Source organism: Dipodomys merriami, unplaced genomic scaffold (genome assembly GCF_024711535.1).
Source record: "Dipodomys merriami isolate MVZ:Mamm:240054 unplaced genomic scaffold, mDipMer1.0.p SCAF_1072, whole genome shotgun sequence".
Classification (NCBI taxonomy): domain Eukaryota; kingdom Metazoa; phylum Chordata; class Mammalia; order Rodentia; family Heteromyidae; genus Dipodomys; species Dipodomys merriami.
Window position 1 is genome coordinate 18365 of NW_027202352.1, and position 72089 is coordinate 90453.

Sequence of the window (72089 nt, forward strand, 5' to 3'; positions counted from 1 at the left end):
GTTTGTCTGAGGTTGTGTATGGGCCAGTACTGGTTCTTAAAAATCATTGAATTGGCACTGTCCTTTACGTTTCCCATTCAAGTCTGGTGGTATTCTAGCTCTACCACTTGAAACACACAATTCTGGCTTTCTGCTGTTTAACTGGAGATAAATGTCTAATGGGTATGTCAACCTGCATTGGTTTTAAAGTATGATCTTCAGATCTCACTCTCTTGAGTAGGTAATTCTTTAAGAGTGAGCCACTATGCTCAGCCCAGTATTCCCAGTAAGTTACTTAATATTTCTGATCCTCAGCTTCTTTCTGTGTGGAAAGTGAATTATTTTGTGGACCTTAGAATCTGGTGGGAATTATGATGGGCACAGGAAGTATGTGTGGACAGAGCCTGATACTCTCATAAAATTACTAATGTTTATACTGAGATGAATTCCAAGAAATGGAAACAAGAGAGATTTTTCTTTTCTTGTTTGTTCATTTATGGGGAGTGGGGGAGCCACAGAAATTCAAGGAGAACAGAAAAATGATGTAGATACTATGTTGACCATGAACTATACCATTTGTGGACAGGGACAGGAGGGAAAAACAGAGAGATAGCAAGCAAAGGAAGTGGTGAGAATATCCAACAAGAAATGTACTCATTACCTGACATAAAATGATGACCTGTATGTACATTACCTTAACAATAACAATTAAAAAATCCAGGTTGATGATCCTCTCCCCCAGTTTTCTTTAGAGGCCCAGAAGACTAAGGCCCACCTATGGAGTGTTTAAAGGTCAATTTATATGATGATATAGAGACAGAATCTCTAAGAAATGTTATAAAAAAAAGTATTCTATTCTTAGTACCTGTTTTTGTTTAAGAGTGGAGATTCTATATGTTTTTGGCAAAGGTATTTTTTTTACTTTCTTTTTTCAGCACTTGTCAGGTGTTGAAATCCTTCTTAAAGCTTTGGGACAGAGGTCTGCTATATCTTGGTACTTTGCCCCTAGATAAAATGGTAATCAACCTTTGAAATTAATGTACTTGATTATGAGTGTTATTTTTGTGCATACCTATCAAGGAAATATATTGAGCAAATATATTATGAATTATCTGATATTTTAATGCATAAAACTGTTATCACTGTACCCAGGAATAATCTGGCACTGCATGCCAAAAAAGGGGGGGGGAGGGCATTTTAAACTAAAACTACAAAATGATTTTAAGATTTTGGTGCTAGCAAATGTGTCCAGGTATTATTACATTGAAAAGAGATTTCAAAATGGTTTTTCTTCATGGATACTTAGTATTTGCTAAAACCATGGAGTTTGATATCAAAAGAGTTTTCAAAATGTCCCCATTACAACAATGAGATGTACAAGTTGTTATGTCAAAAGCGAACTTTGCAACTTTGTGGGGAGGGTGGCAAGGGGAGCGGGAGGGTTGGGGGGGGCAAGGAAGGAGGATGGGAAGGGGAAACAAAGGAGGAGGCTACAATGCTTGATAAGAAATGTACTCATTGTCTTGCCCATGTAATTGTAACCCCTCTGTACAGTATTTTCACAATAAAAATAAAGAAAAACTAAAAAAAAAGAGTTTTCAAAATGTAAATTAAAGAAAAAATCACTAAGGAGGTAAAATTTATATTAAATGTTAATTTTTAAAGAGCAAAAGGAAGATCCTAGATGGCAGACTAGAGACAAAGCAGTATCAGAGAAATAAAAAGGTTTAATTGAAAAATTGAGCTAGAAAGTGGACATCAGGCAAAGGCAAGTAGTCAGAGCCTACCACCAACAAAGAAACATCCCAATATATTATCTCAGAAACAGGAAACAAGTTGCAGACCAGCGCTCATCATCAGTATCCCTGATTTCAATAATGCATGTACATCCTCTACACACACACACACACACACACACACGCACACACACACACACATGAATGTATGCAACATCTCAACCTCAACCTACTTACAAGCATCCACTCAAAATGAATCAAAGATCTTCCTGTAATATTTGAAACTTTAAAAGTTTCAAGTTTTGTAAATAATTGATAACAAATGCATAAGCAATTATTTTCTGAATGGCAGAAATGTGAGTTCATGACGATTATAACTATTTAACACATCCCTCCATATCCAAAGAAAGAATTAAACAACAGACAATCCGAATTTTGGGAATATATTTCTACTAGCTATTCCCCAAAGGCTTAATAAGAAAATACATAAGAGATCCAAAATTTAAATACTAAAATAATACAATTAATATATGAGTAAGTGAAGTGAAGGACACTGACCAGAGATCTACTCTGCCTCCTGCTCTCAGCCAGCTGCACATTCCACCACTTTTGAGGCAGCTCAAGCCTGCAGTTTTTTTAGAGTAGCCATGCTGGGATTGGGGCTGGGAGCTAAGGGAAGAAGAGGGTTGGCCACAGGAGGAAGGAGGCAGCAGGCCAGCTGGTTCCTTCAATGGCAGCCCTAATGGCAACCGGTTCTGGGGAGTGTAGGTAAGGTGCAGTGATTGGGACAGATCCCGCGGGGCCTAGCCTGAGGAAAAGGAGTAGCAAGTTCCTCCAAGGTGGACAAGGAGAAATATGACAACCAGTGGCTGAAGCATTTCAAGAACAAAGGCCACAACTTGGAGGTAAACTCAGGCCGTGTGGAAGGCCAGGGCAGAGGGCCTGGGGGCTGGGCGACGCCGGTGGCCTAGAGGCAACAGTGATGCTTCCTTCTATGGACGCACCAGGAAGTGTGTGAGGGAAGGCTCCTCCAAGGCCCTGGCCTAGCCCTGAACTGCCAGGAATGGCTGGCATTTTTGTTTTGTTTTGTTTTTGGGTCTGGTCGTGGGGCCTGAACTCTGGGCCTGGGCTCTGTCCCTCAGCTCTTCAGCTCAAGGCTAGCGCTCTACTACAGTGCCACTTCCAGCTTTTTTCTATTTGCTTATGTGGTGCTGAGGAGTTGAACCCAGCCTCAGGCATGCAAAGCAAGCACTGTACCACTGAGCCACCTTCCCAGCCCATGGCTGGCATGTTTGAAACAAAGTTTCTAATTTTTTTGAACCAAAGTTTCTAATTCCTCCCATGCTGACAATTCTTCTGCTACTCTCATTTCTCCTTGTTTCTTAATTCAACTCCTGTGACCTTTCGGTTCATGAGAAACAGCTGAAGAAATGTGAAGATGGCTTGAAGTCAGAGCTAACTTCCACTCCAGCTCAGAGGATCTAGTGAAGGACCTCCACCTGGGCCTCAGAATCAGGTATTAATTGACCTGTTTGGAATAGACAAACTTACTTTCTCAGGGAGAATCTGTCATTCCTTGACTTTCTCTAAAGAGATCTGATACTAGGGCACATTTCAGAGAATGTGCTTTCCCACCATCATCCATAGCCTTGTCATAAGGAACAGATTCAAAACTGAAAGTGGGCTCATTTCCCACAGGGCCAGTCAGAAGCCAGGAGATCACACTTTCTTTCTCATCATGATGTTCTGGTAGTAATAGAGTAGACAAAGTCTAAGATGTAGCTAAACTGAGCCTGAGCCTGAGGGGGATACAAAGAATTTCCCTCTTTTTGACTACAAGTGAGTTGTAGTCATGGCACCTTCCTTCATATTAGAAAATGCCCTAGGTGAATTATCTCACTGCCACTTTGCAGGAGGTTCAGTTTCCCCTAAGGAGAAGGGTTAAAGGGTGTGACCACCAGTTTGCTTTCTAGGCTGTTGTTTCTCCCACTCCTTCCCATACTGGGAATTCATTGCTTCTTTCAGGCACTCAACTACTTGTTCTGACTCCTAGTCAGGAATACTATTCTTTTGCTAGTCTCTTGCAATTGATTTAGAATAGGCCCAGGCTCTGCTCATGCCAAGAGGTAGATGCAAGAAGGTGACAAGAAGCTCAGATTTGTACCAAAGATCAATCATATAGCAATAAAATTTAACTGAAATTAGTAGTTGAATAATTTAGGGTTTGTAGCCACTAATTTTAGGTATTTATTTGTAACACAGATCTAGAATCATGGATTAGGAAGAGAATTGTGAAATAGATTCAATATAAGATGCAAAAGGCACCCCATAGACATAACAGAAGCTGAGAGTGTGAAGGAACTATTGGTACAGGTCCATCTAATATCTTAGAGTGTCCTTGGATAGCAGGCTGTTAGAATATCTAAAGGAGAAGGACTTCCCAGGCACGAGTGGTTCACACCTGTAATCCTAGCTACTCAGGAGGGTGAGATCTGAGCATTGTGATTCAAAGTCAGCCCAGGCAGAAAAAACTGCTGGAATCTTACCTCCAATAAACAATTCAGAAAAAGCCAGAAGTAGTGCTGTGCAAAAAGAGGCTCAGGGATAGTGCCCAGGCCCTGAGTTCAGGCTCCAGGAGCTGCAAAACAACAACAATGATCATAAAATAAAAGAAGGATTTAAAGATTTGTTATGGAATGAGGCTTATGTGTAATTGCTTAGGGAACCTAGGAGGAGACAATTTGGAACACAGTGATAAATACTCATTACCAATAAAGGATCCAAGGCAAATGCCAAATTCCTCTACTCAAAAACGTCCAAACTTATCTTTTCTTGTAATTGAGGAGAGGCTTCTTTTACAGGATTTCTTCTTATATAGGTAAAAGTCAGTTAATGAACCTCATCAGACTTTCCTGTCAAGATGTAATGCAGCTAACTCTATGGAACCTAATCAGGGCTAGGAAAGTACTGACATTTATACATTTGTCATAATTTTCCTTATAAATATATAACACTGTCAGGTCTAATGACAGACTTCCTATTTTAGAGTTGGAACATGCAACCTATTGAAGGAAATACACATGGATCTCTCAGAGCAATTTCTCTACCACAGAACCATTTCAGATTTCATCCTCATTACCCAAAGAGCAACACATGAAAGCGATGCCCATGGAGGTGGTTGTCTGGATTTTGAAGACTGTGATCTGCACATATATATTTATGAAAATATTATGTTTTTATACTAATGAATGTGTAAAATAGTATAGTAACAGATAAAGAATTGAACACCAAAGTGCACACACACACACTCAAATATAAGAATTTCTCTATATCCTTCCTATTTACCTATACAGACAGTACATGACTTTTTCTTGAATTGTCCTGCAAGTTCTTTATCTGACTCTGGTAGCTTCACATTCTCTGATCTCAAATTAGCCAGATGATATGTGTTCAACAACATTGCCTGGTACAGGCAAAAGTATCCACCTGACAGCCAGAGGAACTTGGATTTCAGAAATGCCATGAATAAATGTGAGGCATACCAGTAGTTTTGAAATTGAATAGATTACATATTTATTAGAAAGGCTGGAAGAAAACACTTCAGTGTAGGATGAAAGACTTGAAGAAAACTACAATTTAAATTATATATATAGCCAGCACCAGTGGCTCATGTCTGAAATCATGACTACTCAGGATGCTGAATCTAAGAGTCACAGTTCAAAGCCAGCCCAGGCAGAAATGTCCCCATGAGATTTTTATCTCCAAATAAACACTCAATAACTGAAAAGGGTACTGTGGCTCAAAGTTGTAGAGATCTAGGGGTGGGATGTAGCTCTGTTGCAAAACACTTGCTAGCAAGTGCAATGTCCTGGGTTTGATCTCCAGTACCAAAAAGAAAAGAAAAAATACAGTTAAAGCTGGGTGCTGGTGGCTCACACCTGTAATCCTAGCTAATAAGGAGTCTGAGATCTGAGGATAGTGGTTCAAAGCCAGCCTGGGCAGCAAATCAGTGAGACTCTTACCTCCAATAAACCAGCAGAGAACTGGAAGTGGCACTGTGGCTCAAGTGGTATAGTGCTAGCCTTGAGCTCAAGAGCTGAGGGATAGTGTCCAGGCCCAGAGTTCAAGCCCTATGACCAACAAAGAAAATACAGTTAAAAAAAGTTGTAGAGAGCTAGCCTTGAGCAAAGAGCTCAGGCATAGTGCCCAAGCCCCAAGTTCAAGCTCCACAACCAACAATAAATAAAAATAATTAATAAATAAATTACATATAGTTTATTACAAACTCTGTACAGGGAAAATAGGATAGGACAAGTGGCAACAAATGACTACAAGTTACAAAGTGCCATGCCATTTTCTCACTCTGAGAAGATGAATGATTTATACCAAATTTCAAAACATACTGTAAGTTATACACAGGAAATGAAATAACCATGCATTTTACAGACAGTATTTTCAAATCAGTATCTTTTCATTTACACTAAAACACACTGCTTTCAAAATTGATTTGTTTTTGTTATTCCAACTCACTTACCAAGGAAGGAAAGGAAATGGAAATGGAAACATTCAAAACCAAAGAACCTCTGAATATACCAAGGCTCATGCCTGCTTGCTATTATTTCTTTGCTAGGAAATATAACAGGATGATATAGTCTACAGGTAAAGTAGAAGAACAAACTCTCCACTGAGGCTGCAGAATGACTGATGAGGATGGGTCATACAACCTTATCTAGGAAGTTTCACAAAGAGTTTGCTGTGGTAGGTTGAGTCTAGTAGATAAGTGTAGCCAATCTTAGAGAGGAAATTCATTGTAAAAGGCCATATAGAGATGAGGAGGATAACTTGAAGGTGAATATGTGATTAGAGGGCCTTGCTTTCTTGAAGATAGACGTTTTTCGAGTAGGTTTTATACTGTTGAAAATGAGACAGTTAAGGAAGGGATGCTTATTTTTTTTTAGGTCCAGGAATTAGAAATATTATAACATTATCTTTGAAAATTGATAGTAAAGTAAGTGTATTTACAATTTCTATTGCAACATATAGTTTTACCCAATAAATGGTTGTTTATTCTGAATGGGTTTAGAAATGAAACACCATAATATATTTGAACTCACAAAAATAATGACACACAACTTGCCATGCATGGAATTAAAAAATATGTAACAAGACTTATGTCTGAATTCCCAGCTGCTCGGGAGGCTGAGGTCTGAGGATAGCTGTTTGAAGCCAGCCCAGACAGAAAAAAAATGTGAGTCTCATACTACCAATTAGCCTCCAAAAAAAAAATAGTAGGAGATTGATGTGTGGATCAAGTGGTAGAGTACAAGACCTGAGCAATACGGCTCGGGGACAGCAACTGGGTCCTAGTTCAACCCTCAGTACTCATACAAAACAATAAATTATGTGACTAAGGCATGTGGTGCATATTAGAGTTCTCATTCCTTATGCCCTTCATAGTTTATATAACACAAAATTCAGTTTTGTACATGTATTAATTATAGTTACTATAGTAGTATCAATTATTATAAATATATTATATATATTACTTATACATTATATAACATTGATGATATTATAATATATTCCTACATTATTCATAGTAATTATAGTAATATCAGTAAAATCGTATATGTTTTAGAAAAGGGAATAAATTTTCTTTGGTATAACGAGGAAGTAACAGTCACAAAAATTATTCCTCTTGGATTTTATATATATATATATATATATGTATATATATATAATTATTTCTTTTGCATTCAAGATACTGAATGATAAAAGCAAGTTTTCATATGCACTGGTGTGTCATTGGCATGGGATTGTTCTCCTAAAGTCTTTACTCCAGGCAGAATAAACAGTGGAAGCTTGAATGATTGCCATTCAGGAATTTCTTTAGAAAATGAACCAATCTTGTTTTGATTATTAACAAATTTGTACCCAATACCCTTTTCATTTATAAAATATTTTCATTCTATAGCAATTTTATTGCCATTATAACTATAATTAGAAAGATAATGTGGATGCATCTGCTCCATATCTCTTAAAAGGTAATGTGACATTCACAGAATATCCAGATAAGCATGATGGAAAACTGGACTTGAATTCTAGGTCTGCAACTGGTCAGTCTTAGGTAATTGGGAAATTTGGTTGGCATTGCCTGCCTAATTCTTTAGATAGATAGATAGATAGATAGATAGATAGATAGATAGATAGATATAGATATAATGTAGTATTGAATAAAAAGCACAGAATCTTTTCTCAAGTATGTATATTTACATTTTGAAAAGGTAATTTAAAAAGTGTAGCCATTATTGTGTATTTCTTTGAAAAAACGAGTGCATTTCAGGAGTATTTTCACTTCAGCTTCTATAAGAAGATGGGAAATTGTATCTTTTGTATGTTTGCCATGTGGTATTACATGTGTTTTCAAAAATACATACACATTTTAAATAATGGTATTTATTTCATAGGTCACAAACTGAATAATTGGAGTGGATGACCCTAATGTCTTATTTCAGTTGCCTGAATCAGACCGAAAAGAGTCTAAATTTCCTAGTTATGAACATTTCTTCATGCAAACTTAACAACATAGAATGGATTATGAAGGTATAGCCTTCACATACCTCTAAAGCTTTTATATATCTTAGAGTAATATGCACCTACACTAGTCAGCACTCATGAAACACTGATATATTATAATTGTGTTCATATCAGAAATATACTTTAGCTTAAAGTAAAATGAGATGGGTTGTATACTCAACCAAAGAGCAATGATCACCCACTGCAATTTTTCTCAGTGGGTAAACTCTCCCATGTATTTTACTGACTTAACTTCTATTTTGTGCTTTACCATTATTGGAGAGGTCCCATTGTGTCTACATAACAATGCTGTAACAGCCTGAGCTGCCTTTCAGTTGTACCTCCATTGTTGTGATCATGGTCAACTCTGCAGCTGTGAGCACATATTTAGTGGACACTTGATCTTGTCAAGCCCTGATTTAAAATCCAGCTTTCGCTTCTCATTGTCACAGTGTTAAAGATACCACTCCTCTAGATTTATTTTTTATCTTCTTGTATTTCAGACACTGCCTTAGATGTTAGATTTTGAAGTAGAATTTTTGTACATTTTTATTGTAAAAATACTGTCCAGAGGGGTTACAATTAAATGAACAAGGTAATGAGTACATTTCCTATCGAGCATTGTTGCCTCCTCCTTTGTTTTTCCCCTACCATCTCTTCCCTCTCACCTCCACAACTACTCCCTCCTCCCTGCCAGTTTTAAAGTTCATTTTCAATGTAGTGTCTACATCTCATTGTTACAATGGGTCTACCTGTATCCCTATTTAAGCATTTATTTAACATCATCTTATATGGTCATATGTACATAGCTTTTGACCTTTTTGCTTGTCCTAGAAAGAATTAGAAATTTTACTTTGCATTTGATCTGTTGAGGTGTTAGTGATGCCTGATGAACTGCATATATAATAATGTTAATAATGCGATGTTCTGGCATATATTTGTTTAATTTTTACAATTGAGGATGTAAATACACATCACTTACAAAACTGTTTTCATGCACTTTGGTAATACTTTATTGTGAACTTTCTAAATGCCAGGCATGGCAGCACATATTCAAAATCCCATCACTTCTGTAGCTGAGACAAGGCTGGAAAGTTCCAAGCCACCAGGACTATATAACAAAAAGAGCAAAAGAACCTTCCAAAGGTTTTATTACATACTTTTTACACTTAGCCATTATGACCACCATAATGGAACTCCACTTCTTCACTAATGATTCACAGGATTACTGCTGATGATTGGTATCTTGCCAGGTGCTCATATATGTTTGTGTATCTTCTTTGATAAAGTGTGTTTCCACAGTTTGTATTGAGGAGTTCAGAATATCAGGTCGGTCCATAACCACAACTCTGGAACATCACAGATGATGGGATACCTTGCCAAAGAACTGAGAAATCACAGAGAGGAATAGGAAAGTGGGACACCAGGGGACCCAAAGGCTCACCACCAGTTTTTGGTGGTCCTGCTTAACAAACTTTTTATCCAGTTTAATATAGGGGTGTGGCTAAAGGTATTTGCACAAACTAGGTCATCAATCTATCTTGTGGTTACAACCACTAACAAGAGGTATACTTTGTATACATAGTGACAATTAACTATCTTACTGTTAGGGAGCAGAAGGGAGGAATACATACTTTAGCCATAAAATATCTCATCTCATCTCCAAGATCTTACTATTTTAGTATCCTAACAGCTGTATTTTAAACACACTTAAGGTAGTAACTTATAGCTCTATCTTGCCTTGACGATTTGACCTTTCCAGGGTACATGTCTCAGCCTTTTGAGTCTTGTTTAAGATGGCTTTCTAATCTTTTATCTCTTTCCAGATCTCACAGCTCAGCTCTAGAATCCCTCACAAGTACTCTTACAGTTGTATATTTTTGGAAAGGATTTTTTTCTAGGATAGGCTTCACTTTTTAAACTCTTAAGATTCCTTTTCTCTCCCTGTTCCTGTATCTCCCCCTTTGTGTGTTTGTGTGTAGGTTGTGAGTGTGTGTGTGGGGTGTAGTAATGAGATTTGACTTTGAGCCCTTGAACCCTTGGTGTTTACACTCATGCCTGATGCTTTACCATGTGAGCCAATGTTCCACTAGGCCTTTGACTGATCAATGGAACATCAATGTCTCATGGATTTGGCTACCCCAGCAAGCTGTGAGCCATGATCCTCCAATCTCAACCTCCTGGCCTTTTAGGAATAGGGATGAGCCACTGGCATCCAGATCTATTGCCAAGTGATTTTTGGTTTTGTATTGCTGTTGTTGTGTTCATCCAAAATCTGTAAGGAAAATAAATCATTTATCATCAGGACTATTCACATAAAATGTGCAGTGTTGAAAGATTAATTATGTTTGACATCCTGTATGATTTTTATCAGTTTACAGATACAGTATGTAATATGAATTTTTGAATTCTATTGTTGGAAACAGTTGAGTCACATATATAATTTGATTGTTCTTGATTTGGTTTTATAATGTGTTATTTCAGAACAGAGTGTATTAAGGCTTAATTTTGCACTACTGAAACAAGACTTTTATGATTATTCAATGTCTTGTAAATTATAAGTTAATCATTTCTTGGCATCATGTGAGTGCCCGGTAGTTTCCTGTAGTCTTTCCAAGTGTTTTAGGACACAATGCCAGACACTTTTCTGAAAACATTTGAATTTACTGTTCTGACAAATATGTAAGATTGTACTTTATAATTCTCCTGGGATTTTCACTGTACTTCTCTGTACTCTCCAGTGATAAATTCATGTGACAGTTATGTTGATATTCTCCCGTGTTACATTCATCATTGCAACTTGGGAACTACTAGTATGCACTCCTGTACTTCAGTCCATTCACGCCTTGGCCTGCACCACTCTCACAGCAGAGAGCCATAGATTGGGAATATTTTCTTCGCTGTTTATCTTGGACATCTGTCTTTACTTTCTAGCAATGTATTAATTTAATTCACTCTCTAAAGTCTAAGAATGCCTTGAAAATGATTACTGTATTTCCATGGGTTTTTTCTTGTTATTTGGCTTCAGGGAAGAACTTAGGTCAAGCAGATTGCAAACAAGCCTCAATAAATGTTATTCATTAGATAATGTTAACTTCATGGTCTGACTGCCTCCTTCCTTTTCATTGTTTATTTTTCAATGTAGCCGTTTCTTGTAGAAAATATTTCTGTGCCTACTTAATATTAATTCCTACTGTAAGCAGTAATTAATTTTATTCCAACATCAATTCACAGTACCCTGTGAGTTTCTTCAGGATATTGTTTTAGGGTACTTCACATTCTTGGCTATCTTTTAACCATCAATGCATCCAATGATAAAGGCATATTGCTTAAATCATCATTTTGATCACTGAAAAGGAAACCATACTGCAATCTCAGTATATGGCAAACAATTTTCTGGTTTAAAGTTATTTTAGATTAAAATTGATGCTGCAAGAATGAACATTCTGTGTATAATTTAATATATTTTCCTATTTATTTTGTTTTAGTATAGGTTCCAATATAGAAGTATAAAGTTAAAGCATTGCTATTGCTTAGTTTAGATTAATATTTCCAAAAAGTTCAAGAAAATTTTCTATTTATTCACAATTTTCAGTCAACAGAGTGTCCATTATGACCAACGGAGAGAGTTTAAAATTGTTGTGTTCCTTAAAGTAGTTGCTGGGTAATCAAATCCAGTGCTTCATGTGTCAGTCTACTGTGTGCCTATGAGCCTGACGTGGCCTGTTGTTTTATTCTCACTCAATTAGAATAAAGAAAAATTTCAGTAGGAAGAAATCATTATTTGGTTAGTTTATCCAATATCTCTCTCACATATACAGAAATATAATTAATTCTACACTGGCTGAAAATGGTATTCTTGCATTATTTTTATTAGTAGTTGCTGTTTTTTTTATAGCCTCTCCCTTCCCACTCGAAGTCCTGCCTCTATCCTATCCCCTCTCACAAGTTCAACTTGACCCACTTCCAGTCAGCCCCTCTTTCGAAACCCTGTCCTGCTGCACCTGAAATCCCACCCCCAATTAACCTACACCCTAGTAGCCCTGCTATAAACTTTCAAAGCCCTGTTTGCAACCAGCCTCTTTCCTCAAGTCCCTGCTCTGCTACTTGGAAATCCCTCTTCCACTCCATCTACTCTCTTCTCTGCCCCAAAGAAACATATCGCCTCCCTCAATACCCAACTTGTTCCACCCAGACCCTCACCTCCATCCAGCTCCTCCCTTGAATCCCCACCCTTATCTCTGGATGCCCTGCCCCTAACTAACCTAGTCCCTCCAACCCCACCCTTCCCTTTCACCCTACTCTCAACCAGCCTTCTCCCTCAAGCTCCTTAGAGGCTCCAGGGAACATTTCTCCCCTTTGCCCTTCCCCCACCCCATAACTAGTCTACTCCTACAGCCCAGACAACCCATTCAAAGCCCTTCCCTGAACTACACTCCTCCCATGAAGCCCTGTCCTGCTACATGAAAATCCATCCGCCACCCTATATTTGCCCTTGAAGCCCTGCCTTGTTTCACTGGAAGCTACTGGCACAGCCCACCTCATCCTTGGAAAGCACTTCACCAGGTACTTCCCTACCTCCCCATCTTAAGTCCTGCCCTTCTCCCCCAATAATCCAACCCTCAGCTGAGCTCCTCATCCAACCCCTAGTTGGGGTTCTCTGTGGAATCCACACTCCACTCCACAGGATACCCTGCATATAATTATCCTAAACCCTTGTAGCCCTACCACCTTCTGAAAGCCCCACCTCCAACTAGCCTCATAGCTCCAAGCCCTGCCCTTCTCCACCAGAAAATCCCACCATCCTTGCTCGTTCTGGAAGGCCACATTGTTCCACTGGAAACCATTCCACCAGTTGGCCTCCTTCTGGAATGCTTACCAGGCTTGACTGGAAGCACCTGTCCATCCCTATTCTCTTCTTTGAAGGTTTGCCTTGCCCTACTGGAAACCCTGCCCACAGTAGGCTTGCTCCTTAGATATCCTGCCTCCTAACACTGAAGTCCCCAATCAATCTTACTCCATCTCTCCAAGTCTTGGCTGGCTTCACCGAAAACCCCACCCTAACTAGTCCTTTGGATCCTCAAAGCCCTGTCCTGACAAGGCTCATTCGTCCATTGCTGCCCCCTCCTGCTCTGCCAGAAATCCTTCCATCTTACCACATGCCAAAAAGTATGGGGTTTTCCACCCCAGAAATGCTGTCCTTTACTAGCCCAGTCCTTCATAACACTGACTTCCCTCTCAAAGCCACACCCCTCAATAAACCTCTCCCCATCAGCCCAGCCTTCCTCCACCAGAAAGCCTGCCTTCCACCAGCCTCTTCCCTCAAATTTCCCACCCTGCTCCACGGGAAATCCCATTCTACCTAACCCATGGAGGCCCACAGCGCTCCACCAGTAACCCCTCCTCTAAGTAAACTCTGTGAGAGCTTGAGGGGCCGGGAAGTCCTGCCCCATGCTGATTCCATCTTCATGCATGCCAGGCCACTTGGGGAAGAGGGGTCAAAGGGTGGCTTGGGGGACAGGCCACCAGATATAGCAAGAGGGGTTTCTGGGGAGGGGATGGAAAGAAGGAGATGCCGCAAGAGACACATGACAAGAGACATGGCTCCTGGAGCAGAGCAGTGCCCGGCTCTCCTCAGGCTTGATGGCCTGAGGAAGCTGGATCAAGGAGAGGTCTGGGAAATCCCAGGCTGTCAGAGAAGGCTGGAGAAGTCTGGGCAGGCAGGGAGACCTGGGGAAGCCCTAGCCAGCTGAGAGGACTGCACAGAGCTGAGAGGACTGTGAGGAGCAGGGAGGCCTGCAGAGAGCTGAGAGTCCTGTGAAATGCGGAGAGGACTACAGAGAGCACAGAGGCTTGTGAAGAGGTGGAGAGGCAGAGAGGCTTGCAAAGAGGCCAATGGAGAGTGGAGAGGCAAGGCTTGCAAGGAGGAGGAAAAAGGAAAACAACTTGCCCCCTGGAGGTTGCAGTTGCTCCTAATTCTAGTAACCTAGGACAGGGTTGCAGACACATTAGTAAAACACCTTTGACATCTTTAACTGTGCTTATGTGTATTTTCTCGCTCACAGGTCATTACATCTCCTCGCTTGCAGCCCCATTCTTCTCTTAGGACTGCAAACAACATCTTCCCCGGTAACCCTGCCATTTTCTACTGAACATGGGGCTATCTCTGAGCCTCCTTCCTAAAGCCTTGTCCTGTTCCACTGGAAACCCCACCCCTACAAATCCAATACTTCCTACCCCCTCCCAAATGTCTCAAAGCCCTACCCAGACTGGCCTCCATTCTCAAAACCCTGCCCTGCTCCACCACAGAGGCTGTGGCAAAGCAAGCTCCTTCCTGGAAAACTCGAGAGGTTGACTGGAAACCCCAAACCACCTCAAACACGAAGGTCTTATCTAGTAACTGTTTTATTCCAAATGTGATTTTAAGTTGGTATACAATTCATATTACTCAACACGATAAAACAGTTTTACAAAAAGGGAACATCCAAGTGTGATAGCTATTAGATGCCTTAGTCTAGTTTGGGGTTATGGTACCAGACAGATCCATATTGTGTGAAGGAATTACCTTTTATTGTAAAGCTTTCTTTGCAAGTATTATTAATGTTTCATAAGTGATAATTTTATTTCTAGAAAATTTATGCACATTTGTGCCCATTAACTTTAAGAATATTAGTTATTTTGGTTGAGGAAAGAGTATTAGTGTACAAAATCTGACTTTCAACTCATCTGTCTAATGAATAATTTCAGAGTTCCTTTCCATACTATGTACTGGAGTTTTAATAACAGAACTTCTCTAAATTCCAGAATGAACTTTCAGATTCTTCCTTCCACTAAGGTTCCCTTTGGGAAAAAAATGAATTGGGATTATACAGGTAAAATGTTAGAAATAAAAATGTATAATTATATAATTATATAGTTATATAATAACAGGTGAAGAACCACCCAATGTGCCTTTTATTTTCTAACAAAAGGAACTTAAGGATATTTAACTATAGACTTTCTGAAGGCTAGAAGACAAAAATATACGATATGACCTGTGTATTTCTGAAAACAAAACCAAAATAAGGAAAGACAATAATGAAGCAGAAGGGAATCAGGAACTTTGTATGTGTGATATATAACTGGAGATTGTAAGAAATACAATGAATCAGGTAAAAATACCTTTGGTCAAAATGTCTGTTTCATTGTAAATCTTACTTTTGTTAACCTCTGACTGAATATTTGTTTCAGCAGTGATATGCCCAGGAGCTGTGTGGTTAGGCAGTTTCATCATTGCAAGATCATCAGAATGACTGTCTCCCACACACTTTACCATACCTCCTAGATATGCAATCCTGTTGGTCCAACACTTTAAGCCCGACCTGTGTTTTATCAAAGTTCTGTATATGTATGTTATTGGTTTATTTAGGCTTTATTTTTATTTATTTAGATGTCTTCTGGTCCAGGAGGAGGCATCAATAACAGTTCGTTGGTGGTGAACACATGTATGTATCCTTGGCTGAAATCTGCTCTTGTTTTATCTAGTCTGCTCCTAGAAATAAATGATGACAATTATATCTAACATGGTATAGTGTCACTATTAACATCTATCACATGCTGACTATATGTTTTTTATATTTCTTTTTACCACTCTCTTTCTCTTTCTCCCTTCTTCCTTCCTTTCTTCCCTCCTTCCTTCTTTCCTTTGTTCCTATCCTCCTTCCCTCCTTCCTTATCTCCATTCCTTCCTTCCTTCCTTCCTTCTTCCTTTCTTTCTTTTCCTTCCTTCCTTCTTTCCTTTCTTTCTTTCTTTCTTTCTTTCTTTCTTTCTTTCTTTCTTTCTTTCTTTCTTTCTTTCTTTCTTTCTTTCTTTCTCTCTTTCTCTCTTTCTCTCTTTCTCTCTTTCTTTTTTTCTTTCTTTCTTTCTTTCTTTCTCTTTTAATTTTAATTTAGATATTTTGTTTGTTAGACAGGCATTCTACAAATAAGGACATATCAACAATCTTTTTCATTTACTAACTTTGCTCATACATTATCAGTTTTGTTGATGGCAAAACAGAGACTAGGCTAAGCTCATTCTTACCTTGGTCAGCCAAGTAGCTGGGATCACAAATGCATTCCAACCTGCCTGGCTTTAGGGAGATATGGAAATCTTATTACCTCCCTTCCCAGACTGATTCTGAATTGTGATCCTCTCAAATTCTACTTCTTCAGTTAATGATGTGACCTTCAATAGCCTGCCCTCTCTATAGGTGATCCAAATGAATGATTAAAGCAATAATAGTCTCTTTTTGCCAGTCTTGGGGCTTGAACTCTGGGTCTAGTCAATGTCTCTAGGCTGTTTTGGCTTGACACTTGATCCACAGTGACACTTCAGGTATTTTTCTGTGATTAATTTTGGAGATAAGAGTCACACAGACTTTCCTGCCCATGCTGGCTTTGAACCATGATCCTGGCATCTCTGCACCCCAAGTAACTCGGATTACAGGTGCAAACCACAGTTGCATGCCTGCAATTTGAGTTTAATCACTGGCATAAATAATAAAATAGTTTTTATGTTAAAATATAGGGTAAGATTGAAAATATAATTACACTAGTCAGATATTTTAGAAAGTATTTTTGTTTCACATTAGTAACTCATCTTTACCCCAATTAAGGGATTATTTTTCTGTTTGTCATCTTGTATGTCATTTGGAAAATTAAACTTCATGTCTTCCAAGTGGGATAAAGGATTATGAATGGCCTTATGTACCAGCTCACATCTATGATCACTATCAGAAATCAGAGATCAAGAGTATCACACTTTGGACATAATCTGGACAAAAGTTTACAAGTCCCAATCTGCACAAATCAGTGAAGCATGGTGACTCATGCCATTAATCTCAGCAACACAAGAGGCATAGGTAGGACTATCATGGTCCATGCATTGTCCACACAACAAAGAGATTTTAAGATAACCTAAAAGCACAAAAGGCAAGAGGTACCAAAAGATTAGAGTTATAAACAATAAATACATGTAAAATTAAATGCATATTTAAAATCATTAAGTTTAATTGGAAATTTGATTTCATACCTATTTCTTCACATTTTTGTTATTTATGGGGCTGAATTCTGGGCCTAGGTGCTATCCCCCAGCTCTTCAGCTCAAGGCACCTGCTCTACCTCTTGAGCCACAGCACCACTTTCTTTTTTTTCTGCTTATGTGGTGCTAAGGAATCGAACCCAGGGCTTCATGCATGCAAGGCAAGTACTCCACCACTGAACCACCTTCCCAGCCCCTATTTCTACACCTTTTATGTTTTCATTAGTTTGCCTTTCTGCTCTTGATTTCACTTCCACATATGATTACTCGATTCCTGGTGTTTATTTTATTGGACTATAAGTTTTTCTAATAAATTATATCATTTAATTTCTAATATGAATCTATCATATTTCACTTCTTAAAATTATGTACACCAAGTTTACCCAATTGTCTATTGTCTATTTATAGATTAATGCTGTCTTCCTCAGGTGAAAGAAAACATACATTCTTAGTTTCTCTTGGCTTAATCTAGTTTTCACCAGGTCCTACCATTTCCTTAAAATGATGCAATATCATCATTTCTAATAGATAAGTAAAATTCCATTGTGTATATATTCCACCTTATCCTGGTTTATTTTTCAATTGAGTGAAAATGTCTAAATGTCATTTCTTGTATTTGGTGTGATCCATCTCTCAATGTAGCATTTAAATTTGCATAACTTTTGTCTTTTTGTGTTTCCATGTGTTTTATGTTTTGCTTTTGATTTTTATTCTTTATGCCATTTCTGGCATTTGCATTAAGGGACTTGCACTCTCCTTTGACATTTTGCACTCAAAGCTGGCATTCTACTACTTGAGCCACAGTTCCGTTTCTGGATTATTGCTGGTTAAGTGGAGATGAGAGTCTTATGAACTTTCTGTCCAGCCTTGCTTCACACATCAGTTCTCAGATATGCACATTCAGAATATCTAAGACTATACACAAATGTCAGCCTCACCAGGGAGATTCTCTGTGTTTTACCTTATTCCTGTTATTTTACTGATATTAAGTAAATGGCAGCAACTTTTTATCATTTCCCTAATATTGTGCATGCAATCTATTCTGTAACAAAAAGTGCCTTTATTCATTCCTTGGCCTGATGGCTTACATTTTTATATATGTCATTATATAAATCATTAGTCCAATATGATACATAAATCTGCTTTTTTTTATTTCTGTCAGTTGTGGAGCCTGAACTCTGGGCCTGTGCACTATCCCTGATCTCTTCAGCAAAAGGCTAGCACTCTACCACTTGAGTCACAGCACCACTTCTGGCTTTTTCTGCTTATGTGGTGGTAGGGAATCGAACTCATGGCCTCATGCATGCAAGGCAAGCATTCTACCACTGAGCCACCTTCCCAGCCCCTACCTACCTACTTTGCATCGGTGGCTCAGGTCTGTATTACTAGCTACTCAAGAAGCTGAGATCTGAGGATCACAGTTCCAAGCCAGCCCAGTCAGAAAAGTCCATGAGACTCTTATCTCCAATAAACCACTCAGAAAACCAGAAGTGGCCCAGTTGCTCAAGTGGTAGAGTGCTAACCTTGAGCTGAAAAGCTGAAGGACAGTGTTCAGGCCCAGAGTTTAAGCCCCATGACTGACAAAAAAGTGGCCCACCATTGTAGAAAACTTTTCTAGAAGGACTTTTTTTTGGGGGGGGAGGTGCTAGTCCTAGAGCTTGAACTCAATGAACATAACATCTGGGCACTGTCTTGGAGCTGGTTTTGCTCAAAGTTACTAACCTACCACTTGAGCTACAGCTCTCTTTCCAGCTTTTTGGTGGTTAATTGGAGATAGGAATCTCATGGAATTTCCTGCTTGGACTGGCTTTGAATTGCAGTCCTCAAATCACAGCCTCCAAGGATTATAGGTGTAAGCCACCAGTGCCTGGCTTAGAAGGACTTCTTAAGAACTAAAAATAACATGAAGGCCTATGAACAGTGATTTCCTTTATTGGAATTCCAGGGTCTGAAAACCCCCAGACTTCTGCGTTCAGCTGTTTGTGAGTGCCCAGACCCCACACTGGTCACACATTAGTCAGACAGATGTGTGGAAAATGAGTCAAAGAAACTGGGCCTCCCTTTCCATAGCTCTTTTGAGATATAGTGGTCATTTTGCCTCTCTCATGAGAGTCTCATTAAGTCTGGTTCTTCAGATAGATAAGCCACTGTATAGAGAGCAAATTTCTTCTTAACTTTCATTTTATAGATGAGATTGCTACAAATTGGGAGGACCTCTATCACTACTACCTCATGTGTTCCCAGTGGGTAGTGGGTGCTATTCCTGGTCCCACTTTTAATTGACATGCTTTGTATATGAGGAAACTCCTATATAAATGTGGCTTTACTTGCTGGATTCTGGAGAAGCTTAGGAACAGGAAATTGTTTTGATTGTCATTCTGTACACAGGGTTTACTGTTCATCTGAAGACCTTGGAGAAGATGATCCTATTGGCTGGTTTGAGCTAGAAGAAGAGTGGGATGAAATAGATGTCCAACTGCAGCAGTGCCGAGTTGCCAAAGTAAGCATTAGTGAGCACAACCCTCGCATGTTCTACTCCTACCCTCTTCTTATTGTGTATACTCTGTGCTAATTGTAGGCCAGCCCTAAGTCAAAACAGAACCTCAGAGGTGGAATAATTCTCAAGGAGTCCCTTGAGAATGTAGTGGGAGAGACAGATATAATATGGCTGTGATAAAGGGATATTCAGGGGCAGTTGGAACCCACAGGAAGAAGATTCAAAACAGCCTTGAATGCACTAGGAAAGATGGTGTGGAGTAAATGGCTAGAAGTTAAGCCATCATCCTTGACTTGATTGAGATGTGTGGAAGAGTTCATCTTAGACTGAGAAGCAAGTACACAGGCATATGTGCAAGAGATGTGTTTGCCTGGCAGTGAAAGAGACTGTCAAAGAGCTATCTGGCCACTTAATTTTTTTTAACTTCAAGTATCAATCTGAGGCTGAGACTTCAATAAGAGAATTAAGAACTATCTTCAAGGCTTTTTATGCAGTAAAATACTAGATTTGGAAAAGCCGTTAACGAAGGAACTTTTAAATAAAAAGCAATTTGTACAAAAATTGGGCTTTTAAATAGTCACAGTGGCTCATGCCTACAATGTTAGAAACTTGGGAAGGCTGAGATTGGGAGGATCACAGATGAAGATCAGCCTAGGCAAAATAAAGTTGACAAGATTTCATCTTGAGCAATAAAAAGCATCCTATATATACATTTTTCTAATTTGGGAAGGCGAAGGGAAAAAAACAAAATCCTTAAATAGAGATACAGGTTGACCAATTGTAACAATGAAATATACAAGATGAACTTTACAACCCCATGCAGGGGAGTGGGTGAATGGTAGGGGAAAATCAAAGAAGGGGATAACAATTCGATAAGAATGGTAATCATTACTTTTCTCATGTTACTGTAACCCCTCTGTACAGTATCTTTATATTATATATATATATATATATATTTTTTTTAAAAGACAGTATGTTGGAAATGAACTTTTAGACTTGGTCCGGGGAATTCAAGGGGCCAAGGGAAAGTGGGAGAAAAATGAGGGAGGGGGTAAAAATGTTCAACAAAAATGTACTCATTACCATATATATCTATATATCTGCAACCCCTCTGTATATTACCTTGCCAATAAAAGTAAATTAAAAAAAAATCTGGGCACCATAGTGCATACCTGTCATCCTAGCTGTGCGGGATTTGCAAATAAGTGAATTTTGGTATTGGCTAACTTGGGCAAAAGATGAGACTATAAAATATAAAAATTAGAAGAAAAAGATTGAGGTGTTTCTTTCTTGAGAAAAGAGCAAAGATAATTTATTGGAAAAAAAAGAGACAGTATAAAATAAATGTCAACTGGGCAATCATATGCAAAAGATTAAAAAAAAAAAGAAAATCTAGACCCAGATCTTATATACTTTATAACTCATAGCTCAAATTGATTATGACCTAAATATGAAACCTAAATCTAAAACTTTAAAAACATTTTTGTTGTTATTATAAAGGTGGTGTACAGGTGGGGGTACTGTTTCATAAGATGGATAATAGTACATTTCTTCCTGGACAGTCCTTTGTTCTCTCATAGTTTTTCCCTTCTGTACCCACCCAAAAGCTGTATGTATAGTTCATTTTCAACATGGTTTCTACTGTGTACCACTGCTGCATTGGTTCACTCCATGTCTCTCCATATTCTTTCCCGATCGACAGACCTGTTGGAACCATCTCTTCACTGTGATGGTAATTATTTACTGAAAGTGTGGATTCTTTCACTGAAGTCGATTACGATGAGATTTGTTACTTTTTATTTGTTCTGAATATTTCAATTTGAGTTTCCCAAATGTTTGTTGATAGATTTCTAAAACCTTTGTGCAAAATAGCTATCAAAGGACATGACCCTGTGCTCATTTCCAATCTGTATTGTATAAGCTTTTGTCTCACAAGTCACAGTTTAGTCTCCAGCTTTATGACTTGCCTACAAACAAATTATGAGAAAATTTTAAACAAATGCATAAGTAAAGTTGGCCAGGCGCTGGCGGCTCACTCCTGTAATCCTAGCTACTGAGGAGGTTGAGATCTGAGGATCGCAGTTCAAAGCCAGCCCAGGCAGGAAAGGCCATGAGACTTTTATCTCCAATAAACCACCACAAAACTGGAAGTGGCACGGTGGCTCAAGTGGTAGAGCACTAGCCTTTAGATGAAGAGCAGAGGGACAGTGCCCAGGCCCAGAGTTCAAGCCCCATGACAGACAAAAAAGAAAGAGGAGGAGGGCTGGGAAGGTGGCTCAGTGGTAGAGTGCTTTCCTTGCATGCATGAGGCCCTGGTTTCAATTCCTCAGCACCTCATAAGCAGAAAAAGCCAGAAGTGGCACTGTGGCTCAAGTGGCAGAATGCTAGTCTTGAGTTGAAGAGCTGAGGGACAGCACCCAGGCCGAGAGTTCAGGCCCCATGACTGCCAAAAAAAATAGTTGATAGTTGTCTCACCCCCAAGTGTACTCATTACTTACCTTCAATGATGATAAGCTTATCTTGTTTCATCTATAATATACCTCACCTACTCTTCTTCCTCCTTCCCAGTATTATTTTAGAGAAAGTATATGACCATTTTATTCATCAATACTTCAAAATATACCTGTAAAACAATATTACTAAGTTTTGTTTCTCCAGTTTTTTTTTTATTGCTCAGTTTTTAGATACTGTCATGTTACTCAGACTAAGTACTGGAGTAGAAGGGTGCTTTAAGTATTTACAAGTACTCTGTTAGCAAATGGAATATTGTCCCAATTCTTTGCATTCACCAGGTAGCTGATAAACTAATTTTTACTTCATCCTACACAAAAAAGTAGAGGGCACATGGCTTCTTGAATAACACTAGTGACTATTAATAGACCAACCCTGTGTCCTTTGTTTTTATCATCCCTTCAGAATGCTATGGTGAAGGTTTTGTTTTCCTTCTTATGCTAATGAATTGAACTTCACTAATATTTTACCTGACTAAGCCATTCTTTGTCCAGCATCCTTCTGTTCATGTGACCCACGCCCCTGTCTCCCTTACTGTCTCTGTCATGTTGGGTCTTCTTTTTTTTTTTTTTTTTTTCTTTTGTTGGTTGTGGGTCCTGAACTCTGGGCCTAGGCACTGTCCCTCAGCTCTTCAGATCAAGGCTAGCGCTCTACCACTTGAGCCACATCCATTTCCAGCTTTTTCTGTGTCTTGGTGCTGAGGAATTGAACCCAGGGCCTCATGCATACAAGGGAAGCACTCTACTCCCACTGAGCCACCTTCCTAGCCTTCATGTTGGGTCTTCTTGAACCTTCCATCAAATGCCTTGCACAGCATTAACTATTTGGTACATTTATTTTAAAACAGTAAGTTTCTTCAAAATTAACTGATTAACCCTGTCTGGAGGCCTGAATCCTATGTTTGTAAGCATAGTCTGTAAATCTACATTATAAAGGGAAATCTTTAACATTGTTTAAGCAACAGAAAGCTCACAAAAAAATTCTCTATCCCTGCCTTTGTCTCTTCCTCTGAAAGTGCATATCTTTTAGAAGTCAGCTTCTTCAACTATTGGGTCAAACCTTCCAGAAGGAAAACTTGCAGATATTACTTTTGGGCATAAACTAAACTTATCTGCCAGTTTTGTTTAAGTAGTAGGTTCTTCCCTCTCCTGATACTGGACAAGGGTTTAGTTCACTGCCACAAAGTGGTCTGCTGAATCTGCTCTCCTCATACTTGGGACAAGTATGTGATGTTATTTCATGGTACCATATGTCTGTGGAGTGTCATGAAGTAAATTTTCTAAATGTCCTTTTCTTGGCTTTCTAGAAGAATATCACTGAGAAAGATCATAAGCAGTCCCTGCAGCTCACATTCCATTCACTGTGCACATATTTTAGGTAAGTTTGATTCTCTTCGATTATTGAATAATTCTAACCTCTGTAGTTATTTTTCTTTAATTAGTCCTTCCTTCTGTGCTTTTGGAGTAGTGCTTCTCCTACCCAGAATTTAGAGAGATTCTCGAGTTCCTACTAGGCATGAGAATGACTAAAATAGTGATAGACTGATACTTTTCTCAAAACCTTAATCCAAGGCCCTTATAAGACAAGGTAGTATTGAACCCAGTGAAAACTTCTTCAGACCTTCAGTCTCTAATTAAATATCAAAGACAAAAACTAAAACCAAAAGAGTTTGGGGTCCTCAGTCTTCCATTACAACAACTGAAAATGCAGAGTAGTAATGTGTAGAAAGAAACATTCCAGGAAGAGAGTATATGGAGACTTACAGTCACATCAGAAAAGCAGATGGGACTGTAGAGTTCCTTAATGGAGGCACAGACTCTTGAAGGAGGGAGGGAACTGAGCATCTGCTTACAAGATGGACTATCTGGTCTGGATGACAGATTTAGGGCTATTTGTATAAAATGCTTTCAGAATCAGTTAACGAAGATGATGATAGGTCCTGGAGGTGTTGCATGAAGAACATTTGAAGATACAGGGATTGTTAGCCTGGATTGTTGAGTTACCAGTCATGATATCAGATATATTGAACACTGATATCAAGGTAATTTATGTGTCTGTGCTTTTGGAAGGATATATGGACAGACCGTGGCATAGTCCTAGTTGTAACTACCATTTCTCTTCCTGACCCAGACCCCTATTTCATAGAACTGATGCTGACATCTCTCTGTGTTCTTTATTTGAACCTGACCAGGAAAAGCCTCTTCCTACAAACAGGTGTGAGTTTGTGTCCTTTCAGTGATAAAGATCCAGGTGGCCTTCTACTTATACCTGAGAAAAGTGACCTTGCTGGCATGAACACTGGTGAAGTCCTAGCTATCATGAATACCCTCCTTTGTGTGGCTGCTCGAGAGGTACATCCTGTTTTCTTCTCCATTCTTTACCTCATGCTTCTTTAAGAGTATTTGATAAGACAGTTACTGTAGGGTTTTTTTGGAGGGTGGGTGGGATTGATGGTACTGGGTTTGAAATCACTGCCTCATTCCTGCTAAGCAAGTGCTCTACCACCTGAGCTGTGCCTCCTAGCCCTTTTTACTACTGTCATTTTGAGGATAGTGTCTCAGTTTTTGCATGGTCTGGACTGAGATCCTCCTGGTCCTGGTCTCCCAAGTAACTATAGTGGCAAGAGGTACACCCCAAGCTATCGTTTAAGGTAAGATGTAGTGAACTTTTTTCTGAGTGTTCCTTGAACTACAGCTGCGATTATAGCATGATCTACCATACCTGGCTACAGTCTTAACTTTTGTAGTATTGTTTTTGCCATCACATCAGTTTTCTCTCATATGTCTAGACTATTCTGCCCATCTCTGTGTCCTCCTTAAAATTCTCACTACAAGATCATTGATATGTGCTGTCTTTCCAGTTCACCACGGATCATTCTGATCTCCATTTTTATTTCTGCCATTTTCTATAATTTCTCTTTCTCTTGTAGCACATCTAAATCCTGCATATTCTTCAACCTCTAAAAACTTCTTCAAGCTCTTACCATTCTCAGTCAAAGCCACTGGGCGAAAACTTCAGGGTTCTCACAAGTTGATAGAAGCAGGAGCTCACCATGCTGGAACAACACTGAAACCTGGCTCTTCAACTGGGCCATTCAACTCTGAAATCTCACTGACTGTCCAAGAAAGTTTCCCATAATCCCTTACCACTGGGACATCAAGTAGTTGACCTTTCTTCCCTTTCTCTCATCTGTGATACAGAGGAAATTGCATATACAATTAAACTTTCTAGGCCAGAGATTATTGCAGCCACTGAATTATCTTCTTGTAAAAGCAAGCATTTATGGTTATAGGGAGGGAGATAGACAGAGTTACATTAGGAGAAAAAAAAGTAAAAATGGTCTAAATTACACCTAGTCTGAGCTTTTTTCTCATGTTTGTTAGTTCAACAATGCCTACCAATGCCTGCTGTGTGTGAGGCCCCACGTTAGGTACAGAGGATACAATGATAGAGGAACCCAAACAAATGTGTGATTACATAGTTTTGTGCATAATTCAGGCTGTCAAAGGATGAGCACTGGTCTAGGGAGAGGGAAGGAAACTAGGGAAAAGCATTTTGGAAAAGAATTGCTGATCTCAGGGAAGGACTTTGAATAGGCTTAAACAAGCAAAGAGGAAGTGAGAGACATTTCAAATGGAGGGAGGTACACCTACAGTGGGCCTGTGATAAATGGGAAGGAACAGGCTACTAAAAAGGGGATGATAATGGGTAGATTCTGAACACGAGGTATTCATGGTTTTAGTGACCTTAAGGTGGTAAGACCTAGTTGCGCTCTCAAGATAGAAATTGTGGCTAAATTGAGCTACAGAGCTGAGGGATAGCGCCCAGGCCCAGAGTTCAAGCCCCACAACCAGACCCAAAAAAAAGAAAGAAAGAAAGAAATTGTGGCTAAAGATTTGTAACCAGTAACGAACAGGAAGTCATGATTGGGGACTGCCTCACATCAGTCATGGGCATCTTGAGCAAATCTACAAGGAAGGTAACCAGGACAGTAGGAAGGAGTATCAGGAAGAAATTCTGGCAGAGAAAGGGAAAGAACTTAAAGAGGGCCAGAGTTTGCAGAGCCTGAGTTTCAGTGGAGGGGCTTTGCTCTCCAAGTGGTAACTGGGGAGTGATCCAATAGAGACAGTAGAATGGGACTGAAGGAAAAGCAAAGCCACAGCATGAAGGGACCATTTCAAAATGTGGTTCACATACAAAAGAATAGATATGGAGGGACAATAAGTGAAAACAACTCTCTGTAGTATCATTCTTCAGTGTGTGTTCACAGGTTCCTTGTTTTTCTTTCTAGTCATCCCTGTACAATGTGTTGGTTATTGCTTGGTTTTTTTTTTCACCTTGATAGCATACAATCTTCTGTGAAATATTTGATTTGTTTAACAATGTTTTTGAGTTTCATTCATGTGTTGTCATTTGTGTTCACTGGTGTACCACAATAGTCTCTTTATGACATACCGTAATTATCTGCTTAACTTGGAGAGGCATATGGGTTGATTCTAGTTTAGAGGAATTAATTACAGACAGTGCTAATATTAGCATATTTCATAGTTTTTTGTTTTGTTTTGTTTTGTTGGTTGTGGGGCTTGAACTCTGGGCTTGGGCGCTGTCCCTCAGCTCTTCAACTCAAGGCTAGCGCTCTAACATGTGAGCCACAGTGCCACTTCTGGTTTTCTGGTGGTTTATTGGAGATAAGAGTCTCACAGACTTTCCTGCCTGGGCTGGCTTTGAACCACAATTCTCAGATCTCAGCCTCCTGAGTAGGTAGGGTTATAGGTGTGAGCCACCAGCATTTGGCACTTCATAGTTCTTCTTCTTCTTCTTCTTCTTCTTCTTCTTCTTCTTCTTCTTCTTCTTCTTCTTCTTCTTCTTCTTCTTCCTCTTCCTCCTCTTCCTCCTCTTCCTCCTCTTCCTCCTCTTCCTCCTCTTCCTCCTCTTCCTCTTCCTCCTCTTCCTCTTCTTCCTCTTCTTCCTCTTCTTCCTCTTCTTCCTCTTCCTCCTCCTCCTCTTCCTCCTCCTCCTCTTCCTCTTCTTCTTCTTCTTCTTCTTCTTCTTCTTCTTCTTCTTCTTCTTCTTCTTCTTCTTCTTCTTCTTCTTCTTCTTCTTCTTCTTCTTCTTCTTCTTCTTCTTTTTTGTTGGTCATGGGGCTTGAACTCTGGGCTTGGGCACTGTTCCTGTGATCTTCAGCTCAAGGGGAGCACTACCACTTGAGCCACAGTGCCACTTCTGGTTTTCTGGTGATTTATTGGAGATAAGAGTCTAATGACTTTTCTGCCCAGGCTGGCTTTGAATTGCGATCTTCAGATCTCAGCCTCCTCAGTATCTAGGATTATAGGCCTGAGCCACTGATGCCTGGCTACTTATAATTCTTCTTCTTCTTCTTCTTTATTTTTTTTTTTGTATGTCGTTCATAGGGCCTGAACTCTGGGCCTGGGTGCTGTCCCTCAGCTCTTCAGCTGTAGACTAGCACTCTACCACTTGAGTCTCAACCCTACTTCCAGATTTTTTTGCTTATATGGTGCTGAGGAATCGAACTGAGGGCCTCAAGCATGCAAGGCAAGCACTCTACCACTGAGCCACCTTCCCAGTTCCAACTTCATAATTCTTATGTGACAGACCCTCTGGAGGTTAGATGCCCCTTCAGAGAAAGTCCAAAGAACAAAGATGACGAAGAGTTACAAAAAGATCATGAATTATTTTCAAGTAGGTTTTTAAAATAAAATAAAAAAGTGAGAAAATCCCATCTTCCCTTCCAATATATAGGCACAATTTTTTTTTTCAGGCACACAAAAAATTCAGACACAAATTGAATGGACATTTATAAAGTTTGGGCTCATTAGTATACAGGTTCATCTTCAACAGACATCTTTAAGCATTTTTAATGGTAGGAAGATTACAAGCTACTTGGCTACTTCTTTCATTTACAAATTATAAATTCTGTAGTCATTTAGTCAATTCTCCTAACTTAAAATATTATGTTTTCTAAAAACATCCTCCTTATAGAGAGATTCCACACAGTGGTCCAATTTCAATCCTTTGTAAATTACGCTTTTAAAAATTAAAGGTTGGGCTGGGAATGTGGCTTTGTGCTAGAGTGCTTGCCTAGCATCCAGGAAGCCTGCGATTTGATTCCTCATTACCACATATATAGAAAAAGCCAGAAATGGTGGTGTGGCTCAAGTGGTAGAGTGCTAGCTATGAGCAAAAGAAGCTGTGGGACAGTGCCCAGGTCCTGAGTTCAAGCCCCAGGTTTGGCAAAAGTAAAAAATTTTTTAAAAATTAAAGGTTTCACCAGGTGCTAGATTACAGCTAATCAGATAGCTGAGATCCAAGCCAGTCTGGGCAGGAAAGAATATAATAATTTTTTTTTTTTGGATCTGGTCGTGGGGCCTGAACTCTGGGCCTGGGTGCTGTCCCTCAGCTCTTCAACTGAAGACTAGCGCTTTTTTCTTTTTGCTTATGTGGTGCTGAGGAATCGAACCCAGGGCCTCATGCATGCAAGGCAAGCACTCTACCACTGAGCCACCTTCCCAGCCCAGAATATAATAATTTTTTTATCTCCAATTAACCACATCTTTCCCCCCCCACTCCCCAGAAATGCCAGAAATAGAGATGTGGTTCAAGTAATAGAGCAGTAGTAGCCTCAAGCAAAAAAGCTGAGGGACAGCACTCAGGTCGTTAGCTCATGCTCCAGAACTGCCACCAAAAGAACAAATAAATGCTTCTGTTCTTTTTAGTGATATATATTTACCATTTAAAAACAATATGTAGCTCCTAGTTCTTCAAATACCTTGATACTGCTCTTTAGCCTGAAATTAGACATACTTTTCCAAAAATGAAGAGCTAACATTTAGTGAGATCACTGCATCCAGTCACACAATATCAGTGATATCACTAGCAATGCTGTTTTTGTTGTTGTTATTGTTGTTTAAACCTAGTAAAGAGGTCACATAACAATTTTTGATGTTTGAATTTATATTTTCATTTTCAAATGAATTGCTTGAAAATGTGATTTTCCTATTGTCCTTCAATGATGGATTATCTTTATTTTTTCCATATTTTATTATCAATTTATGGTACATGGTAGATTTATTTTGACATGTCCATATACTCATACAATGTGGGGGCTGGGAAGGTGGCTCAGTGGTAGAGTGCTTGCGTTGCATGCATGAGGCCCTGGATTTGATTCCTCAGCACCACATAAGCAGAAAAAGCCAGATGTGGCATTGTGGCACAAGAAGTAGAGAGCTAGCCTTGAGCTGAAGAGCTGAGGAACAGCACCCAGGCCCAGAGTGCAGGCCCTATGACTGACAAAAACAAAACAAAATAAAACTCATGCAATGTACCTTGATCAGACTCACACTTTCTTTTCAACTCTCCCTCAACTCTGCTAGCGAGAGATTTGATTGAAGACTCAGGATAAGGGCTCAGAGACAGAAGATTCATTACAAGAAAGAGATGAACAATAGGGTGGGCGTCTTGGGGTGCAGTAGATGTCTTGTGGAGCAAAAAGAATATTTATAGGTTCCACAAAACTGCAGAGCAATAGGGAAGTTTTCCTAAAACCATTTTTCTTGGTTCACTTCTGGATTGAATGCTCTTTCATAAATTTGCCCCATACACATAGGTTTTTGTTTTTGCTTTGCCAGTGACAGCTGCTTCTATAGAGATAGTTCCTGCCCAAGTTCTGGGAACACATTATTTGGACATTTCCTGTTTGTCTGTTTCTTTGTAGTGTGAGCTGTTGATGCTCAGTGAGCACCAGGGGAAGTTGGCTCTGTGGTCTTTTCTCTGTTCTGGTCTGTGCAAGGTAGCCTGCTCTCCCGGTGCCATTTGCAACTGAAGAGCACAGACTCTGGAGCCAAAGATCTTGCTGTGTACCTTATAGAAAAAATGTGAGTATCAATACACAATCCTGAAAACAGATAGTTATAACTCACGCATCAAGTATGTATATGGCTTATTTCAGTTCCGATCTATAGTTATTTCCGCTTTTGTTTTTGTTATTTGGAAGTTTTTGTTTTGTTGAGACAATATTTCACTATGTACCTGAGGTGTGCCCTGAACTCGTGACTCTCTTGTCTCAGCCTCTCAAGTGCTGAAGTTACAAGCCTGTGTCACCACCTTGTTCAGATTATTTTTGTTTTTTTTGACCCATTTCTGGGTCTAGAACCTAGGGCCTGAGTGCTATGGCTGAGCTTTATTGCCTAAGGCTATTGCTCTACTTGAGCCACAGCACCCCTTCCTGCCCTTTTCCTGGTTAATTGGAGATAGAGTCAAGTTGGCATAGAACTCAGCCTCCTGAGTAGATAGGATTGTATGCATGAGCCACCATGCCTAGCCTTTTTTTCTTTTCTTGGGGCGGTGGGGGGAAGGTGCTAGTGCTTGAACTTAGGGCCTAGGCACTTTCCTTTAGCTTTTTTGCTCAAGATGAGCACTCTGATGGAATTCTATGCCTCCATCAGAAAGAATGACATTTCCCCATTTGTTAGGAAATGGAAAGGTTTGGAAAAAATTATATTAAGTGAAGTAAGCCAGGCCCAAAGAAACATAGGTCCCATGGTTTCCCTTATTTGCAATATCTAGTATAGGTATGAGTCAAGCGGAAAAGGTCAGATAATGTGATGTTAGGAAAATGAACCCTTAAATATGTATTTTAATGTCTTCGTTTCTTTCATTCATGTGTTTCTAATGCATTTATAAGATTATTTCTTTGTTGCTTTGTATGTCCCTCCCCCACAGTGTAACCCCCGCTTTCACTATATTTGATGTCAGTATAACATGTGGAGGAGATGGGGACAAACAAGTCGTTTAAGGATTCGGGTGGACCTGTTGCAACAATGAGAAGTACAAAATGTCATGTCAAAACCAGCTTTACAATGTCGGTGTGGGTGGGGGGAGGGGGGTATGATTGGGTGGGGGGAAGGGGGGTGGCTGGGAAGGGAGGTGAAGGGTAAACAATGGAGGAGGCTGCAATGCTTGGTAAGAAATGTATGCATTATCCTGCCCATGTAATTGTAACCCCTCTGTACAGTATGTTCTCAAATAAAATAAAATAAAATTTTAAATTAAAAAAAAAAAAAAAGATGAGCACTCTGCCACTTGAGCCATAGTTCTACTTCTGGCCTTTTGCTTCTTAGCTACAGATAGAGTCTTCATGGACTTTCCTTCCTGGGCTGGCTTCAAACTTTGATCCTCAGATCTCAGCCTGCTGAGTAGCTAGGATTACAGTTATGAGCCATTAGCATTAGTGTTTTTATTTAGAATTTGGTCATTCTGCTGCCTAGTCATTCTCTTTGCAATCATACAGCACTCGTAAGTGATATTATTGCATGTCAGGGGAGTCTGCCATCTCTGTTAATCATCACCCTCAAAAGAAAGTCTGGAGCTTTTAAAAACTATAACTTTTATAAATCACTGAAAATATTGATACTTGTTTCCTGTAAATCGACAGAAAATTGTATGAAATCCAACAGACGGTGAGAAATTGACTATTTACTTCTGCCAAATTTGGTCTCAGCAATTATGACAAAATGCTTGGAGTTCTGGATCAAGCCACTTAGGCCTTGGGAGATCAGAACATTAATTCATGGACCCATTGTAAACTAAAGGAAAGGGAAGGCTAAGAGCTGACTCATTTGGTCAATTTTTCATATTTTTCCCTTTTCCTTCCCCTTTCCCTTTTCTTTTCCCCTTTTCCTTTTCCCTTTCCCTCTCCCTTTCTCTTTCACTCTTTCACAGTACTGGTATTTGAATTCAGGGCTTTGCTTGCTAAGCAGGTATAACTCAGCCACACCTCCTATTTTTACTTAACTTATTTTTCAAATAGAGTATTACATTTCTGTCTGGGCCAGCTTGGACTGCAATTTTCCTATTTGTATTCCCCAAATATCTGGAACTACAACTATATAATCATATGTTCAGATTTTTATTGGTTGAAATGAGGTCTCCCAAGATAAGTTCTCTTAAACTTCTTGTCTAGGCTGACCTTAAACTGTAGTCCTCCCAAGTAGCTAGGACTACAGGCATCACCACTTCTTTTTAGATAAGTTTTCACTGTGTAGCCCATGCTGGCCTTGAACTTGCTGTCTACCCAGGCTGCCCTTGAATTCTCAGTTCTTCCTCAGCCTTCTGAGTGCTGGGATCAAAGACATAACTTAGAGTGATATCTCCACTTCATTGAAAAGCAACAAAGACAAAAACTCACCTTAAACTTAACTATCACTCATATCAACTACTGAAATTTTCACTGCTTTTCCCTTTCAGAAGAAATTAGACTGACATTGTTCATTAGGATGATGCTTAATGGTTTTGTGATCTGCTGTTCCCTTCTCCCTGCGTTGGTAGTCAGCTTCTATAGCCCTCCCTAGCTTTGCCCTTGGTAATAATGTAGTAAATGATGTTCTTACCATATAAAATATTAACTACTTTATGTTTTGATAGATGTAAGACAGTTTCTGGCAAGCATGAGAGTGATTTTGGAATCCCTTTTGTCACAGAATAGTGGAAAACCGTAGTAGAAAAACTGTGTAATTCAGTGTTTTCCATGGCAGCTCATCAACTGGTAAGGAGAAGTGGCTATTTGCAATAAGCAGGGAAGGGAGTGGTGGAAATACCAGCATGTGCAGTGAATACTGAGTACTTCATCTTCCTTTAGGTCATCTTTCTCCTAGACTTCTGTTCTTTGGACTTTTCACACTGTACTCTCTTGAGAAAGTTGAAGAAGCTGTTGAAGAAGCTCTGCAATGACCCTGAAGGAGGACTGAGCAAGGTAACTTGAGTTGGCCCTGAACCTGTATTGCTTCCTCTCTTCAGAGAGATATGACTCTACCAAATAAAACATACTGGACTACAGATATATGCAAATAAATTGCCTCTAGAAGCTTTATTGGTATTTTTGCCAACAAGGATAGTAAATACCACCTTGATTTGTCATTAGCATTAGAAAGGAGGCAGAAAAGCTGTATAACTTATCTAATCATTTTAGAATATATTAAGTTACATAAAATCTATGTAAATAAAGTCTGAAAGATTTGTCTAGCCAGGTTCTTGTAGCTCATACCTGTAATACTAACTACTCAGGGTTGAGATCAGAGGATCTCAATTTGAAGCCAGTGTAGGCAGGAAAGCCTGTGAGACTCTTAGCTCCAAATAACCAGTTGGGGGGAGGGGGGCAGATGAGGAGGGGTAGGCTCGAGATGTGGCTCAATTGGTGGAGTGCTAGTCTTGAATGAAAAAGCCCAGGGACAGCACCAAGACCCTGAGTTCAATCCCCATGACAGGCACACACACAAAAAAATGAAGTCTAAAAGAGAAAATATACATGGAAAGACAAATAAGAAGGTTTGGTATTTAAAAGAATTATCTCCCATACTTAATTTTTATTATATAACATTTGTTCATAATCTTTTTGAGTTTCATAACTGCCTGATGGTAGTAGAAAGGGCATATACATTTAGCAGATCTTTTTTATTTTCTCATTTTGTTTTTTGGTGTAAAACTAGAACTCAAACTTAGTACCTGTTGCTTTGGCTCATTAGGTAGTGCACTACCAACCAACTAAACCATGCCTCCAACCCTGATGTTTTTGTTGGTTGTGGGGCTTAAACTGAGCCTGGGCATGGTGCCTGAGCTCTTCAGCTCAAAGCCAGTGCTCTACCATTTGAGCCACAGCATCTAATCCTAATCGGTTTCTTTGCCAGTATTGGTTCTTAAATTCTGGGCCTATTCCTTAGCTCCTTTTTCTCAAGACTAGCATTCTACCACTTGAGCTATTTCTGGCTTTTAATTGCAGATAAGACTTTCCTGACAAAGCTGACTTCAAACTGCAATCTTCAGATCTCAGCCTCCTGGGTAACTAGGATTAGAATCATGAGCTAAAAAGAAAACTTCCTTTATTTTTAAGAGGAAAAAAGAGTGGTCTTAGACATGCCAAGGTCCTAAGTAAAAATGTGAGCTCTTTAAACTTTTAATTCAGTGTTTTTCTCCAGTGGAATTCATACCAGTACTTATTTTTAAAAATAGTTCTGTCACTGCTAAAAGATAAAAGCATGAGTCCCTAAAGTATAACCCTAATGCACTTCTGCTGAGTGATAGATGTCTATTGACCAGCTTAGCCTGTGTAAAATTTCATCAGGGCTGTCAAAGCCTGTGATCTACAGCACTGATAGTCTATTGTGACAGTTGGTTCTGTAATAGTATCTGGAATTTTCTCCTACTCATTTGTCTGCCTAGCTGGATGTTGAGACCTGGCAGCAGGAACAGCCTGTGGTACTACATACATGGACCAAGAAATCTGCCCATAACTATGAAAATAACTGCCATGAAGTATCTGTCTTTGTTAGCCCAGGGGCAACCTATTTTGAAGTAGAATTTGATGAGAGGTGTGAAACCGAAAAGCGCTAAGACTTACATGTATTTTCTTCCAAGCAATAGTGGATCAAAAACAAGAGAAAGAATATAATAGAGATTATGCCTTCACAGGTATGATTATCTGGAATTTACAGATTCTAGAGTTAGGAAGACACACTGACATAAAACTTGGTACTTACAAGTGGCCTAAGGTAAGTCATATTCCCAAATCAAGGTAAATAAGTACTTCTGTAGCAATTCTTGTCCTTTTTCCAACTTTAGAGCTAAAGGTATGGTGTTTGGAAAAAGAAGGACTACCTAGGCTCTGCTGGCTCATGTTGATAATGTTCAAAATCCTAGCTACTCAGCAGGTTGATATCTGAGGAATAAGATTTAAAGCTAGCCTAGGTAGACAAATCTAAGAGAGCCTTATCTCAACCAGCAAAAAGCAAGAGTGGAGACTTGTTTTGAATGGTAGAATGACAGCCATGACCAAAATAGCTGAAAAAGACTCAAAGCTCTAAGTACAAACCTTAATACTGGCACATTTCTAGAATGTGTTATTAGATAGTTTTGACCATACATCAGGCTGTCAAGGGATGAACACAGGTTTAGGGAGAGGGAAGTCAACTAGGGAAAGGCATTTTAGAAAAGAAGTGCTGAGCTCAGGGCAGGACTTTGAATCAGCTTAAACAAGCAAAGAAGAAGGTAGAGACATTTCAAATGGAGGGCGGTACACCTACAGTGGGCCTGTGATGAAATGGGAAGGAACAGGTGACTAAAAAGGGGATGATAATGGGTAGATTCTGAACATGTGGTACTTGTGGTTTTAGTGGCCTTCAAGTGGTAAGACCTAGTTGCACTCTCAAGATAGACATTGTGGCTAAAGATTCGTAACCAGTAACGAACAGCAAGTCATGATTGGGGACTACCTCACATCACTCATGGGCATCTTGAGGAAATCTACAAGGAAGGTATCCAGGACAGTAGGAAGGAGTATCAGGAAGAAATTCTGGCAGAGAAAAGAGAAAGAACTTAAAGAAGGCCAGAGTTTGCAGAGCCTGGGGTTCAGTGGAGAGGCTTTGCTCTGCAGGTGGTAACTGGGGAGTGATCCAATAGAGACAGTAGAATGGGATTGAAGGAAAAGCAAAACCACAGCATGAAGGGACCATTTCAAAATGTGGTTCACATACAAAAGAATAAATATGGGGGTCTGGGAAAGTGGCTCAGTGGTAGAGTGCTTGCCTTGCATGCATGTGGCCCTGGGTTTGATTCCTCAGCACCACATAAGCAGAAAAAGCTGGAAGTGGTGCTGTGGCTCAAGTGGTAGAGCACTATCCTTGAGCTGAAGAGCTGAGGGACAGCGCCCAGGCCAGAGTTCAGGCCCCACAACCGGACCCAAAAAAACCCGAAACTGTACAGAGGTGTCACATTTCTGGGAGTAAATAATGAGTACATTTCCTAACAAGCATTGTTCCCTCCTCCCACCATCCCTTCCCTCCCACCTCCACAAATACACTCCCCTCCCCCTTCCCCTGCCTAAATTGTAAAGTTCATTTTTCAACAGAGTGTCTTGTGCATCTCATTGTTACAATGGGTTAACCTGTATCCCTATTTAACCATTTTGTATTTCCCTTCCCCTCGCCAAATTAGAGAAACGTATGCACAGGATGTTGGTTTACCAACTTCAAATACAATGAAAACAGGGGTTATAGCGTGGGGGAGGAACATATACAGAAACAAAAAAAATCACATCACACATCATAAGTACATTAGAAACAATAACAAGAAAGTAAACAAATACTTGTGTCCCTATCTTAGGGTTCATTTCCCTTAATATCATCTTATCTGCTCATATGCACATAGCTTTTGATGTATTCTGCTTATCACAGACATATATTAGTTATTGAAAATAAGGGAAACCATGGGACCTATGTTTCTTTGGACTTGTTTTACTTCACTTAATAAATTTTTTTCCCAAGACTTTCCAATTCCTAACAAATTGGGCGATACCATTCTTTCTGATGGAGGCATAGAATTCCATTGTGTATATACACCCATATTTTCTTGATCCATTCATCTACTGAGGGGCATCAGGGTTGGCTCTATATCAGCTATTGTAAATAATGCTGCAGTAAACATACTTGTGCTGGTAGTTTTAGTATGGTCTTGTTTGTGATCATTTGGGTAAATGCCCCAAAGTGGGATTGCTGGGTCATAGGAGAGCTTTATATGGAGTCTTTTGATGAGCCTCCATATTGCTTTCCAAAGTGGTTGAACAAGTTTACACTCCCACCAAGAATGCAGTAGAGTCCCTGTAGCCACATACTCTCCAGCATCTGTTGTTGCAAAAATGGAACATTTCACTAATTTGCGTGTCAGCCTTGCTCAGGGGCCATGCTAATCTCTGTATTGTTCCAATTTTAGCATATTTGCTGCCTAATTGAGCACAGAACATTTTTTATATGTAAAGTGTAATTGATTTTCTTAAACTAGACAATTCAAAAAAAGTAAGCTCAAAAGATTTCTTGTGAAATTTTAGAACCATGTATTTCTTTTTTTTAGCAATACAACAAACTGTTAGTACCATGTATTTCTTACATAAGCACACATTTAAGAAGAAAGTCAAGATTGGCATGTCAAAAACAAAATAATTCCAGATATTTGTTGTTCAAGAGATGTGTAGGAGGAGGAATTCAATTATTCTATACAAGGCACCTGTCATAATGAACACTGCAGCAAGTGTTAAGGTTTGTTAAAAGTGTTAAATGTATTTAATTTTGGGTATTTGCTTATATATGCCAAAATTAGGACTGTTTGGCAGGTCATAAACTTTTCTATAAAGTATTTAAGGTTTATGGTAGCAGACATATGGTACTAATTATGTACATTTCAGAGTTTATAGAAACATTACCAATAAGAAGTTGCAAAGTCTTTGCGTAAAGAAGCAGAGTGAAGAGTTAAGACTTTGTTAAGTACATAGTTTCTGTTAAATTTTTAGGGCTTCCTTACTTTACATGTTAGTGAGGAACAAATGATGATATAAGCCATATACAAATGATGAGATGAACCATAAAAAGTAATCTTCGTGGGTAACTTTAAAGACTACTCATAGCCTATAAAACTCTTTTTAAAGGGCTGGGAAGTTGGCTCAGTGGTAAAGCGCTTGCCTTGCGTGCTTGAGGTCCTGGGTTCGATTACTCAGCACCCATAAGCAAAAAAACAATCCAGAAGTGGTGCTGTGGCTCAAGTGGTAGAGAACTAGCCTTGAGCTGAAGAGCTGAGGGGCAGTGCCCAGACTCAGAGTTCAGGCCCACGACTGGACCCAAAATAAAAACCCAAACAAAATCCTCTGTTTGAACATCATAATCTTAGCCAGTTTTAAATGCACAGGAATATGAGAAAATAGTAAAATCTAATATGTAGAACACTTCAAATACTGAAAACACTGGTAATTGTTTTTTTAATTTTATTAATCATTAATATTTAATTTTCAGTTTTCTTTATTTGTTGCATTGTTTCCCTTTTTGTAATATAATACAACTTTTTATAAGTCGTCATCAGGAGGTACTTTGAGAAGCTTACTGGGATGGCCAAAGATTTTTTATAGGTGCATGTGAGTTTACAAAGAAGAAAATTAAGAACAAAATATTTATTAAAAAAATTATCAAGTACAGTCTGAATCAGGAGGGATGAAAAATGTCCACACTCAAAATCTTAGCCCTCATCTGAAGTGGTGGTATTACAGAGTTGAGACCACAAAAGTGAGAGACTGTTTTTGTGTTTTTTTTTAATATTTTATTTTATTTTATTTGAGAACATACTGTACAGAGGGGTTACAATTACATGGGCAGGATAATGCATACATTTCTTACCAAGCATTGCAACCTCCTCCTTTGTTTACCCTTCACCTCCCGTGTTTTTTGTTTTTGTCAGTCGTGAGGCTTGAACTCTGGGCCAGAGTGCTGTCCCTGCACTCTTCAGCTCAAGGCTGGCTCTCTACCCCTTGAGCCATGGCGCCACTCTGGTTTTCTAGTGGTTTATTAGAGATAAGTCTCACGGACTTTCCTGCCCAGGCTGGCTTTGAACTGTGATCCTCAGAACTCAGCCTCCTGCATAGCTAGGATTATAGTCGTGAGCTGCTGGCACCCAGCATTGTTTTGTTGATTTTTATTTTGTTGGTCATGGGGCTTGAACTCTGGGGCCTGGGTGCTGTCCCTCAGCTCAAGGCTAGCGCTACCACTTGAGCCTTCGTCTTTTTCTACTTCTGTGGTGCTGAGAAATCAAACCCAGGGCCTCATGCATTGCAAGGCAAGCACTCTACCATTGAGCCACCTTCCCAGCTCCTGAAAGACTGTGTTTTAAAAAATCATCTAAACAACATTTGCTTTCTGCTTTGGGTTATATAATGAAATATATGAATATCTTTTTATATTTTTGTGAATTGTCATACTTCTAAATTTATACTAACTTCAGCCACTTTATCCTTTTCAAAGTCATGAAATATCGCTGAGAAATTTCTTCTGGGAAAATTGTATTTGCACTTATAATTTCTTCTGAGTCATTTTTATTTTTATTTATTTTTTATTTTTTTATTGTGAAAAAACTGTACAGAGGGGTTACAATTACATGGGCAAGATAATGAGTACATTTCTTATCAAGCATTGTAGCCTCCTCCTTTGTTTCCCCTTCCCATTCCTTCCAAGCCTCCCCCCCTCACCCAGTACTCCCCCCAACCCCCCACCAAAGTTGTAAAGTTCATTTTCGACATGACAACTTGTACTTCTCATTGTTGCAATGGGTCCATCTGCATCCTTATTTAAACGACTTGTTTTTCCCCTTCCCCTCCACAAATTATACCGACATCAAATACAGTGAAAGCAGGTGTTATACTGTGGGGGAGGGACATACAAAGCAACAAAGAAATAATCATATAAATGAGTTAGAAACAAATGCATGAAAGAAAAAAAACATTTAAATACATATCTTAGGGTTCATTTTCCTAACATCACCTTATCTGACCTTTTATGCTTGACTCATACTTATACTAACTATTGCAAATGAGGGAAACCCTGGCACCTATGTTTCTTTGGGCTTGGCTTACTTCACTTAATATAATTTTTTCCAAGTTGTTCCAGGCCCATATCAAGCACTGAAATAGAAACAGCAATAAGAGACCTCCCATCTAAGAAAAGTCTAGGACCAGATGGTTTTACAGTGGAATTCTACAAGGCCTTCAAAGCAGAGCTCACACCAATACTCCTACAACTCTTCAATGAAATTGAAAGAGAAAGTTCACTACCGAACACATTCTATGAAGCCATCATAACCCTCATCCCAAAACCAGGCAGGGACTCATCATTTTTATTTTTTATCAAAATCATTTTATATTTTATGCCGATGGATTATCATACATCAAATACCTTCAAATGTACATGTAGAGTCTAAAGATAGCAGTATGAATATTCTCATACAGCTCTTGTTTATCTGTTATGTACTTTCAGTATTATGTTACTTCTCTCTTTCACCGTTTTTCATTCATAGTCTTTCTCTTTCATGCTCCATGTCTGCTACTTAGAATTTCTGCTGGTCTTTTGTCCTTCAGGATCCACTGGTTTTGTGGGAACATGATAGGGACCAACAGTTTCCCTTGCATTCTTTAAGAATTCTAAGAGTGACGTGATATTATTCTTTGCCATTCTAAATGGCAAAACAACAGATCTAGGAATTCCTTTTCACTTTTACTTCTATTATAAATTTTATCTCAAAGGAATCATTGGGATAGATAAGATATTTTATCTTGTGACTTAAAAGTTCTTTTTCTTTTACAAACAACCTTTTTCTTTGATTATCAGTAAGTAACTACATGTAATGAAAACAAAGCTATCCTATGGTAAGTAGACCGAAGTTGTTCACAGGGATGAAAAACAAGGTAATGGGGCAAGTGAGAACAAAGGATACCCATCATAGAGCACAGCTCCTCAGAGCAGTTTATCATGTACACTTTGTGAGAATGACAATGTGCTGGGAACTATTGATTAAATCACTGAACACTGATTTATATATATGTACATATATTTGCATATGTATATTTATTTATATATGCATATATGTATGCATATGCCCTTATATATGTACACACATATGTTACTATACACATAAATTCACACATACATATACACATGTATACATGCACACATGGAGAAAGACACATATTTACAGCCAACACAAGTTTCACTAGTTGTTGAATATGCCTTAGATGGAATATTTGAAACAAAATATGTTGAAAATGTATTTGTCTCTATTAGTTCTTTTACCACTCCTCTTATCTCTTAAAACTGGTAGGTTTTGACAGATTTGACTTGCAAAATGCAGTACAAGTCACTCAGAAATCTCAGTAAGTAAAGAACATATCGTGTTTCCCAGCTCCCTACAGAATGCTTGCTCTTATAGACATTCTCAACAACCAAAGTAGCAGGAAAATGCCCTGGTAAAAAAATAAAGTTATATATCTCATTGTTGCAATGGGTCCACCTATATCCCTAGTTAAACGATTTGTTTTTTCCCTTCCCCTCCAAAAATTATACCTACATCAATACAGTGAAAGCAGGGGTTATACCGTGGGGGAGGAACATACAAAGCAACATAGAAATCATCTTATAAATATGTTAGAAACAATTTCATGAAAGTCAAAAAACCAAAAAAATCATTTGAATACTTATCTTGGGGTTCATTCCCCTAACATAAACTTATCTGACCTTTTCTGCTTGACTCAGACATATACTAGTTATTGCAAATAAGGGAAACCATGGAACCTATGTTTCTTTGGGCCTGGCTTACTTCACTTAATATAATTTTTTCTAAGTTTTACCACTTCCTAACAAATGTGGCAATGTCATTCTTTCTGATGGAGGCATAGAATTCCATTGTGTATATATACCACAATTTCTTGATACATTCATCTGCTGAGGGGCATCTGGGTTGGTACCATATCTTAGCTATGGTAAATAATGCTGCAATAAACATAGTTGTGCTGGTAGTTTTAGTATGGTCTTGTTTGTGATCATTTGGGTAAATGCTCAAAAGTGGAATTTCTGGGTCATAAGGCAGCTCTATGTGGAGTCTTTTGAAGAACCTCCATACTGCTTTCCAAAGTGGTTAAACAAGTTTACACTCCCACCAACAATGTACAAAAGTACTCTTCTGTCAACATTCCCTCCAGCATCTTTTGTTATTAGAGTTCTTTATTATAACCATTCTAACTGGGGTGAGGTGGAATCTCAATGTTGTTTTGTCGAAAAATGAGCTTTACAACTTTGGTGGGTGGGGAGATGACCAGGTGTGGGTGGGAAGATGGGAAGGGATGGAAAGGGGAAAGAAAGAGGAGACAACTATGCTTGATAAGAAATGTACTCGTTATGTTGCCCATGTAACTGTAACTCCTCTGTACGGTATTCTCACAATAAAAATAATAAAATTATAAGGCTCTAAATGGCATCCTTCCTTGAGCTCTTTTCCAACAGCCAGCATCAATTCCCAAGCAGATGAAAGAGTCCTCAGAAGACTGGACCTCAGATCAACATTTAACCAACCCATTTGAAAAGTCCTATGAGAGAAATGCTGGCTGAGGTCTGGCTGATTTCCTGGCCAAGAAAATAAGAAAAGAAGAAAGTATTTTTAATGTATTAAAGTTTGAGAATAATTTGTAACTTGTCAATAAATGTGTAGAACACAACTATACCAACTGACAAAAAATGATGTGCTCTTGGACTTGGTGAGTGATTTTACATGTGTTTACATAAGTAGAATCAGCAAAAATCAAGCCAGCATTTCTTCATTTAAGATATGAAGAAAGGATACAGGTTGACCCATTGTAATAATGAACTGCACAAGACACTCTATCAAAGAGGGGGTGGAGGGATGAGTTGGGGAAGTGTGAAAAGAAGGGATGGTAGGGGAAAAACAAAGGAGAGGGTGCTCAATAAGAAATGTACTCATGCTGGGCGCTGGTGGCTCAGGCCTCTAATCCTAGCTACTCAGGAGGCTGAGATCTGAGGATCTGATTTAAAGCCAGACTGGGCAGGAAAGTGTGAGAAATTCTTTTTTTTTGGAGGGAGGGGTCCAGTTGTGGGGCCTGAACTCTGGGCTTGGGCGCTGTCCCTCAGCTCTTCAGCTCAAGGCTAGCACTGTACCACTTGAGCCACAGCGCCACTTCAGGCTTTTTTCTTTTTGCTTATGTGGTGCTGAGGAATTGAACCCAGGGCCTCAAGCATGCAAGGCAAGCGCTCTACCACTGAGCCACCTTCCCAGCCCCCAAGAAATTCTTATCTCCAATAAACCACCAAAAAACAGGAAGTGGCACTGTAGCTCAAGTGGTAGAGTGCTAGCCTTGAGCTGAAGAACTGAGGGACAGCACTCAGGCCCAGAGTCCAAGCCCTATGAACGACAATAGAGAAAAAACGAGAAATGTACTCATTACCTTACTTATGTAACTGTAACCCCTCAGTACAGTATCTTTACAATAAAAATATATATTAAAAAGATACAAGGAAAATTTCTGTACTTATAGGAAGTTGTATTTGTCACATCAGTAAGGTATTGGTTTTAGGACCAGAGGCATATTACACTTTGGATAGTCAAATTCTCTATGTGAACACAGCATATTACTTACATTAGAATCTGCCCACAACCTAGTACAGAGTAATTGCTATGAAAATTTTTACTACATTCTATGTTTGTAATGAAAAATAAAAGTATATGCACTATTAATAGATACAATTTTTTTCAGATAATTTTTGCCCACATTTTATGGATGGAATTGGGAGAGCAATTTTGAAAAGCACAAATTTCATCACCAAGACCGGTCTGCAAAACAAGGAGCTAATACAGCATCACTGAATAGTATGGAACTCCAAGGAGAAGTACTTGAATTGACAGTATCAGAAAGTGTAAGCACACAAGAACTTTTTAGAAATGCAGCTGCTAGATTTCTCATGGAGAGCTTTCATAACACTTTGTGAAACACCAAGTCAGAACCTCACTGAAGTGTAGATGGATTTCCCTCACCTTTCTGTCATGCTCAGTCATTATCAATCAACATATAGCTAATCTCTAATAATCCTCTAATAACAAAATATTGATGGAGTATATATATGCAGAAAACCTGGGAAGGCTAAATTTTTTCAATTAGGACAGTTTGTATTCTATGATCCAGCAGAGTGGAAACTAGGTAAGCATCCATTTACAGTCTTCTGAATAATTCTGCTTCTGACCACATCAGTTATTTATCCATACCTGTGCTGGAGTGAGCGCTTTTTAAAAGACTTTAATGATTTTAAATTTAAATTTAAATGTGGAATGAAATTAGTTTCAATAGTGCATTACATTAAGATATTTAGAAACAACTGAGAAACCTAAAGGTCTATAAGATTTTTTTGGAAGTGAAGAGATATTGGAATTTCTTTCTTTATATTTTAAGCAATTTGCAAAAAGAATTGGCAAATAAAATTTATATTTGCAGCAGACTTGACACTTATTAAATTTTGTATGGTAAAGAGCACAGCCTCAACAATATGTCAATGCTATCCTCTTATTTATCTTTAAAGGTTTATGCTTCTGGTCTCTTAATATTAAAACAAAACTTTTTAAATCTTTAGCTAGTAGTCCAAAGGGTTTTGCTTCATCATGTCAGTGTTGAATAGAGTGTATGTATGTATGTTGAATAGAGTGTATGTACACTTCAATGTACAATACATCTGGATCATTGTCAAACTTTCCACTTTTCTTCCTTCCCTTATCCCAACCCGACCTATCCCTTCAAGTTTTCTATTTATATTCTCACATATATGCAGAAGTAGGCCCTGAGAGGAGACTCGAGCTGGGACAGCTTCTTTCCAGGCTTTGCCTTTGTTTTGGGGATTTTAGGAAAAAAAAACCCTCTAAACAAGGTTAACTCGACCTTGGCTCCAACCAGCACAGTTCTTGGAATGGAAAGAATGCCTCTATGCTCCCCTCCCCTTAACAACCTAACCCACCTTGATTGTTCAGTGAAAGACTGACACATAAAACAGGTAGGTTGTAATCTGGCTCCAACTGGTGACACCACGTGCTTTATGGTAAACCCTGCCTTTTGCACATGCTTACAGTAAACTCCACCTATTGGCCATCTGTGTGTGGTCTGGTATGACCATACAATCCTTTGTGTGTGTTACGATCCCATTGGTCACCTGCGCATGACCAGGCTCGACCTCATGGATTTTGTCTTTAAAAACCAAAGAATGGGGGCCGCTCGGGGTCACAGTATCAGCTCCCGAGCCTGTGCTGAGGCCCTGGCTGATCAGTGTAGGAATCTCAATAAAGTTGCTTCCTTATTAACAACTTTGTTGCAGTGGAGTCTGTCACTCTGGAAGATTAGGTGGGCTTGCCTGCCCTGAGTAGGGGGTCTTCTTACTACATTTAATGGGGGCTTGTCCAGGATAGAGCTGAGGGGGATTGAAGTCCCTGGCCAGGAGGACAGTATGTGGGCACTTAGCTGTTGGAGAGAAGTTCCGAGAAAAGCCTTGAGGTAAGCACGGTGGACCTAGGTAGAGAAGGGAGAAGGCGCCAGAGTGAGGCCAAAAGTAGGGTGAGGCTGGACACAGCAGAGTCCCCTACGGCTGAGGAGTTCCAGGGATGCCTGGACCCCTCAATTCCACCAGTCCTAGCAGTCCTAGTTGGACTTTGGTAACTTTTGGTTTTGGGATCCCTCCTCATTCTGTGTATAATCGTGTCTGTCTGTGTCTCATTTTGCTTTTGCTTTTGCTTGCCGTATTTGTAATTGGTTTTATTTTACAGAAAAAATATGGGGCAACGAGAGTCTGCTCCTGGGACACCCCTAAACTTTGTCCTAGTTCGTTTAAAACAAAAACAAAAACTGCTGGTTCTGCTTTGGTAACTTGCTTTTTTTTGTCAATTATGAAACTGCCACCGACCACCTGCAAGTGGCCCCATTTGCAAACACCATTTACTGAAAAGGCTATATTTTTTCCAATATAGTTCTTTAGCTCCCTTACTGAAAATTAGGTGGCTATAGGTCTGTGCGTTCATTTCTGGGTCTTTAGTCCTATTCCATCGGTCCTCAGGTCGGGTCTTGTGCCAGTACAAGCTCTTTGGATTTCTATGGTAGAGTAGAATTTGAGTTAGAGTTTGAGTAGAGTAGAGTTTTCTATGGTAGTAGAGTTTGAATTTTGGTATTTATCTTCCTCCAGCACTGTTCTTTCTACTCAGGATTTTTTTTTTTTTTTTTTTTTTTGCTATTCAGAGACTTTTATTGTTCCAAATGAATTTTTAGATTGCCTCTTCTATTTCATTGGAGAATGAGGTTGCAATTTTAATAGGTATCTCATTGAATTTGTACTTAGCCTTTGACAGTATTGTCATTTTCACGATGTAATCCTCCCAATCCAGGAGCATGGGAGGTTTTTCCCCTTGCTTAGTTCTGCTTTAATTTCCTTTCTCAGGTTTTAAAGATTTTGTCATAGAGCTCCTTCACCTCGTTTGTTAAGTTCATTCCTACTATTTTATTTTTTGTGGAACTATTATAAAAGGGGGTGTTTTCCTAATTTCAACCGTGTTCTTCTCATTATTGGCATACAGGAAAGTCATTGATTTATAGGGTTAATTTTATTCCCTGCTCCTTTGCCAAAGTTTCTGATCAGCTCAAGTAACTTGGGAGGGAAGTCCATGGGATTCTTTAAATACAAGATCATGTCATCTGCAAAGAGGGAGAGCTTTACACATTCTTCCTTATTTGGGTCCCCTTTATGTCTGCATCTTGTCTTACTGCTGTAGCTAGGCATTCTAATACTAGTTTAAAGAGGAGTGGGGAGAGTCGACACTCTTGTCTCATTCCTGAATTTAGAGGAAATGGCCTTAATATTTCACCATTAAGTATAATGCTGGCTGCAGGTTTGTCATATATAGCCTTTATTATTTTGATGTATGTTCCACGGATTCATAGTTTTTCCAAAACCTTCATCATAAAGGGGTGTTGGATCTTGTCAAATGTTTTTTTTGCATCTATTGAGATAACTATGTTGTTCTGATCCTTGCTCTTGTTAATGTGATGAATTATATTGCTTTGCATATATTGAGCCAGATTTGCATCCCTGAAATGAATCCTGTTTGATCATGGTGTATGATTCTTTTCATGACTTGTTGAAGTCGATTGGCGAAGATTTTGTTGAGAAGTTTTCTGTCAATAATCATCAAAAAATAGGTCTATAGTTCTCTTTTTCGATGAGTCCCTGCCTGGTTTGGGGATGAGGGTTATGCTGGTTTCATAAAAAGAGTGTGATAGTGAATTTTTGCTTTGAATTTCATTAAAGAGGTGGAGAAGTATTGGTGTGAGTTTTGCTTTGAAGTCCTTGTAGAATTGAGCTGTAAATCCATCCAGTCCTGGACTTTTCTTGGGTGGGAGGTCTCTTATTGCTGCTCTATTTCCATGCTTCATATGGGTCTGTTGTTTTAAATCATCTTGGTTAAGTTTGGGCATGTCAATATTTGCTAGAAACTAGTCCGTATCTTTTAGATTCTCAAACTTATTAGTATAAAGGTTTGAGAAGTATCCCCTTATATATTATGAATCTTGGCTGTTTCTGTAGTTATATTTCCACTGTCCTCTCTTGAGTTTGTTTATGTGAATGTGTTCTCCTTTTTTCCATTCCATAGGATTTGTTAAGGGTCTGTCAATTTTATTTTTTGAAGAGCCATCTTTTTGTTTTGTTAATTCTTTCTATAGTTCTTTTTTGTACTCTAATTCATTTAATTCGGATTTAATTTTATTTGCTTCCATCTACTGGATTGGGGTTTGGCTTGTTGTTCTTTTTTCAAAGAGCTTTAGTTGCCTCATTAAATTGTTGGTTTCAGATTTTTCCAATTTGGTAATGTGCAAACTCAGAGCTATAAACTTGCTTCTGAATACTGCCTTTGCTGTGTCCTAGAGGAGTTGGTAATTTGTGTGATCATTTTTTTTTGAATATCATGAACATTTGAATTTCCTTTCTAATCTCTTCCATGACCCACTGGTGGTTCAAAATTGTGCTGTTCAGCCTCTATGTGTTACAGTATTTACTTTGGTGGCTTTTGGTATTGAATTATAATTTTATTCCCTTGTGGTCTGAGAGAATGCAGGGTATAATTTCAATGTTTCTGAATTTGGACAGATTTGCTTTGTGGCCTAAATATGGTTCATGTTCCATGTGTTGCTGAGAAGAAGGTGTACTCTGTTTGGGCTGGGTCAAATATTCGGTAAATGTTGGTTAGGACTAGTTGATCTATGCAGATTTTAAGATCTGTAGTTTATCTGGTGAGTTTTTGCTGGGTGGATCTATTTAGTGGGGATAGTAGTGTAGTAAAATCCCCCACAATTAATGTCTTTGGATCTATGTGAGATTTGAGGGAAAGTAGCATTTCTTGTATAAATTTTGGTGCTCCATTATATGGTGAGTACATGTTTTAAATCATAATATCCACCTGAAGGAGAGTTTCCTTAATTAGTATGCAGTGACCTTCTTTGTCATTTCTCATTGATTTTAATTTAAAGTCTATTTTATCTGACATTAGTATAGTAACTCCCCCCTCTTTATGGGGGCCATTTGCTTGATATATTTTATTCCAGCCTTTCACTTTCAGAATGTTTATTTTTGTGGGCAAGTTGTGTCTTTTGAATACAGCAGATAAAAGGATCTTGCTTTTTGATCCAACTGGACAATCTATGATGCTTAACTGGAGAGTTAAAACCATTAATATTATGAGTTAGGACTGAGAGGTGTTTGTCTGTCCCTGCCTTTTTATACATTTTATACATTTTTTATACATTTTTGTACCTTGGCTTTCTTGTTGTGATCATGTACGTGTTTTGTACTATTTATAATGTATGTATATCATACATAATATATGTAATACATACTATATCTGTAAATATGTATAAGAAATGTATATATGTTTATATATATATGCCAGGAATTATGGAAAAACCATTAGTGCATTTCATGTGTGCAGCAGCTTGATGAGAGCTGATTTCATTTTACAAATCATTGAGAAGCCAAGGAACCTCCTCTATGCACACAGAATAATAAACAGTAGGGCCAGTTTTCAAGCCCAGAGGCTGGATCCTCAACTACTATACCACCTTGTCAACCAATGCCAATCTAAACAAAGGAGTGGAAAGAAGGGTGCAGCTGTAAGGGATGCAGCTGGTGTTTAATGCAGGTATAAATCAAGGTGTAGACTAAATATGACGCTCTTTCCCACTATGTTTCTCCTCCCACCAACTCCTACTTCTCAGGAATTAGGTAGTGATTCTTGCATTCAAACCTGCTCTGGAACTGGAGCAAGTGTCAGGCTTGACCACATGCCCAGGAAAAGAATAAAGACTGGACTTTTTTCCCACGCCGCCATCCCCACCCCCTTGCCCTCTGGCTATTCCCTTTCATACAGGTAATTTCTGTATGAAAGGTAATTCCTGTATGGGTAATTCTCAGCAGCAAAGCTAGAGGGCAGTCAAGTTCCTCCTGGCAAACCACCAATGGGCATGTATAGCTTTGAAGCCTCTGCCTGGCAAAGAGGTTAGGTTTTAGCTTTATGACAAAAATCAGCATGTTAACATTTTGAAGTGTTTGACATTGAGGAAGCATTTACTTCTGTTTAACCCGACACTTCCCAAAATTATTTGAACACAACACACTCATTTTGTGATTCTTCCTGAATTGGACAGGATTATTCAGCACAGCCTAAGTGGAATGCCCCGAGGAACCTATACTTCCTGCTTCCTGGTGGCCATCCAATGGAATTCCTGGAGTTCTGAAGCAGAGAGGCCTCCATTGTGTAATGGACAAACCCTACAGACCTAGCCCACCTCAAGAAAGCAGGTGATCTCCTTTGGTTGACCTTGTATCTAGTAACTGGCGCCAAGATGGGCCTCCCTCCTTCCACCCCACTCTTCCTTTCTTTTTTATATTTTAAAAGTGCCAAAATACACAGATGATCAAGTCAGAACCCACCCATATCCTCCCATATCTAAAGAAGTTACAATGCTCCATATTATATAAATGCTTCACAAGTAGTATTTTTGTTATTTAGGAAACCCTGAGAAAAAGAAATGCATGTACAGTTTCCTGACAGATCAAATCACTCTCTTAAATATATGTGATCCAAAGTGAGTTGAATTCATGGATATAGAACTTGTACATGAAGGAGCTAAATGTTTTATCAGAATATTAAAATCAGGTGTATTTTCTATGTATTTGAAACTTATAATGGGACTGTAAGCTGAGTACATCTAACAAATTATACACACCAGGAAAATAAACAGTCTCACAAGAACTACATGACACTGCAAGAGCTGACACCTGAGATTTGCAGAATCAAAGTCTGCAACTTAAATGGCAAGAAATCTTAAAGTTAATTAATTTTCAAAGGTGAGTCTTAAGGTAAGTTTTAGAAGAGAGATGGGAAATGCTTAGCTATGTCCGAGTTCAATATTGAAAGAAACAAATTCAAAGAGGCACCACCTCCAATACTTTGGGACAGCAATCAGCAAGACTTAAAAAACAATGGTTGGTTGCTTTATTCTTTCTCATGAGTCACCCAAATGAAAAGACATATTCAGTTTACAAAATGCAAAAGAAAACCTATTAAAATGTTACAGAATTGTTTGTAATGTCCAGCTCACTTGATGATATAAAGAAAATTATTTTAACTCTATAAAGACAGGAGTTCTTATATTAAGTCTAGCGATAAACTCCTGAACTATTAAAGGACTATGCTAACTAAATCCAGAGACATTTAAAATGCTCATAATCATATTGCTGTTGCTTTCATCAAGAGGAAAGTAAGTCATCTTGAAAACATGCAAATTTCTGAAAATAATTTTTCTTTCACATTTTACAAACTGGCAAACTTTCCATAATCTGTGTGTGTGTGTGTGTGTGTGTGTGTGTGTGTGTGTGTGTGTGTGTGTGTGTGTGTGTACAGAGACTCAAATGCAAAAACACAAGGCCTAAGGTTATCTATTGGCTTTTTCCCTCAAGATTGGCACTGTACCCACTTGAGCCACATCTCCATTTCTGGCTTTTTGCTGGTTAACTGTAGAAAAGATTCTCAGATTTTCCTTTCGAGGCTGACTGAATCTAATTCATCTGATCATAGCCTCCTTCATAGTTAAGATTAAAGACATGAGCCACTGGTGCCTTGCCATAATCTCTTTATACACAGACACTGAGACATTTGAAATTGTTGAGTAAGAATCTTTACTACAAGGCACTACTTTTCTTTTAACTTTTCATACTGCAAATGTACCTTGCTGGATTGATTTTTGTTTGAACCTGATATTTTTTACACATTTCACATTGCTTTTGTCAGGGTTAAATAGGAAATAGACTTGATTAGATACATTAAAAAGTCTTAAAAATCTCATGGTCTTTCCTGCCCAGACTGGCTTTGAACCATGATCCTCAGTTCTCAGCCTCCTGAGTAGCTAGGATTACAGGCATGAGCCACTAGCACCCAGCTGAAAATTACTGCTTTAAAAAAATGGCAAAACTATTTTTGACAAATATAATGAAGAAATGTGGCCCCATTGGGAAGAAGCCCCTTTGCCTCCAACCATTGTCCCATTCGTTGTAAGTGGATCCAACTACAGTATTGAAACCCACCTATGTAGACTAGACTGAAGTGCACAATAATTGCTGTTACTCTAATCAACCATTTTGGGATGCCACAGGCACTCTGCTCTGCCCAGTGCCTTTCCGTTCCCTTCACTCTATATCCTGGGTTTAGGCCCCAGGTCCAATCTTCTCAAAAAGTCATGGGCTCTTGTTAAATTAGTCATTGCAAGGGATTTCATGCTTTGCTGGATTTATATTTCATGCCTGGAAAATACACCAATGGTGTATTTGTAGGTGGTCACCTGACTCAAAATTGGAGTACTGTTTCTGTGAAAGCTAATAGCAAAATCAACAGTTACCAGAACTTTTCTGCACCCCTCTTCTGGTACCTGATGGAGAACCAAGGCTTCCTCTAACCATCTGGTACTCTTTGGTCTTCAAGATGCTTAAGCAGCCCTCCAGTGCTCCTCCTCTGCTTTCCCAATAGATGTAACCACCATTCTCAGGACTGGAAATGTCTAATGATGAGTATGCCACCAGCTAACCCAAGTGGTTTATCCCAAAGCTAAAGGTTTTAAGTCTTGATGTAACTTATTTTCATGTATGGAAACAGACAATGAAAATGCTGAAATTTTTGGAAGACAAGGGAATTGAATCTCATGGAATGAGAGTTATATCTGGTCTGAAGATGATTGGATATATATATATATATATATATATATATATATATATATATATATATATATATATATATATATATATATATATATATATATATATAGCTCGGCTAGGTGAGAATTCAAAGGCAAGAAAGTGCAAGGCTCTGATTTCCAAAACTGGTATTTGTAGGGGTGCAAAGAGCTATTTTTGGAGCTGCAAGAATTGTATGTGTTGGGTATCATTTCAAATCTAATTCATAATTTAAAAGTTATATTTTATCCAGTATTATGAGCTGTTTTACCTTGTGGGATCAACTTGCAACAAGAAAGTGTGATCTATCATCTTCTACTTATTTGACTGTCTGCCTGGATGTCATCTACATATTTTGCAATCACTTAAACTAAGAACATGAACTCATGTTTGCTTGCTCACAGCTGACACTCTTCCAAATGAATCAGGCCTCCATTCTGTACTTTGATTAGTTAACTACAGATAGAGTTTTGTGGACTTGGTTTTAGGAGTTTCTTCAAACCATGATTCTCCAGTTCTCATCCTTCTGAGGTAAGATTATAGGAATGGGACAATGGTGGAAGGCAAAGGGGCTTCTTTCTGATGAGGCCACAATTGTTTATTTGTCAGTAATATTTGCTATGTTTAAAAAACCCAGTAATTTCCAGCTGGATGCCAGTGGCTCAAGCCTGTAATACTAGCTACTCAGAAGGCTGAGAACAGAGGATCATGGTTCAAAGCCAGTCTGTGCAGGAAAGTCCATGAGACTCTTATCTCCATTAAACCACCCGAAAACAGGTGCTGTGGCTCAAGGGACAGAATGCTAATTTTGAGCTGAAGAACTGAGGGACAATGTCGACCCAGAGTTCAAGCTCCATGACAAACAAACATTAATTTTCAAATGCAAGATTATAGTGATGGAGAACTAGTCTTGAAAAGAAAGTTCAGGACAGCACCTTGGACCTCATTTCAAACCTCAGGACATACAAACAGGGACACACAGGCATAACTTAAAAGGCATAAACACTATGCAACCCTTCTCAGGACACAAGGCTCTTTTACATAGCTGCTGACTGTTGCTCTCATATACAAGCATCCAAAGAATTTTTTTTCTTTTATTATACAGTCTTGGTGATTTGTTTGAATAATCAATTCAAGGTTGGAAACCATACAACATAGAAGATCTCATTGAAATAAACAGATGGATACACACCTGTAATACTTTCATTCAGGTGTTGGTAGGAAGCCTGGAGGTATGACTCAACTGTGGCTGGCACAGCAAGACCTATGGCAGAATAATACTGAAACATCAAAAATGAATGAAAGAATGAAAGAAAAAATACATTTATTGTCATAGTCTGAAACCTTATGGCCCTCACAATTGTCCTGATCATGATAAGCATCAAATAAAGTGTTTTTCTTATGGCACACAATGAAACTGGTATACTGATGGCAAGGAGCCTAGCATGGCTGACCTGAGGCTGAGCAATCTGAAATAAGCCAGTACTCTTACTCCTGCAGGAACACTCTGGTGGCAAACCAAACCAGTCATTGTTCAAAGTAGCTTGGCATATAGCTTATGTAAGCACACTTACCTTTCTGGGCCATTTAATTCACAGCCTGCAATTGCTGAGAAACTGTCACAAATCTCTAATTTTCTTAAGTTGTTCACTTCCCTGAACATGCCCTTTGCAGAATTACTTCTTCCTAGAAATTTATTCCATACCACTATCTCTCTCCCCATCTAAACTTGCTTACAAATATTTTCACAGAAAAAATAGAGAGACCCACACAAAGTTAGGAGGGAATCTGGTGAAGATCTCCAAGTCAGCAAACACCCCCCACAAACTGGAATCCCTACCCCCAGGGTGAGTACAGGGAAGGAGCGAACTCAGCGATATTGCCATTACAGTTGCCAGAAATTGGCACAACCCGGTAAACCCCCAAAGTCAGCCCGTGCCTGCAGTGCTGACAGGATACTCATGTGCCCCTGCCAACCTGACACAAGGACCCCAGGAAACCACAGTCACAGCCAATCCATTGTTCTATGCTCTATGGGCCAACTGCACTGCACTGCCAACTAGGCACTCTGCTGGGACCTGCTCCCTCCCTGCTGCCACCCTGCACAGACCCCAGGCTCTCACAGCTGCTGCACCACAAAGCTGCTGCTGCCATCTCTGCTGACAGACCTAGCAGCCACCCCCAAGGCTGCCCACCACTGCCCACCACCTCCCACTGCCTCTGCTGCACATCAGCACTACCCCCCACACCCCAAAACAGCCTACTGCACCAACCTCCACTCAGTCCTGCCACACCAGGACTTGCCACGCTACCACAGAGGAGACCCTTGAGATTCAGCAGAGACAACCCCCCACCTGGACCTGCCAACACCCAGACCTTCTGACTGAGAACCTGCCAACTCCATCTGTTTTTCTTTTTTAGTACTCTCTTTTTTTAATTGTGAAAATACCATACAGGAGGTTACAATTACATGGGCAAGATAATGAGTACATTTCTTACCAAGCATTGTTGTCTACTCTTTTGTTTTCCCTTCCCATCCCTTCACATCTCCCCCTTACTCTGTCCCCCTACCTACCCACCCCCCTCCACCTCATCACAGTTGTAAAGTTCATTTTTCGACATAAAGATTTGTACATCTCATTGTTGCATTGGGTCCAGCTGTATCCTTATTTAAACAATTTGTTTTTTTTATTTTAAACTTATTTTTTATTGTGAAAATACTGTACAGAGGGATTACAATTAGATGGTCAAGATAATGAATGAGTACATTTCTAATCAAGCATTGTAGCCTCCTCCTTTGTTTCCCCTTCCCATCCCTTCCCAGCCCCGAAGAGAACTTGGGTAAAATGATAGTAGAGGGAAAAGAACAGCTTGGGGGAGGGGCATATGTAGTAAGATGAGAATAAAGACCTTGTTACCAAGTGTAAGAGGTGGAAAAGGATTTGAAGAAAGGTTATGTAGGGAGAAGCTTACAGATTGAGATGAAGGTGAGAAAAAGAAGTGTATTTGGAAACTTGCTGAGATTAGAGAAAGATTTTTCAAATATTATTAGAGAGTCACTTAATCTAAGTTAACTCCTGTAATAATTATTTACAAACGAAGAAGGAGGCCTTTGTGTACAGAACTAGGCAGGGTAGCTCTGATGGAGTAGTAGTATAATGTGGAGGGAGAGGAGAAAGGGAGAATTAGAGGAAAATAAAGAAGAAAATCTGACAAATTAGCAGATCAGAAAGTGGAAGAAGAAACCAAATAATAATGAAAAATAGAAGCTTTAAGTGGAATAGCAAATCCTAAATCACAATACACTTAAATAACACACTTAAATAGCATGTAGAAATAAAAACAAACAACAAACGATCAGACATAAAAACTAACAAATCAACAAAAACGAGAATAAAAACTAAAGAATTGTTTTTTTGGGAGTTCTTTAGGGGAGCTTTAGTCTCCCCATAGTCCTCAGAGCAGATTCTTGATAGAACCTTGGATGTCTTGCTGTAGTCAACTTTCCTTGTGGCTTGTTTGGAAGTAGATGGCCTTTTCATGGGAGAAGGTGCTTGCTATCTAGAGTTCCACTCTCAGGCTTGGTGGCAGGGAGTTTTGGGGGTTTCAGGTTTGTAGACTGCTATCATAGGCCTGCAACAGTGTCCCAGACTTTTCCAGGTAGCCAGACCAGCCTTAGGAACAAAGCTTATGTCCGTGTTCTGTTCTGGTATGATCCCTTCTTTTTGGAAGTGGATTTGGGTCAGAGGGCTTTGGGGTCCCACATGGAATTGCTACCCCCAGAGATTGGTCCCAGTTGGGTTACTCAAGAGGTCTGTAGCTGGTGTTGTGCTGTGTCAGAAAAGACTTGGAAAAAAAATTATATTAAGTGAAGAAAGCCAGGCCCCCAAAAACATAGGTTCCATGAGTTCCCTTATTTGCAATAACTAGTATATGTCTGAGACAAGCAGTAAAGGTCAGATAAATTAATGTTAGGTGAAATGAACCCCAAGATAAGGATTCAAATGTTTTTGCTTTCATGCAATTGTTTCTAACATATTTATAAGATGATTTCTTTGTTGCTTTGTGTGTCCCTTGCCCAAGGTATAACCCCTGCTTTCACTGTATTTGATGGTATAATTTGTGAAGGAGAAGGGAAAAAATTGTATTTAATGGCGAAAAACTAAAGCCATTCCTTCTTAACTCAGGAACAAGAAAAGGATGTCCACTCCCTCCACTTCTCTTCAATCTAGTATTAGAATGCCTAGCTACAGCAATAAGACAAGATGCAAACATAAAGGGAATCCAAATAGTGAAAGAAGAAATAAAACTCTCCCTCTTTGTAGATGACATGATCTTGTATTTAAAGAATCCCATAGACTCCACTCCCAAATTACTCAAGCTGATTCAAAACTTTGGCAAAATAGCAGGGTAGAAAATTAACCCCCCCCCAAATCAATGGCTTTTCTGTATGCCAACAATGAGAAAAGTGTGGCTGAAATTAGGAAAGCAACTCCATTTGTAATAGTTCCACAAAAAATAAAATACCTAGAAATTAACTTAACCAAGAAGTGAAGGACCTCTATGATGAAAACTTTAAAAACTTGAAAAAGGAAATCAAAACAGAACTTAGAAAATGGCAAAACCTCCCATGCTCCTGGATTGGAAAGATTAACATCGTGAAAATGGCAATACTTCCCAAGGCTAGCTACAAATTCAATGTGAAACCTATCAAAATTCCACCCTCATTCTTCAAGGAAATAGAAGAGGCAATCAAAAATTCATATGGAACAATAAAAGACCACGAATAGCAAAAACACTCCTCAATGGAAAGAACACTGCTGGAGGAATATCAATACCAAATTTCAAACTCTAATATAAAGCCATAGTAATCAAAACAGCTTGGTACTGGCACAAGAACAGACCACAGAACCAATGGAATAGAATTGAAATCCCAGAAATGAACTTGCAGACCTATAGCCATCTAATCTTCGATAAGAGAGCTAAAAAAATAGAATGGAAGAAAGACAGCCTCTTCAGTAAATGGTGCTGGCAAAATTGGTTAACTACTTGTAGAAAACTAAAGCTAGATCCTTATATATCACCCTGCACCAGAATCAACTCCAAATGGATCAAAGACTTCCAAGTCAAAGCAGACACCCTGAAAACATTACAGGATGGAACAGGAGAAACCCTAGGTCTCCTTGGCACAGGCCAAAATTTTCTTAAAGAGACTCAGAAACACAGCAAATCAAAGAAAGGTTGGACAAATGGGATAGCATGAGATTGCAGAGCTTCTGCATGGCAAAGGACATAGCTAGCAAGATCAATAGAAAGCCCACGGATTGGGAGAAGATCTTCACTAGTCATACAATGGACAAGGGTCTCATATCTAAAATATACTTGGAACTCAAAAAATTAAATCCCCCAACAACAAATCTGCAAAGAAAAAAACTGCCCAATAAATAAGTGGGCTAATGACTTAAAGATAAACTTCTCTGAAGAAGAAAGGATGGCCAATAGACACATGAAGAAATGCTCAACCTCCCTAGCCATAAAAGAAATGCAAATAAAAACAACATTGAGATACCACCTCACCCCAGTTAGAATGGAAAAAATCAAGAACTCTAATAACAACAGATGCTGGAGGGGATGTGAACAGAAGTGTACTTTACTTCATTGTTGGTGGGAGTGTAAACTTGTTGAACCACTTTGGAAAGTAGTATGGAGGTTCCTCAAAAGACTCCACATAGAGCTCCCCTATGACCCAGCAATCCCACTTTTGGGCATTTACACAAATGTTTACAAACAAGACCACACTTAAGCTACCAGCACAACTATGTTTATTGCAGCATTATTTACTATAGCTAAGATATGGAACCAACCCAGATGCCCCTCAGTAGATGAATGTATCAAGAAAATGTGTTATATATGCACAATGGAATTCTATGCCTCCATCAGAAAGGATGACATTGCCCCATTTGTTAGGAAATGGAAAAACTTGGAAAAAATTATATTAAGTGAAGTAAGCCAAGCCCAAAGAAACATAGATCCCATGATTTCCCTTATTTGCAATATCTAGTATATGTCTGAGTCAAGCAGAAAAGGTCAGATAAGGTGATGTTAGGAAAATGAACCCTAAGGTATGTAATTTAAATGTTTTTTTTATTTCATGCATTTCTTTCTAACACAATTATAAGATTACTTCTTTGTTGCTTTGTATATCCCTCCCCCACTGTATAACCCCTCATTTCACTGTATTTGATGCCGGTATAATTTGTGGAGGGGAAGGGGAAAACCAGTCGTTTAAATAAGGATACAGGTGGACCTGTTGCAACAATGAGAAGTATAAGTTGTCATGTCAAAAATGAACTTTACAACTTGGGGGGGGGGGGAGGATTGGGTGTGGGGGGAAAGGATGGGAAGGGATGGGAAGGGTAAACAAAGGAGGAGGCTACAATTCTTGATAAGAAATGTACTCACTATCTTGCCCATGTAATTGTACCCCTCTGTACAGTATTTTCACAATAAAAAAAATAAACAAAAAGACAATTAGGTAAACATTAAAAAAAGGAAGACAAGGGATATAAGAGAGAAGGTAAGTTATTTCAAACCATGTTTGCACATTTAGAAAATTATAACAATAGAACCTCTCATAGAATTAATACATGCTAATTCAAAATTGAATTTAAATGTAAAAAATAAACTACAAAAATCTAAAATCACTGAGAACAGATAATTGTAGGTTTATATGTTCAGTAAATTACAATCAAAAAGAAGACATTCTGCCTCTCTACATGATAGCAGTTATACTCAGAAGGGATGGATAGACAAGCAATATTAAGAAAATTCAGAATATAAATGGCATGAACTTGTGTAGGATAGGACTAACATCTGAGCTACTTGCTCTAGGAGTTCATAATTATGGTAATATACTAAGAACTGTGGAGCTGCAACTTTTTGCAAGCGTACACGTGTTTGTGAGCCAGTGCCAAGGGCTGAAATCAGAGCCTCACATTCTTACTCATCATTTCCTTCTGCTATATTTAGAGTGGTTATTTTTATTGTTGTACAGAGGGATGACAATCACATAAGTCAGTAATGAGTATATTTCTTTTTGAACAGTGTCACCTCTTTCCTCATTTTCTCCCAGTTTTTTTTTTCCTTAATTTACAACTCTGCCATTTGAGCACTTTACTTTGGTGTTTGATTGGAATAAGGGTCTCTAGGATTTGTCTTCTCTGTGCTGGCTTCCAATTGGGATCTTCAGATCTCAACCTCCAGTACATCTAGAACTGGTTATGAACCACCCCTGCCCAGGAACTGCACATTTTTATGTATCTCTCTTGATGACAATTATCATCTAAGTACAGCAGACACAGAAAATAAATTTAAGTGCACTGATTTGCAAAATAATTTTCCTGCAGGGCTGAAAAAAATGTCTCAGTGGTAGAGTGCTTGCCTCGCATGCATGAGGCCCTGGGTTCAAATCCTCAGCACCACATAAGCAGAATAAGCCAGAAGTGACACTGTGGCTCAAATGGTAGAGTGCTAGCCTTGAGATGAAGGATTGAGGGACAGCATCCTCGACCAGAGTTCGGGCCCCACCTGACAAAAACAAACAAGTAAACAAAAAAAAAACCCTGCTAAATCTATTCAGGTTGCTGAAAAACTATACTATTACAGAAAGGAGAAAACAGAAATTTGTGGTGAACACTCAGGAATTTGGCTGAGTTTCCCAGCAATAGTATATAATACCTGGTTGAGCTTGGCAAAGTTCAAAGTCTATTTTCTCTTCTCAGTTGCACAAATAATTAGGGAATAATTTGAATTATGCCAATTATTTGGTTGTTATGAAGAATCAATAATTCGAGATATAAAAATTTCCTTGATCTGTGACTTAATATTGTAATTCAGATTATGCAGTTAATTAATATCTGAATTGTCTGCTTTTGAGCATTTTTCCCCTTTAAAATGCAACCACCATTTCTCTAATACAAACTCCTGTAAGCTTCCTCAAGGGCTCTGTGAAATTTAGTTATATTTTCAAAATTATAAATCATTTCTGTCAAGATTAGCATGTCTAGGCAAACAATCTAGTACAAAGAGATAAAATTTTAATTTTTAGAAGAATAAATACTATCCAAGAGGAAGAATGCCCTTGTTAAATGAAAATACATCTACACATAGGCACTTATAATGGCATTTAGGACAAGATTTGACTTTTGAATGCAAAAAGATAAAGTGCCAAACAACAGAGATATGTTCAGTATTTTACAGAGATATGTTCAGTATTTTCTTTGTATAGTGTCAATGTTTATGTTTATATGTAAATCTTACTATTTAATAAAAATAAATTTTTAACTGCTTGAAAAAAAAGAAAGAACAGCAATAAGAAGGGTTATAGAAAGTGAAGTAAAATGTCTTCAAAGAAGAATGGAGGAGGCCGAAGAAAGAATATTGGAGGCTGAAGACAGTTTAGACTCCATAGAGACAGAGCACACAATTATTCATAATAAAACTAAGAAGTATGACAGATCACTGCAGGAAATACAGGATACATTCAGAAAGCCTAATTTAAGAATAATAGGTATAAAGAGGGCCTGGAGAGGGAAGCCAATGGATTAGGAAATATATTCAGCAAAATCCTAGCGAGAAATTCCCAAATATACAAAAGGACAGACCCCTCAAAATACAAGAAGCTTTTAGAACCCCAAATAGACCACACCAGAACAGATCATCCCACCACCGCATTATAATCCGTACAGGCTCAATAGCCACTAAAGGAAAAATACTTAAAGCTGTCAGGGAGAAGAGAACCATCACATATAAAGATAACACAATCAGAATCACCTCACTTCTCAGCAGACACCATAAAAGCAAGAATGGCCTGAAATATGTAATCACAACAAGAACAGCCAAGGCCCAGCTTTCCACCTAACTATGGATAAAAAGTAAGAACAAACACCTTTGAATCCTAAACCTTAATATTAATGGTCTTAACTCTCCAATGAAGCGACATAGATTGTCCAGTTGGATCAAAAAAAAGCAAGATCTATCTGCTGTCTTCAAGAAACACACTTTGCCCACAAAAATAAACATATTCTGAAATTGAAAGGCTGGAATAAAATATATCAGGCAAATGGCCCACATAAACAGGCAGGAGTTATAATCCTAATATCACAGAAAATGCACTTCAAATCAATGAGAACTGATAAAGAAGATCACTACATACTAATTAAGGGATCTCTCCTTCAGGAGGATATTACGATTCTAATGTCTACTCACTAAATAATAGAGCACCCAAATTTATCCAAGAAACACTACTTTTCCTCAAATCTCACATAGACCCCAAAACATTAATTGTTGGAGATTTTAACACACCACTATCCCCACTAGATAGATCAACCCAGCAAAAACTCAACAGAGAAACATAAGATCTCAAAATCTGTATAGAGCAACTAGACTTAACAGACATTTACTGAACATTTCACACAGCAGCAGCAGATTACACCTTCTTCTCAGCAACACATGGAACATTCTCCAAAATACACCATATTCTAGGCCACAAAGCAAATCTGTCCAAATTCAGAAACATTGAAATTATGCCCTGCAATCTCTCAGACCACAAGCGAAGAAAATTAGAACTCAATACCAAAAGCCACCAAAGAAAGTTCTATAATACATGGAGGCTGAAAAACACCCTGTCGAACCACCAGTAGTTCATGGAAGAGATTAGAAAGGAAATTCAAATGTTCATGATATTTAACAAAAATGAACACAGAAACTATTAGCTCCTCTGGGGTACAGCAAAGGCAGTACTCAGAGGCAAGTTTATAGCTCTGAGTTCCTATATTAACAAATTGGAAAGACCTGAAACCAACAATTCAATTAGGAACCTAAAGCTCTTTGAAAAAGAACAACAAACTACCCCCAATCCAGTAGATGGAAACAAATAATTAACATTATTTGTTAATTAAATGAATGACTCTGAGAAAACTAAAAAATTAACAAAAGAAAGATTGGGTCCTTGAAAAAAATTAATAATATTGACACACCCTTAGCAAAACCTTATGAGAAAAAAGAGAACACACCCAAACAGACAAACTCAGAGATGAGAATGGAAACATCACCACAGAAACAGCCAAGATTCAGAATATATTAAGGGGATATGTCTCAAACCTTTCTGTTAATAAGTTTGAGAATCTGAATGATATGGACAAATTTCTAGCAAATATTGACATGCCCAAGCTAAACCAAGCTGATTTAAACCAACTTTACAGACCCATACCAAGCATTGAAATAGAAGCAGCAATAAAAGACCTCCCACCCACGAGAAGCCCAGGACCTGATGGATTTAGAGCTGAATTCTACAAGTCCTTCAAAGAAAACCTCACACTAATACTCCTCTATCTCTTCAATGAAATTGAAAGCAAAAAATTAATTACCACACTCTTTTTATGAAGCCAGCCTAACCCTCATCCCCAAACCAGGCAGGGACTCATCAAAGGAGAACTATAGAACCATTTCTATGATTATTGATGCAAAACTTCTTCACAAATTATTGGCCAATAGACTTCAACAACTCATCAAGTAAATCATACACCATGATCAAACAGGATTCATTTCAGGGATGCAAAGCTAGTTCAATATATGCAAAAAGATTAATATAATTCATCACATCAAGAAAAAGGATAAGAACCTTATGATTATCTCAATAGATGCAGAAAAAGCATTTCACAAGATCCAACACTCCTTTATGATAAAGGCTCTGGAAAAACTAGGAATCCATGGAACATTCCTTAATATAATAAAGGCTGTATATAACAAACTTATAGCCAGAATTATACTTAATGGCAAAAAGTTAAAGCCATTTCTTCTAAATTCAGGAATAAGACAAGGTGTCCACACTCCCACTCCTCTTCAACCTAGTATTAGAATGCCTAGCTACAGCAGTAAGAAAAGATGCAGACATAAAGGGGATCCAAATAGGGAAGGGTAAAGTAAAACTCTCTCTTGGCAGATGACATGATATTGTATTTCTAAAACCCCATGGAATCCACTCCCAAGTTACATAAGGTGATTGGAATCTTTGGCAAAGTAACAGGGTACATAAGTAACTCTCAGAAATCAATGCCATTCTTGTATGCCAATAATGAGAACAACGAGGCTGAAATTAGGAAAGCAACCCCTTTTGTAATAGCCCCACAAAAAATAAAATACTTAGGAGTTAACAAAAGAGTTAAAGGACCTGTATGATGAAAACTTTAAAAACCTGAAAAAGGAAATTAAAGGAGAACTAAGCAATTGGAAAAACCTCCCATGTTCTTGGATTAGGAAGATTGTGAAAAGGCTATACTGCCAAAGGCTATCTACAAATTCAATGCAATACCTTTCAACATTACAACCACATCTTCAGTGAAATACAAGAAGCAACCAAAAATTTATATGGAATACTAAAAGACCCCAAATAGCAAAAACAATCCTTAGTAGAACAGTGCTGGAGGAATATCAGTTCCAAATTTCAAACTCTACTATGATGCCACAGTAATCCAAACAGCTAGGTACTGGCACAAGAACAGACCTGAGGACAAATGGAATAGGACTGAAGAAATGAACCCACAGACTATAGCCACCTAATCTTTGACAAGGGAGCTAAAGAAATAGAAGTGAAGAAAGATAGCCTTTTCAGTAAATAGTGCTGGAAAAATTGGTTAAACACTTGTAGAAAACTAAAACTAGATCCATGTATATCACTCTGCATCAGAATCAACTCCAAATGGATCAAAGGCAGACTATGTGTTTCTAACGCATTTATAAGATTATCTCTTTGTTGCTTTGTATGTCCCTCCCCCACAGTGTAACCCCCACTTTCACTTTATTTGATGTCAGTATAACATGTGGAGGAGATGGGGACAAACAAGTCGTTTAAGGATTCAGGTGGACCTGTTGCAACAAGGAGAATTACAAAATGTCATGTCAAAGCAAGCTTTACAATGTCGGTGTGGGGGGGGAGGGGGGTATGATTGGGTGGGGGGGAGAGGGGAGGCTGGGAAGGGAGGTGAAGGGTAAACAAAGGAGGAGGCTGCAATGCTTGGTAAGAAATGTATGCATTATCCTGCCAATGTAATTGTAACCCCTCTGTACAGTATGCTCTCAAATAAAATAAAATAAAATTTAAATTAAAAAAAAATAAAGGCAGACTTCCTGAAAACATTACAGCAAGGAATAGGAAAATCCCTAATGCTCCTTGGCACAGGCTTACATTTTTAAATAGATAACCAGAAACAAACCAAATCAAAGAAAGATTGGACAAATGGGATTGCTTGAAACTGCAGAGCTTCTGCAAGGCAAAGGACACAGCTGACAAGATCAAAAGAAAGCCCACAGACTGGGAGAAGATCTTCACTAGCCATACAGCAGACAAGGGTCTCATATCTAAAATATACATATAACTCAAAAAACTAAATCCCCCAACAACAAATCCTCAACGAAACAACTGCCTGATTAACAAATGGGCTACAGACATAAAGAAAGAATTCTCTGAAAAGGAAATAAGAATGGCTAATAGACACATGAAGAAATGCTCAACCTCTCTAGTCATAAAAGAAATGCACATCAAGACAATGCTGAGATTCCAACTCACCCCAGCTAGAATGACTATAATCAAGAAATCTAGTAATAACAAATGCTGGAGGGGATGTGGACAAAAGGGAACCCTATTGCATTGTTACATATATTACATACAATATATGCAATATATTACATATGTTATATTATATATTATATGTAATATACATATACATATATATATATATATATATATATATATATATATATATATAATTTGGGAGGGAGAAGGGATATTGCAGAACGCTTCAGTGGGGATTCAGGCTCATCCATGGTGATGATGAGATGTACAGGACACTATGTTGAAAATGACCTTTACAATGTGGGGTGGGTGGGGGTGGGAGGAGTTGGGGAGGTGTGGAGGAAAGTGATGGTAGGGGGAAAACAAATGAGGAGGTAGCAATGCTTGCTACAAAATGTACTTGTTACCCTACTCATGTAAGTGTAACCATTCCATACATTTTTTACTATATATATATATATATATATATATATATATATATTCAAAAAACATGTTGCAAAGCCTGTAGGGACTGGACAAGTTTGTGGTTAGACATTTCTCTTAATATTGCTTTCCCAAGTTTAGGAACCAAAGGGGGTGGTCTATCATAAATTATTTTGAAGGGAGTTCTTTAACATAATGGATGCATCTTGCTTGAAGGAGAGCAAAGGAGAGGAAGCTTACCCAGTCATGGCCAGTGTCTGTAATTAATATGTTTCCTTTACGGTCTTATTCATTCTTTCTACCTGCCCTGACCTCTGAGGTGTATAAATACAATGTAACTTCCCATTTATTCCTAGGGCCTTAGGTAATAATTCAGTAACTTGGGCTGTGAAGGCCAGGCCATTGGTCAGTCCCCACTGCTAAGGGTAAGCCAAAGCTAGGAATTCTTTCATGCTGTAATTTTTAGGTGTTACCTTAGCAGTTTCATTTTTTGGGGGGAATGCCTTAACCCTGCCTGAAAAAGTGACCACTAGTAGTCAGAGATACCAATAACCATACTTTCCAGGTTTTCCTTCTGTGAAGTCCACTTCCCCAAATTTACCAAGTGAGGTTCTTCACATATACACCCTCTCCATGTAAATGCCTCAGCATTTACATGCTGGCAACTTTCTACATATATTACATATGCTTGTCAGGCTGAGGCTCCACTAGTTTTCAAGATAGTTTGAGGCAGTGGCCTAGGGCAATTTACCAGGTGACATAACCAGATATAAGCAGTCAGAAGGCTTGAGCCTGTAACCATTTTTCACAAGTTCAGTCTGCACATTTGCAAACTTGTTACCACTGTTTTTGCTTATTCCTTTCATCTTAGCATGTTCCTCCCTCTTCAGTTTGACCAGGCCAGGGGGCCATGATGATTAACTGGGCCAGTGGATAATTGGGGCCCTGCTGGTTATTACGGTATCTCCATTGTGAACTAATAGCAATTGAAATTAGAGGTGTTATTTTGAGATTACAAACTCATGACATCGCAAACCCATTGCAACCTCATCATCACTGTGACATCAAAAAAAATTGTGAAATCACATTACCATTGTGACACCACAATCACATTGTAACATCTCAAACATATTGTGACCTCTTAGAAACTTTGAAAATACATATGAGCTTTGTAACATCACAGTCCCTTTGTCTACCCATATCCTCATTGTGAACTAATGGCAATTGAGACCAGACATAACATTGTGACATCACAAACTCTCCAGTGTGACATATCATTGTCATTATGACACCATAAGCTCAATTTGACATCACAATATGACAATGACATCATAGCATTATGACATTACATTGTCATTGTGGCATCATATACAAACTGTGAATGCCTATTCTGGGATTTATTTATATTTCAAATATGTCCTATGGGTTCATATCAGAAACCTATTGTGATCTCATAGCCATTGTGACATCACAATCCATTTGTCATGTCACATTGCCATTATGATATTACTAACATACTGTGACTTCACAAAAATGTTTTGTCCTCATAAATTTGTAACATGTTACCATTTTGATATCTGAGGCACTTTGTGAGCACATAAATTGTTTTCGACCTCATAATTTTTAAGGTATGACATGTGATATCAGAAATCCACTGTGACATGACCATTGTGTCACCATACTGCCAGATGTCATGACCATAATGTCACATTGTGACACCACCAACCTCTTAGTACTTCATCACTGTTGTGACAGCAAATAACTTTGGAGACATCACAGTCCCTGTGTGAACTCATATACTCATTTTGAACAAATGAGAATTGAGTTCCAGCATTCCATTTTGACATCACCAACCCACTGAGACAACACAAAAGTATTGTGACATTAACACTAGTGTGGCATTCTCAACTAATTGTGACATCAAACATTATTTTGAAATGATATTGTGACATCACTATGCCATCATGATATCACTGTCCCATTGTGTTTTCAAAAATCTAGTATGAGCTTATAACATTTTAGAAAATTCTTGCTGTTTGGGACTTCAAGCTCCTTCTGTGAATGTGTATTCTAACTGTAAACTACTAGCAATTAAAATTGGACATATTGTGATATTACAATTCATTATGACATCAGAAACCCATTGTGACCTCATCACCACTGTGACATCACAAAACAATTTCAGATCAAGAATGCCATTGTGACTCACCAAACCATTGGGACAGCACAAACCTATTGTGATGGCATCACCAACTAATTGTGACATCAATGATCATGACATGTCTATGATGTCACAATGACAATGTGATGTCTTAATGCTATGATGTCATTATATTTTCTGAAACCACAATGAAGGGTTGAACCACTGGTGATGATTTCCCAAAGGGTATGTGGTGTTACAATTGCATCTCTGATCTCAATTGTCATTAGTTCACAATGAGGATATGTGTATAGAAAGGAAAGGAACTGTGATGTCACAAAGGCCATTTTTTCAAAGGTGCTAAGATGTCATAATAATTTTGGACTGTCACAGTGTCGATGAAGTCAGAATGGGATTGTGATGTCACAACTAGTTTCTAGTTTCACAATAACATTGCAATTTCAATTGCTTCTAGTTCAAAATGAGGATACAAGTTCACAAAGGAGCTTGAAGCTCCAAATCCCTTGAGTTTTGTAAAATGTTATGAGGTCATACGAGGTTTTTTAAAACACAATGGGACAACTATATCACAATGGCAATGTGATGTTACACTATCATATCATAATAATGTTTTTGTCACAGTTATTTGGTGATTCAATAATAGTGATGAGGTAATAGTTTTGTGATGTCACAATGGGTTGGTAATGCCACAATGGCATGCCAAATCACAATTGTCATTAACTCACAATGAATATATGAGATCACAAAAGGACAGTGATATCTACAACATCATGTGTTGTCACAAATGTTCTTAATTCCTAAGCGGTATTAGATTTCACAATGTGACACAATAGTCATGTCTGGCAGTATCATATCACAGTGGTCATGATGTCACAGTGGATTTGTAATATCACATCACACCTGAAATATTTTGAAATCACAAAAAGATTATGAGCTCACAAAGAGCCACAGATATAACAATGGCTGCATGGCAAAAAATTACAGAGGCAAGACAGGTTGGTGATCTCAAAGTGGGTTAGTGATATCACCATGGCAATATGATGTCACAAAGGGATTTTGATGATGACAAAGGTTATGAGGTCACAGGTTTCCGCTATCAACACACATGCCACATTTGAATTAGAATGAAATCACAGAATAGGCACTGCCAATGTATCTATGGCATCACAATGTCAATCTGATGTTATAATGCTATGATGTAATTGTAGTTTGGTGATATTACAATGAGCTGATGGTGTCATAATGACAGTGTCATGTCATACTGGTGATAATGTCATAGAGGGTTTGTGATGTTACAATGGCATGTCTGTTCTCAATTGTCCTGAGTTCATGATGATATGGGTACACAAAGCAATTGTGATGTTACAAACGCCATGTGCTTTTTCAAAGGTGTTAAGAGGTCAAAATAAGTTTGGCTTGTCACAATGTAATCATGATGTCACATTAGCAATGTGATGTCACAATGTTTTTTGATGTCACAGAGGTAATGAGGTAACTTGGGTTTGTGATATCAAAAAGAGTTTTTAATATCACAATATGTCCAATATCAATTGCTACTATTTCACTATGAGGATAGGCGTTAATGAGGAACTTGAAATCCCAAAGGTCATGAATTTTCTAAAATGTTATGAGGTCATAATCAAATTGTGAAAACTCAATGGGACAGTGATATCACAATGGCAATGTGATGTCAAAATATCATGGCTTAACAATGTTTTGATGTCACAATTGGGTGGTGATGCCATACTGGTGATGAAGTTACAATGGTTTTGTGATGTCACAATGGGTTGGTGATGTCACTATGGCATGCCGGATCTCAATTTTCATTGTTTTAATGAGTATATGAAATCACAAGGGAACTGTGATATCTCCAAAGGCATGTGTTGTCACAAATATTCTGCAGTCCTAACAGGTTTGTGATGTCACAGTACTTTAGTGATATAACAATGGCAACGTGATATCACAATGGGTTTGTGATTCCACAGTGCTTGTGAAGTCACAATGGATTATTGATGTCACAATGGGTTTGTAATATCCCAATCACACCCAAATTCAAATGCTAGTAGTTCACAATGAGGATAGGAGTACACAGCTAAATCTTGAAATCCCAAAGGCAATACATTTTCTAAATTATTGTGAAGTCATAATTGGTTTGTGAAAACCCAATGGGACAGCGATATCACAATGGCAATGTGATGTCACAATATCATGCCATAATAATGTTTTGATATCACAATTGGTTATGCCATACTGGTGGTGTAACAATGTTTGTGAAATCACAATCAGTTGGTGATGTCACAATGGAATGGCAGACCTCATTTACATTAATTCACAATGAGTATATGAGTTCAAAAAGAGACTTTGAAGTCTCCAAAGGCATGTGCTTTCATAAAAGTGATGAAGTCCTTACAGGTGTGGGATGTCACCATGTGACACTATACTCATGAAACCTAGCAGTGTGATGTCACAATGGTCATGATGTCACAGTTTCTGATATCATGTCATACTTGACATATAATGAGGTCAAAAAACTGATTATGAGCTAACAGAGGTTTAAGATATAACAATGGCAGCAGCAGGTCAAAAATATATGAGAACAGGATAGATTTGTGATGTCACAGTGGATTAGTGTTATCACAATGGCAATGTGATGTCACACTGGATATGAAGTGACAATGGGTTTCTGATGTCAAAATTCATGCCACTTTTGAAATAGATTGAAGTCACAGAATAGGAATTCACAATGTGTCTAGGACATCACAATGACAAAGTGATGTCAAATGGCTATGATGTCATTGTAGATTGGTGATGTCACAATGAGCTTGTGTCATAAAGACAATGGGATGACAATTGACCTGATGTCCCAAGGGGTGTGTGATGTTACATTTTCATGTGCACATCTCAACTGTTAGTTCACAATGAGGATACGGGTACACAAAGGAAGTGGGATATCACAAAGACCATGTGTTTATTTTTTTTAAAGATGCTAACAAGTCATAATAGATTTGTCATTTCACAATGTGATTGTGATGTCACAATGGCAATGTCATGTCCCAATTGGTTTGTTATGTCACAATGGTGATGAGGTTACTTTTGGTTTGTGATGTCACAACGATTATAATATCACACTCACATGTCAAAATTCAATTGCTACTAGTTCACAATGAGTACACACTGTAGGCGCTTCAGGTTATGAGGTCCTATTATACGTTTTTGGAAAAAGATAGGACAGTGGTATTACAATACAATGTGATGTCACTATATCAAGACATAATAATGTTTTGATGTCACATTTAGTTGATGGTGCCATAATATTGATGAGGTTAAAATAGGTGTATATCACAATTTTCTGGAAATATCACAATTACATTCGGGATATCAATTGTCTTTAACTCAGATTGAGTATATGAGTTCACAAAGGGACTGTGATGTCTCCAAAGGCATATGTTGTGACAAATGTGACGTCCTAAAAGGTTTGTGATGTCACAATGTGATACAATGTCAGGATATCTGGCAGTGTGATGTCTCTGTGGTCTGAGGTCACTGTTGATTTCTGATATCACATTTCATACTTGAAGTATCATGAGGTCAAACACAGATTATGAGTTCACAAAATTCCTGATACCACAATGAATGCATGACACAAAAATTATGAGGACAGGACCAATTTGTGATGTCAGAGTGGGTTAATGATATCACAATAACAATGTGATATTACAAAGGGATTGTGATGTCACAAAGCTAATGGGGTCACAATGCGTTTCTGACATCAACCAACATGCCACATTTGAGACAGAATGGAATTACAGAATAAGCATTCACAATGTTTCTAGGATATCACAATGACAATGTGATGTCAAAATACAGATATAATTGTAGCTTTGTGACATTTTCTTTAATAATTCATCTATAGAGGGGCAACTGGGTTGGTTGTATATATTAACTATGGTGATTAATGCTGCGATAAAACATAGTTGTGTTGGTAGATTTCTTATGGCCTTGTTTCTGATTCTTTGGGTAAATGCTCAAAAGTGGGATGCTGGGTCAAAGGGGAGCTCTATGTGGATCTGTTGAGGGATCTTCTTACTGCTTTCCAGTATGAAGTTTCCACTCCCAGCAACAAAGAAGTACAGTTCCCTTTTGGACACATTCCCAACAGCATCTGTTATTATTAGATTTTTTTTTTATTTTGTTGGTCATGTGGCCTGAACTATTGGACTGGGTGCTGTCCCTCAGGTCTTCAGCTGAAGGCTAGCGCTCTACCATTTGAACCACAGAACCACTTCCAACTTTTTGTGCTTATGTGGTGCTGAGGAATTGAACTCAGGGCCTCATGCATGCAAGGCAAACACTCTACCACTGAGCCACCTTCCCAGCCACCAGATTTCTTGATTGTAGCCATTCTAACAGGGGTGAGGTGGAATCTCATTTTTTTGGAAGAACAAAGGAAAGGCTTACTGCCAGTAAGGGGACAGGCAAGTCCCCATCTTACCAGGTAAGAGGAAGTGAGAAGTGCTGGCTACTGTTTCAGGTGACCTTTTACTAAGCCCATGTAGTAGAGGCAGTAATGATCAGCCCCTACCCCCTTTCCCTGAGAGATCACGTTGATGGTTTTTTTATATTATTTTAATAGAGTTAGAAATTATATAAATTATTGTTTAGTATTTTCTTTTATTGTATATATTTTTATTGTAAAGATACTCTATAGAGGGATCATTATTACATGAGTAAGTTAATGAATATATTTCTTATTGAACATTGTTACCACCCCCTTTGTTTTTCTCCTACAATCCCTTCCCTCCCCACCTCCTCAACTCTTCCATCTCCCCT

At 38.6% G+C, this 72089-nt stretch overlaps 1 protein-coding gene, 2 long non-coding RNA genes and 1 other non-coding gene across 4 annotated transcripts; 3 read left to right on the top strand and 1 right to left on the bottom strand.

Moving 5' to 3' along the window:
- Nucleotides 1-6913: 6913 nt before the first annotated feature.
- Nucleotides 6914-24756, top strand: LOC138815001 (zinc finger ZZ-type and EF-hand domain-containing protein 1-like). Its single transcript, XM_070004202.1, has 5 exons — nt 6914-6963; nt 15721-15775; nt 19741-19852; nt 23667-23737; nt 24597-24756. Coding segments are annotated over exons 2-5 (345 nt in total). The 5' UTR covers nt 6914-6963; nt 15721-15773.
- Nucleotides 24757-24940: 184 nt separating this feature from the next.
- Nucleotides 24941-31229, top strand: LOC138815012 (uncharacterized). The gene is made up of 3 exons (XR_011368148.1): nt 24941-25010; nt 30093-30252; nt 31100-31229. It is a non-coding gene; the product is annotated as an uncharacterized lncRNA (long non-coding RNA).
- Nucleotides 31230-32806: 1577 nt separating this feature from the next.
- On the top strand, nt 32807-43645 carry LOC138815007 (uncharacterized). The gene is made up of 3 exons (XR_011368147.1): nt 32807-32921; nt 33015-33128; nt 43497-43645. It is a non-coding gene; the product is annotated as an uncharacterized lncRNA (long non-coding RNA).
- LOC138815021 (U6 spliceosomal RNA) lies at nt 37056-37159 on the bottom strand. The gene has a single exon (XR_011368150.1). It is a non-coding gene; the product is annotated as a U6 spliceosomal RNA (small nuclear RNA).
- Nucleotides 43646-72089: the final 28444 nt, after the last annotated feature.

Excerpts from the sequence above, each read along its gene's own strand:
- LOC138815001 (XM_070004202.1), top strand. Across the intron at positions 19,853-23,666 it reads AGCAGTGCCGAGTTGCCAAA|AAGAATATCACTGAGAAAGA; the intron begins GTAAGCATTAGT and ends TTGGCTTTCTAG. Across the intron at positions 23,738-24,596 it reads TCACTGTGCACATATTTTAG|TGATAAAGATCCAGGTGGCC; the intron begins GTAAGTTTGATT and ends GTGTCCTTTCAG.